The sequence below is a fragment of the Prunus dulcis genome, chromosome 5 (assembly GCF_902201215.1).
Source record: "Prunus dulcis chromosome 5, ALMONDv2, whole genome shotgun sequence".
Classification (NCBI taxonomy): Eukaryota; Viridiplantae; Streptophyta; class Magnoliopsida; order Rosales; family Rosaceae; genus Prunus; species Prunus dulcis.
The window spans coordinates 1480912-1543493 of NC_047654.1; the positions used below are offsets into that span (position 1 = coordinate 1480912).

At 37.4% G+C, this 62582-nt stretch overlaps 6 protein-coding genes and 1 long non-coding RNA gene across 13 annotated transcripts in view; 5 read left to right on the forward strand and 2 right to left on the reverse strand.

Annotated features, from left to right (window-relative positions):
• The window catches only part of LOC117627144 (tRNA-dihydrouridine(20) synthase [NAD(P)+]-like), a 6728-nt gene extending 5627 nt beyond the window's left edge, over positions 1-1101 (forward strand). For 2 of the 3 annotated variants that reach the window (XM_034359070.1, XM_034359071.1), the window contains exons 9-10: positions 1-126; positions 417-1101. The exon at positions 1-126 is cut by the window's left edge and continues 2 nt beyond it. In XM_034359070.1, coding sequence (XP_034214961.1) covers positions 1-126; positions 417-465 — 175 coding nt within the window. In that variant the 3' untranslated portion in view covers positions 466-1101. The remainder of the gene's footprint in view (positions 127-416) is intronic. The other variant, XR_004585733.1, reaches the window with a different exon arrangement.
• A 3033-nt stretch (positions 1102-4134) lies between these two features.
• Positions 4135-11188, forward strand: LOC117629254 (carbon catabolite repressor protein 4 homolog 4). Of its 5 annotated transcripts, none has more exons than XR_004586042.1 (11): positions 4135-4613; positions 4707-4807; positions 4931-4971; positions 5933-5982; positions 6759-6828; positions 6981-7102; positions 9230-9363; positions 9541-9688; positions 9826-9973; positions 10060-10178; positions 10652-10762. XR_004586042.1 is itself a non-coding variant. In XM_034361789.1 (10 exons), the coding sequence occupies exons 1-10, from the start codon at positions 4549-4551 to the stop codon at positions 10097-10099; spliced, it is 924 nt and encodes a 307-aa protein (XP_034217680.1). In that variant the 5' UTR covers positions 4135-4548; the 3' UTR covers positions 10100-10643. The 5 variants fall into 5 exon arrangements, 3 of the variants coding, with proteins under 3 accessions (XP_034217680.1, XP_034217679.1, XP_034217678.1); XR_004586043.1 differs by having other exon boundaries at positions 4136-4613; positions 10055-10178; XM_034361789.1 differs by lacking the exon at positions 10652-10762 and having other exon boundaries at positions 10055-10643.
• A 16115-nt stretch (positions 11189-27303) lies between these two features.
• LOC117628754 (anthranilate N-benzoyltransferase protein 1) lies at positions 27304-28727 on the forward strand. Its single transcript, XM_034361269.1, has one exon. The coding sequence runs from the start codon at positions 27351-27353 to the stop codon at positions 28725-28727; it is 1377 nt and encodes a 458-aa protein (XP_034217160.1). The 5' UTR covers positions 27304-27350.
• A 3174-nt stretch (positions 28728-31901) lies between these two features.
• LOC117628325 lies at positions 31902-34302 on the reverse strand. Its single transcript, XR_004585941.1, has 3 exons — positions 34039-34302; positions 33215-33278; positions 31902-32131 (listed from the first exon to the last, which is right to left on the reverse strand). It is a non-coding gene; the product is annotated as an uncharacterized LOC117628325 (long non-coding RNA).
• Positions 34303-40984: 6682 nt separating this feature from the next.
• On the forward strand, positions 40985-45426 carry LOC117628572 (protein NUCLEAR FUSION DEFECTIVE 4-like). The gene is made up of 3 exons (XM_034361059.1): positions 40985-41418; positions 43452-44398; positions 44597-45426. The coding sequence occupies exons 1-3, from the start codon at positions 41107-41109 to the stop codon at positions 45066-45068; spliced, it is 1731 nt and encodes a 576-aa protein (XP_034216950.1). The 5' UTR covers positions 40985-41106; the 3' UTR covers positions 45069-45426.
• A 3196-nt stretch (positions 45427-48622) lies between these two features.
• On the forward strand, positions 48623-50372 carry LOC117627961. The gene has a single exon (XM_034360284.1). It carries the CDS (start codon positions 48727-48729, stop codon positions 50257-50259), a length of 1533 nt encoding a protein of 510 aa, XP_034216175.1. The 5' UTR covers positions 48623-48726; the 3' UTR covers positions 50260-50372.
• Positions 50373-57185: 6813 nt separating this feature from the next.
• On the reverse strand, positions 57186-60403 carry LOC117628063 (probable serine/threonine-protein kinase PBL15). Its single transcript, XM_034360424.1, has 5 exons — positions 59828-60403; positions 58702-58837; positions 58490-58626; positions 58203-58326; positions 57186-57802 (listed from the first exon to the last, which is right to left on the reverse strand). The coding sequence occupies exons 1-5, from the start codon at positions 60338-60340 to the stop codon at positions 57357-57359; spliced, it is 1356 nt and encodes a 451-aa protein (XP_034216315.1). The 5' UTR covers positions 60341-60403; the 3' UTR covers positions 57186-57356.
• Positions 60404-62582: the final 2179 nt, after the last annotated feature.

Here is a 62582-nt window from a genome sequence, read left to right on the forward strand (position 1 = left end):
TATCTTATGGGATAATGATATTAAAAGCACAAAGCACACACTGAAGGAAATGATAATGCATCATTCTTCCCTTGAACTCCCAGAAGGAAAGGCTGTGACAAAATCAGATTCCTTGGTAGATTTAGCGTAAGTGTGGTTGAGATTGCTTATGCATTGACACTACCCATTATATAATTTCATCTCTGTTCACTGCTTGCATGATCCCTAACCCTGGACCTGGATCACTTTTTTCCGTGTAAATTCCCTAGGGTTTGTGATGATTGCTGAAACTAGAAATTCTATTGAGTATTTTTATGCTTTTTCAGTTCTGTATCACTATCAGCAATATAAACCCATGTGTTGTGTTAAGTTCTCTTGGAAAAAGTCTTTCTTTTAGTTAACTGATTGTACAATTTTCCCCTCTTTTTCATTCTCAGGCGGCTCTATGGAGAGGAGAAGAGTTATGATTTTTTTGTTAAAAACTGATTCTTTGTAAATGAAAAGTAGATATATATTGATCGTGGTCCTTGTAGGGCAGTGTTTGCCATCCATCTTCAGGACAACCAAGTGAGTTTTGCTTTTCAGTTATACGTTTCTATTCTGCTAACTAGACACCAAGAATATAGGGTATATTTACCACTGACCACTTCATTTTGTACCCCACTATGTTCTGTTTAAATCTGTTGCTTCATGCATGGTAGTTAAAAAAAGTAAGAAAATTGTTTATCAGAAGCTGGTGAAGGCTATAAAGTTCGATGTCCTGCTATCATTATTTCCTTGTCCACCTATTTGTATATTGAATGGATATTCTATTACCAAAATTCTGAGAACAATGTGTTGTGCAGATTATATTACCATTATTGGGGACAAGCTAATTTTAATTCGCTTGAGATTTGGTGGTCTTGGCTTGTAACAATGCAGATTTGGTGCTTTCTAAAGCACTATTTCTTCTTGAATTTATTTATCCCAATTGTAAAGTTTTCTCAAGTTCCCAAGAAATGGAGTTTGATAACAGTCTTGCAAACCCTACATTTATTTAAGGATTATTTACTGTAGTGGCCCCTGAAACTTCGGTTAAATCTCACTTTACCCCCGAAAGTTAAAGTGACCTACTTAACCCCATTGATTGTGATTTCGTGTTCTACTTTATCCCTTACCGTTATCTTCATGAATAACTGTATTAGTTTTGATGATGTGTCATGGGTATTTGTCTTTTTATAACAAGTGATGATGTGTCATGTGAATGGTCCACTTTTTATTTGATTTAAATTGAATTAAATATATAATAAAATAATGTAATTGTTATAAAACTAGAGGGAGAAAATGTAGAGAGAAGTAATATGCTAAAGATAAAGTTTCATCATGTTTATTCTTCTCTTAATCTTTGGTAGAGCCACCAATTTATAGGCTTACAAGATAGGAAATTGAATACCATCATTTACAATATACCTATAGGTTACAAGCACTAATTACAAATACTTAGTGCATAGGTTACATAAAATCCAAGGGTGGCATACTAAGAGGTATGGTGGTCATCCACCAACTCATGCATTTACAACACTCTCCCTTGGATGTCCACCTACAATGACATAGTCCCCTCCTTGGCCTAACCACGCTCATTTTCATCCACATTTAGTCATCGTTGTCGCCTTCCTCGACTTGACCGCGTCGAGCCACTTTTCTTCCACGTCAAGTCGCCGCCATCTTTGTTCCATGTCGAGTTGTTGTCGTCATTCCTCTTTTCGACTTTGGGGTGCTAGCCTTGTTGTTATCTCTCTAAGATCTTGGGTGTTGGTTTCATCTTTATCTTTCTCCTCGGTGCGTTGGCGTCTCTAGTGGTTTTAGCGGATCTTTTCCGGCTATTGTGTCGATAGTCTCCATATCAACAACGATCATGGTGCAAGCTGCTTCGTTGGGGTCAGCGATCACGGTGGAGATGGCTTTCCTCATGCCTTCTCCATCGTCTGATCTGCAATCTCAAGCCTTACCCTCAAGAGAAGAGGGCAGCTGTCCAGAGATTTGGTGTGGGTGGCTCTTCACCTAGGGTCTATAGCTTTGATCCTCTTTTTCAAGGTGTTGGGCCAGGTTTTTGGCAACTAGGGTTGTTGGGTACCATCCTTTTACCCATCTTTACAGGTTTGATTGGTTACTCTGCAATGGGAACTGCGAATCCAAGTGATGTTGGTGTCCTTCTTGACAAACCTATGGAGACGCCTTTCTTAATGTGTTATTAGAGCATTCGTGGGCTTGGCATTCAGCGGATACTCTTATGGCTAATCCCCGTGTTCGGTTAAGTGGCTAGGCCAGTTTTGTTATTGTTGCATGGTGTTTTTTTTTTCTCCCCCTTAACTGATCTTTGATTCTTCGCCTGTCTCAATGACTGTGTTTTTCATAGGAGATTTCTTTGTCAGTGTTGAGATGATACGGTGTGCTTGGGGGCTTTTTTTATTTATTTTCTTTCCATGCATGTTTGCGGTTAGTCTCTTCTTTGTGTTGCTCATTGCAGATTTCTCTTCTTTCATCACCAATTGCTATTGGATGTGGATGGAGATGGTGTGCTTTGTGGCTGTTTTCTTCCTCTTGGCATATTATGTTTTCTGTCGAATGTTCTCACTGTCTTGTGGCTGTGAAAAGGACTATGATTTCATAGTAGGACTTTTTTGACAGTTGGATTGTGTTGTAGTGTTCTCGTCGGAGGTCTTTGCATAGAAGGTCTATGTGTCAGTTTGCTAATTTATTTTATCTTGCTCTAGCATTGGTCCTGCGTGACTGTTTCAGACTCTCTTGTTAGTCTATGACATATGTGGTCCCTCCTGAAGGTTTTAACGAGGCCACTGTTTCGTGCCATTTTATATACGCTACTTTGATTCTATGAATGAATTCCATTTCTAAAAAAAAATGGTATTTGATTGTATTGAATTTGGGGAAAGTTTCATTTTCTCGTAATTGTCTTCAATTATGATTCAATTGCAAAGAAAATTTATCAACTCTTCTTCTAAAATATGATTTTTTTTTTTTCCACACAGCTTTTAGAATGCAATTTGGTTTGATTCCTTTGGGGCAATGTGTTTGATTTTAAGCATTTGTTCTACATTAATTTTTGTGGTTCACACAAGTGATATACATATATTTCAATTCTTCCCGATTCTAATATTTAGTTGCTGCAAATTTTAGTTCGTATTAAGAAACTTCCCTTTTATATAAAATATTTATCAAGTTGGAGTATGGATATTTGATAACTTCAATGAATGCATAAATTTATTTACTCTTTTTGTTATTTATTGATTATTAAAATTATCTTATTATCTTATTTTTTAAGAGCTCCCATATGAACTAACTTTCAATTAAATTTATTGAATTTGAAACATCATTATTAAATATTTTAAAATGTAATGATCAAAACTATAACCTATAGCGTCTTATTTCTACTTTTATAACATATAGTTGTTTATACATTATTACTATTTCTAGCTTACTTCTCCATTAGATTATCTTAATTTTGTAACAAACTTGCTCATTTGGTCACTAGGTTATCTTATTTCTTTTTATAAGTTATTAGATGTTTATAGATTATTTAAATTGTGGTTTGTGCAGTTTATATTGTTGGCCTTAATTCTATAACAATAGCCATTATCTTTACTAAATTTTTCTCATTTGTCCGCACTAACACTTGCCGTTTACCAAGTTTATAGCAACAGAGTCAACACCCCTTGATTTGATTATATTAAATCTCAAGTGTTTTGGCTTAATTCTCTTATACGTATTTAATAAATTGTCACAATTGTTTTTAATTTATTTTCAATTGATTCAATAAATTGAGCTTATACTTTTATCCATTAGATTAATAGAATGGTTGATGTATCTAAATTGTTGTTTGTTTTGTTCGCCTTTTTAACTTAATACTATCATAATAATTAACGCTTGCTATTTTTCAAATTTATGCCAACATAGTTAAAATCTCTGCAAAGAAGAAGAAAGAGTATTAGCCAGCTACACAACCCAAGACTGCTCATATTATGATGTTTTAATAGTTGCTTGATCTATTAAAATATGCACAATATTTTAACATAACAAGAAACATATAAAACATGTTGCTAGTTTATTTTTTGTAACTTAAACTTGCCAAACTGAGCATGATGGCACTGTTTAGATCTTAATAAAAACAGACCCAATATTTTAACATAACAAGCATCACATAGAACATCTTATTAATTTATTTTTTGTAACTCAAACTTGCTAAACTGAGCATAATGCCACTATTTAGATCTCAATGTACATATAAGCAGTGCTATATTCCCTATGTATTTTGACGACTTTATACACATTTCAAGCAATTTCAAAACCTACGATACCGCTTGGGCACCTTTGCTAGTGTTAACTAAAAACTGAAAACTGAAATGGAAGAGCCGGTCAAATTTCGAATGTTTCCTTTCCCATGTACTATTTTAATTTTAGTCCCAAGTCCCTCTTCCGCCCCCTCGCCGCTTGTACCATCTTTATTTTAGTCCCAATTCCCTCTTCCGCCTTATAACAAACACCTAGTCCGCACAATTCTCAACCTCCCTATCAATGCTAAGGGCTTTTCCTGTGGTTTCCCGCCTACCCATTCCCTCTCCCGCAAGTACTCAGACTACGTAATGCTCGTCAGAGACTCAGAGAACGATGGCTCAGTTTTAGCTTCTTCTTGTTTTCTCTTTCCATTTTTAGTAATTTGTAATTTTTCGCAGGAGTGTTTTGAGCAGAATGAGCTCAACAGCCCCATCACCAAAATTCCCAAAATTTGTTCCTGTGGAAGAGAGTACCATCCATTCGATAAGTAAACCTGATGGTATTTACTTATGCTCTTAATTTGTTTATATCTGATTATTTTTGGGTTTGTTTCTTTTGGCCATTGTGTTTTATGGTGCAAAAGAAATTCAATAAGCATGAATTCTATGATGTGATATTGCAGGTATCAGGTTTAGTCTTGTGTCGTATAACATTTTGGCTCAGGTATGGCTATGGCATTCACTCGTCTCACTTAATTTCCCATTTTGTGCCCAATTCATTTTGTTATTGTTTGTTCCTTTTGGTACTTGTCATATGAATTGGTATTCGACAATCCATTGTGTCACACAAAGAACTGGATAATGAGAATAATTATCGTTATTTAAATAAATGGAAGTTACGTATAACAAAACAACTGAATTCAGCTCTTCTTTTTAGTTTTGTATGCCGCCCTGTTCCTACTTGGTTTACCCTATAAACAAATAACATTTGCTTCACAGTACTAGAGAGGTAGGAAAACTGAAATTTTAAAATTTCTCGTTCTCAAGTCAGCTCTTTTTTTTTTATTTTTATTCTATAACTTTCTATGTTCTAATTTTATCAGTAATGGAATGAATGCGAACAAATGGTATTGATTGTATGCAATGTTGTGTGTGTATGGGACATAATTTATATTCTCTTTGTTGATGATTGGGGCAGAAGGCCCGAATGGAAAGAAAATATATAGCCGGAAAACTTAACTAACTTAACTAATTATGCTTCTGGATTCAGTAATCTCAAAATAATCTTCCACCAAGAACGGAGCATAGATAGGCGGGGCCCCAATAAACTCATAATAGCCCAAATTATCTTTACCGTGATATAAATTGTAGTGTTGGCTTTATTATGTATGTCATAGTGCGTTTGTTTGACAAACTTTGATGAATATGTTATGTTCTCATTATTCCTTGTCAAAATGATATGTTTATGTTTTATTGTAAATTTCATTTCATTTTCTCGTCCTCGGGTCTAGAATTCTCTTATCCTGTATTACGGCATAATTTGTTTTTGATGCGGAAACACCCTACAGATTCCATGTCAGGAATTTAAAACCCCTGTGAATGTTAACTGTCATATGTTGATTTCTGTTTTCATATTTTGATCACTTAAGTTTAACAATTTCTTTACTTATTTTTTGTATGTGTAGGTATATGTAAAGAGTTCCTTGTTTCCACACTCTCCATCCCCTTGTCTGAGGTAGAAATCATAACTTAAGTATTTTTTGAATAAGTTGCTCTATTGTTTTCTAAAATTGATATGAATACCTTTCATTATTAGTTATTGCATTCGCATGATATTATGATAATATTGGGTCATAGTGATACATAGCTCAAAATCTTTCCTACTAAGGAACTTAGACCATGTATAAGATAGATTTTGGGTATCGTTTTATGTATACAACAACTAGATGTATGTTTTTGCTTGCCCATATGGTATGTTTGTACGCTGCATATGCCTGCTACATGGTTTTTACATTTTTTTTACATTAATTAACTTCAGATTGCAATTATCTTTTGATGGCTTGGTAATATATGTGCCCATTTGGCGAAGTCCCGGGAATCTTTTTTGGAATTTTTTTCTTTCACACATATAGAAGTCTTTCACATGTAAGTGCATTTGATCCTTTTAAATAATGAGTTTGGTCTTATGATTGATCTTTTACTAGACAGACTACACAAGAAAATTAGATAGACCTTTTCTTTTCTTTTTTGAATAGGAAATGTAATAAATAATAAATAAAAAAAGAGTTGTGAGAAAGATAGACGAGATAGCCATCTAAGTGCAACCAATAAACTGCAAAATTACAAGAAAGTTAAATATTTGGCTAAGTTATGACATTCGTCACAATCTATTTGGTACAGCACTCGCTTGAAAGTATTTAAAGTTAATGTGTACTTCTTATCGTTCAGATTTTGTCTGGTTTACTATAATCTGAACTGGTAATGTTATGTTTGGAACTATGTTTGTTATAGGTGGAAAGCTCGCTCACAGGCAATTTTGAGTGTTCTCAAGAACCTTGGAGCTGACTTTCTCTGCCTGCAGGTTTGTTTTTCTTGCCTTTGCTATCTTATTTTAAGTTTTCTTTTTTAGACTGCGGAGTTAACATTCCTTCCTGATGGCTGCCTGTTTTGAGTTTAAATACTTGCTATCCCATATATAACCTGTTGTTTTGAACAATATAAAATTATTTCCAGGAAGTTGATGAGTACAACAGCTTTTACAAAGGAAACATGGAGAGCAATGGCTATTATAGTTCTTATATTCAGAGAAGTGGGCAAAAGCGTGATGGATGTGGAATTTTTTATAAGCACGACATGTATGTTTTAATTGATTCCTTTTTCCAGTCCAAAATGTATGAATCAAATATTTTTTAACTAGACATGCCATCAAGAAAAATAGGAAAATAAGAAAGAAGAAAAATAGGACAATTTGTTTGTAATCGGGGCTGGATAATAACAAGGCCTAGTCTTCAATTGCAGAGATGAATACTCAAGAAAGTAAAGTGGTTGATTTAGCCAATTCGTTGGGTAGTGGATTGGGGAGTTGGCGTTTGAAATACTTGGGGCTTCCACTTTAATCCATGGGTAGGTAGTTTTTGGGATCTGGTGGTGAAGAAAGTGGAAAAGAGATTGGAAGAAAGCATTTCTCTCAAGGGAGTTAGGATAACTTTGATTCATTCAGTTTTAGGCAGTTTGCTAACCTATAATCTCTCTATTTTTAAAATTCCAGCACAAGTTGCCAGTTGAATAGAGCAATTGATGAGGACCTTTTTGGGAAGGTTTTGATTAGGGGAAGAAGGATGACTTAGTTGGAGCTAGTGTTTCTGGTTAAAGAGAAGGGTGGTTTGGGAGTTGCCAATTTGGTAAAATAGAAATAAGGTGTTACTTGGTAAATGGTTAAGGAAATTTCTGTTGGATAGGGTTTTCATATGACATGCTGTCATTAGTAAGAGAATGGACAATTCTAATCTAATAGCAGCGCCAAAGAAGGAAGATGGAAAGTATTCCTTGTAGACTAGCACCGCTAAGAGGTTCATTTCACTGCCCTTTGAAAGACAGTTACCAAGGTTTAGACTCTTTTGTGTCTTGCTGCCATTTTGGGGTGGATAATGGAGGGTCAGATTTTGAGAAGAGAGTTGGGTTGTGGATACTCTGTCGATAACTTTTTGGCGTCTTTACAGATTGTCCATATACTGTAGTTTTGACATATCTAGAATGGTCAGTTCTTTGCTTCCTTTAAGTGGAGGTTTAGGCTTTAACGGAAACTTGAGTGGATCTGACATTGGGTAGGTCAATTCTTTTCTAATTTCATTGGAAACTGTTATTTTGCAGCCCTCTAGTCCAGATAGGAGGAGATGCATGTTGGATTCTTCGGGAGTTTTTCTTGTAAATGTTATTTCAAGGAGTTATTTGATAATCCATCTATTTTTTCGTTTCAACCCTATTCTATGATTTGGAAGGTTTAATTTAAGCGCCTCCTATGTGCCCTTGCTTGGATTAAAGGTCATGGTAGGGCGAACACTTATAACTGGATTCAATGATGAATGTTCGTCTTCTCCCCAATCATATCATGTGCAAAAGGAGGAGGGGAACTGTGGACGATTTATTTCTTATTGTCCCATTGCATTAGGGTTAAGATTGTTTGGGGAGGCTGCACTATGTTGGGTGATTCCAGCAGCTTCTCTTCTCTCTTTTCTGAAAGGCACACTGCTTTTGGGTGGAAAGAAGGCTAAGGTGGTATGAAATTGTGAGGTACTGGCTGTATTCTGGGTAGTGTGGTAGGAAAGGACTGAAAGGATTTTTAAGATTTTAAAGGGGAAGGGCATAGGTTGAATTTGATAAACTAGGTTTTGTACTTCATTTTGGGCTTCTGTTTCTTTGGAATCTTGGGAAATTCCATATTTGTTTGCCAATTTTGAAGACTGGAAAGATGTTTATCTAGATGTTATGGTTTTAATTGTACGTTAGCTTGATCACATTGTCTCTTTGTATTTAGTGGATACCTCATCCACGAAAATTTTAACTGTTCTGATTCTAAAAAACTTTTGTTTCATGTCAAAAAAAAAAGGTTTAATCCAAAAGAAAGGAGGCACTAAGCCTAGCAGGGAAGTAGTAGATTAAGAAATACAAGAGTTAGGTTAAGTGAAAAGAAATATTAGTGTTCTTAAAAAAAATTAAAGAAAAATTAGGCAAGTCATATTTATCCCCTATTGGGCTCACCTACAATGTCAATGTCATGGTCTCATGTAGTAGTCGATACTAATGCTCAATTATTTGAATGTCAAAACTTTTAACATTGTCTCTAGCAATGGGAGATAGATATTGTGACAAATTTACATTATTCCTCTCCATCTATTTTAAACTTCTCAGCATTGTGTTACGTATTCAAATTTGAATCTAAAACTATCTTAATTGTGCTTGTTTAAATGTTCTTCGTCCTTCAGGGCAGAGTTGCTGTTAGAGGAGAAAATAGAATACAACGATCTTGTAGACTCAATTCTAGATGGAAATGGACATGGTGATGATAAACCAAATAACAAAGAAGCTGTTGAAAACAAAGACGATGGACCCAAAATTGGTAACTTGTATTACTTATTCATTGTTTTTAAATTCGATCACTTTCCAGGTTCATGTGTTTCTTTGGGTGCTTTTAATCACAGCTTCCTTTTGTCCAGTTATGGATTTTTCCACAGTATTATTGATCATTGATGGCTACAATCTGGTTTCCGGTAAAGTTTCTTCACTCTGTCTTCAGGTTCAACATTACAAAGCGCCCTGGATCAGGGAGACCCTGATGATCCTCGTGTCAGACTGAAGCGTGATTGTGTTGGAATTATGGCAGTGTTCAAGCTTAAAAATCCTTCTAATCATGTTGTTATTGTGGCAAACACACACCTTTACTGGTAAAAGTGGTTTATTATTTTTTATTTGTTTCCTGCTATATTATGTGGTGTTGTGTTTATGCATCTTGGCCTATAAGCATGGATTTAATATTTTTTATTGGTTCAAATTGTAAAGGGTATTGATGTTTATGCTTCAGGGATCCAGACTGGGCTGACGTTAAGCTTGCACAAGCTAAATATCTTCTATCACGCTTAGCTCAATTTAAAACATTGGTATCCCAGAGATTTGACTGCAGTCCTTCATTAATTTTATCTGGTGACTTCAATTCAACTCCAGGGGATAAGGTTTGACCCTTAAACTTCTTTCAATTTACCCAGTTTCCTCTTCCTATTGCCTATGGCTTGGTTTTGTTTGAATTGGTTCAGTTCAGATCCTTCGGGTTTCAGTCATTTACCAGTGTGGGAACATAGGGGGATTGAGTAAATAGGACATGCGGGTGGAAATATCAGCACTCGTGAGTAACCATATTGGCATAGATTAATATGAGAGGTAAAAACTTGCCCGAAGTTTGGCTCAAATACTTTCTTCTTTTAGTTCGTCTAGTTGGTGGCAGCTTGTTGAAAGAGAAGTACCCCAGGGGATAAGGCTTATCACACACTTTCACTTCTTAGTTGACTTGGTTTCCTCTTTGCATTGCCTATTGCATGTGCTTTGTGTGAATAATTTCAGATTCTTTAGGTTTTATCCTTGGCCCCTTCAGGCAGGTGGTGATGCATGCCTGCATGGGGTACACATAAAAATAAAAAGATAAATTGATGCGAGTGTGAGTAAAGATAAAATAAGAATGTACAAATTGTTTGTGGAGATGTACTAGCTTATCTGTACAGAGCTCCTAAAAGTATACATGCAAAAGATTTGCAAGCTGATCTAAAGTTGCCGGCAAGTAGCTGGGTAGCTTAGAAAATATTTTACTTCAATGACCTCGAATACTTCCACTAGTTCTAACATTTTGAACATTCCAGGTTTACCAGTACCTTATTTCTGGCAACTCTTCATCTGCACCCTCGATAGATTCTGTAGATCTACCTATTCCCTTGTGCAGCGCATATGCTACTACACGTGGTGAACCACCATTTACAAATTACACTCCTGGTTTCACTGGTACACTTGATTATATATTCTTTTCCCCTTCTGACTGCATAAGACCAGTCAGTTTTCTTGAGCTTCCGGAACCAGGCTCGTCTGATCTTGATGGTGGATTACCAAACTTCAGTCACCCAAGCGATCACTTACCCATTGGTGTTGAATTTGAGATCTCCAGATAGGGAAAGAAACATTTGCTTCCTCAAGTTTTGTTTTATTTTTGCAAATTGACGCATAAGATTTTGTTTACAGTGCCGTATTGTTACCATTGGAAGAGGTGAGTTTAGAAGTAAGGTAAAAATTGGCTTACCTCTTGACAAAATTGTTGAAAAGTTGAGGCAATTTAAGGGGTAAACAAATTTTATTAAATAATTATTGTGGACAAATAAATAATAAAATAACTGATGTTTTTAATATTTCCCTCGAGTTAAACATTTTTTTAGGCAAATGTTTGAGTGAAAGCGTTATCAAAGTTATGAAATGATACATTTGCTTCAAATATTTTTCTGGTAGAAAACACCTTTATCGAATAAATCTTTTTTTCGTTTGGAAATGGTTACCGAATAAATATTGAATAGGACATGTAAGAAGTATTGTCCTTGTCTCTAAAGGTAAAGACTGACACTTCATATCAACACATTATCTATCACTTGTACACTCTGCCTAGTCAAAGTTATAAAGACCTATATAACTTGTAATTTTCATTGCCTTTAGCCTTTAATCATGGGTTTTTAAATTATCTTTTACTCTGATCTTGGATGTGAGGTAAATACTCTATTGGACTGGAGCTACAAATTCCTCACATTAGCAGCATAATTTTAGGTTAACTTCTCCAAATTGAGAAGAAGAAGAAAAGCCATTATAAACTCCCCACTTTTCCTAATTAAGAAAAAAGTACATATATAATACTGAGGAGTTTAATGGATATCAGATGTACAACATCATGAACATTATAACTCTCTTCACTAATTATTAATTACAGAATTAGTACGTAAAACTCCAGTAGATATAGAAAAGGGTAAAAAAAAACACACACACACACCATTTTTCCGTAGGTAGGTTCTCATCAATTTTTAGTTCTTCATGCATACAATAGATGCTCATGACTTCTTAATTAGCATCCAAGGAGGTGAAAGGAGTAACTGGGATTGACAAAATAAGGATCCACAAACATGACTTCATCATATCTCAGTGCCCTTTTACTATCATCACCATCAAATAATGCATCACAGCGAACTCGTTGTAAAATGCCCTTGCTTCCTTAAGATGTAGCTAAAACAAGATGTCAGGTACCGAAACCCTAACTGGAGGGCAGCTTCTGTGCCTCGAATCATCCCTTAAACTTGCTCTTTTTTCCCTTCACATATTCTTCATCACTTTCCAGCTTAACATGGTTCAAACTGTTATGCTGGTGACCGAAATATCGATGTTGCAGTGAATTGGGTGATGATTTATAATTCATCATGTGAACTTTCTGCAATGGTGCTTCTAGGGGTTGGACTAGGCATAAGAGTTGGGAGGCCAAGAGATAGGTAAAATTGATTAGTGGTATGAAGTGAATGTGAAGAATTGGACCACGATTTGCTGTCCTAATTGTTTATTCATTTTTATGAAACTACTCCACTAAGTTTGGTTGTGCCCAAGTCCTAAGTTTCATGTTGTGTTTATCACATGAAATCTGACTTAACATGATTCTTACCAGATGAAATATAACCCATTCCCAGCACCAGAGAAGAGGGAGAAAAAGAAAAAGACACAGACAAAATCAAGAACAGGATTGAGGATTGATTGATTAAGATCAAAAGCTCCTGCTTGGCGTGAGGTTGAGGAAAAGTGCCTTGGCATCCTTGCAAGCTCATCCTGTGCAACAAAACTGTGATAAACTATGAAAACCAAGAAGGAAAAAAAAGAAATCAAGTAACAAAAGATTATCTTCAGCCACGTAACCAAAGAACAAGAAGAAGAGAAAAAAAAAGAAGCGAAAAATGAAAGTCGAAATGAAAGAATCCCTCCACAGGTACCGCTTACCAGACGGATGAGATAGGTCATATGGTGATTTTCCTAATTGGCATGCACATTTGAAGGTGAGATTGTAAGTAAGCCACTAGTGTACAGTGCGATATTTTTCCGTGGAAACTTTTAGGATCATGTCAACTGTCCGACCACTCTTACAAAAAAGGAACTTTTGATATGTTTTTCCGTGAAGACTTTTAGGATCATGTCATCCGTCCGACCATTCTTACAAGAAAGGAACTTTTGAATTTATATTTCATCCCAATCGACCTGGATTCCACCTCAAATACAACATACAAGGAATCTCCCTTCCGACTGCCTCTTGTGGAACATATTGGATTCGTGGCATTTAAGTGAACATGCCTTGACAAGAGGCATGGTAATGCCTTTCAAGTCTCAACACATTTATTTATGGTGAGGAGCACTTAGACATACAATCACATCTTCTTTTGTAATGGAGCATATGCTATGATATATTGGAAGTGGGCTAGCAAGCAAGCAAAGGCCCCCAAAATTTATGGAACTATGCTTGACCAAATCATATTTGCCTACATTGGAAATACCTGTCGAAATGGGTAGGCTAGTTATGATGAGAACTTTTGACCCTCACACCAGCTAATGGGGAATACAAGCTATGGAATCTGGTACATTTTCTTACAATTAAATATGTCCTTGTGATGTACATCAGCTTCCAGCTAAGTTCCGTGCATTCTGAGACTTCTTTTATGATTGGCTATTTTACAACTATATCGCATTGTGGTGTTGATAAATCTTCTCTTCATAATCATGCTGCCTGCCAAACTTGAGTGCTCAAATGTGTTCTTTCACCTACTCATCATCATCACCAAACACAAACTATTGTTTTTTCTTCAGTAAATGTGATCGAATCTTTCTATTGAACCCTAAACCAAGGGCCATACAAAAAGTGCATTATATTATTACAGTAAATCCCAGAGTAGCGCCATGTCCATGTTGGACCAAATAACGGACTCTATAATTTATGGCAAAAAGTCACTTTTGGTTCTTATAGTTTGCTACTTCTATCACTTTGGTCCCTATCGATTCAATTTGGATGGGGTGTCTTGATAAATTTTGGGGGGAGAGAGAGAGAGGGAGGAAGGAAGTGGAGAGAAAGGGAGGGAGGCGGTGGTGTGATGCATTTTGGTGGTTAGTTGGAAGTCCGATGATGGAATCTTGGACCTTGACGATGCTCTAGGTTTGATGGACAAGGCTGTGGAGATTTTTTTTTAAATTTTTTTTTCCATCGTCATGGACAAGACGATGCTCTATGCGGTGGGAAAAAAAATTTCTTTCTAATTTTAAGATTTTACTTTTTTTTAAATATTTGTCTTTAATATTTATCTTTAAAATGAATTAATTTTTAATAATTTGTGAACCAAATTGCCCCTCTACAACTAACATGAGTTATAAAAAAATTTGACAGAAATTGAATATTATCCTTGAATTGCTTCAAATTGAAACCACAAAGACAAAATTGACCAAATTAAAACGACAAGGACCAAAGTGGTAAAAGTGGCAAACTATAGGGACCAAAAGTGACTTTTTGCCATAATTTATTCAAGTGGCATATACAAGAAAAAAAATAAAAATTCATGTGAATGCAGCCTTTAAAGCATTGTCGGTGTCCCTCAAATTAAGTTGATCAAGTGAGCACTTATGCCAAGTTGATGTTGGATAGATGGACGCAATATAACACGAAAAGAAAAACATGGGTAAACCGTACAATAAGTAAGTTGAAATCCGCAAAGGGCTTGTAACTGAAATGGTTAAAAGCATTTATCTATACATTTGAGGTCTTAAGTTTGGCTCCCTCTTTCTCAAATATCGTTTGACAAGATCCGACCTAAATTCCGCTTCAGAATCCGAGCCGGATTCTGTGCGTGTCCGACACCTGGCGGATGTCGGGCACAAATGACCTAATTGCCCTCCCCTACAAAGTACGATAAAATAACAAGGTTGACTCCTACCGAAAAATCAGCAGAGTCTCCCTTGTAAATTGGATCAATACCAAAACATTTACACCTGCCAAACAAGCATATATACACAACCAACTGCCAGCATACGTATATATACATTCCAACAGTTACATTCTAATTCTAGGGCAAATTATCAGAGCGACTACTAAGAATTTACAAAGGAGTCAATCCTTTTACAAAAGAAAAAGTCCTACATCAAAAGGAAAGCGCGGAAGGCAGAAAACGGCCCAATGGTGGATCTCTGTGCACGCCTACTGCCTGGGGGCGCAAAACATTAAAAAAGGTGAGTGGACCCAAAAACAAAGTTTAGAAAACTACAGATGAACATACTAACCCCACTGTAAAAACAGTTATACAAACTAAATTATTCTCTTTATTACTGAAATCAATGCACTCATATAATTATACATATATATGCCAATCATACTCATGGTTAACATTAATTCCTTAAAAGCATTGAAAAAAGTTTAAAACTACCACCTAGCTGTACCCCTTATTTTCTTCAATTCCTAATATCCGTCAATTCCTCGCATCACCATGGGTGATACGTACTCGCAGGTCTCAGTGACACAAGGTCAGTCTGAGTCGCAACTCGCAGGATTCTGGGGACCGTAATTAGCCTGATCCGCATTACTCGCTCCACACGAGTTTGAGTACCAAAGAACTCGTGGGGCAACTGTGAAGCATGCTGACTAAACCGAAGGCAACCAATAAAATCCGAAGGCAACATTTAATTTGAACGCAACTTATTTACCGAAGGCAACATTTGTATATCTGGGTACCTAAGGTGGTTTAGGAAAATATAAAGTTTCTGAAGAAAATCTATTGAATAACTGAATTTCTGTAAACTCTAAAATTCTGCTGCCATTTATCTGACAATATGATAATTCACTAGAATTTCTTTTCCTATATTCTTTAAAGGAGATTCCACTCGGCAGCATGCAAAACAAAATATTTAAAAGCATATAACAGCTTATAAAACAATAATTCTTGAATAAAACTTATTCAAGATCAAATACTGTAACTGAACTGCTTAAATTCATTTATAAAAACAAAGAGTCCACTCACAGATGGTCCGTGCTCGCTGGACCTCTTGAAGGTCTCTCCTGCAGGTCAACTGGTGTCCGGGTGCCTGATTCAATGACCATAATATTCTATTAATACAATACTCAATATAGTATTCATTTAAAAACCCTGACCACCAGCTCTAGAAGTATGTGTGTCAGATTAAAGTTGTTCCTATGCCCAAAAAAGCTTTCCTTCAACTTGGAATAGTTTAGCAGTATCTTGGGACTCAAAAAGCACTAAAGTCCCAAAAAGTCAACCCGGGACCCCGCGAGTCCACGACCTCAAAATTATGATCCGGAAGCCTCTAGAAGTTCCAATATACCTAGGACACATGTCCCGAGAGTTTGATCTCGATCGGACGGTCGAATTGATCACGATCGTACAATCGCATGATTTCTAAACCCTAGCCCTAGTGTTCGCGATTTCGGAGTATCCGAAACTCCGATTCACAATCCGTCGAATCCTAAACGATCCTGGAATGGTCTAAATTAACATATCTGAAAATGATTACGATTCAACTGCTCAACAGTATTGAACCTGGAAATCACACAATATGTAAAAATCCGTTCGAGGCTCAAACGGTATCCAAATTGAGATCCGCGAATTCCTACGCGCTCGTGACAACACGAGGAACATTCTAGGACTGAAAGTGAGCTCCAATAAATTGCCCACTCGCCGCCACACGCACTGGCAGAGCGTGGGTGGCTTGATAAATTTCTGGCGGTCGGAAAATTGCCAAACTGCTGGCCCAAACTCCTGTCCTAGGTAAAACACCCTATTTGGAACCACTTTTGTTCTTGGACTTACCCCAAAAACTGGCCAAAAGTGGCCGGAATTGCACCCTCATAACCGGCTGAAACCTAGATTGAAAATCGAACAATCTACGCTTGTAGTTTCTGAAATCCTACCCAACCAGCGGCTAGAGCATGAAAAATAGCTAATAAACCATACCTCACTCGTCCGATTTGGTGGCCGAATGGCGGAGATCGAAGGGTTGGAAGTTCTGTCAAAATCGGCGATTTCACAGCGGTTGGCGGTGAAAAATGGTCGGGGCTTGAAGACGGAACCGAGCTGGTCCTTTTAGCACCGACGGCAGGGGCAAGGGTGGTCGGTGGCTGAAGCTCTGGCGGTTTGAAGGTGACGGCTGGAGAAATTTCGAAGGGGAGGAGGGTTCTGCGGGACAAGAGAGAGAAAGGAGGGTTTGAAATCCTGATTTCCCAAATTACCATTTTGCCATTCTACGTATTTTGACCGTATTTTCTTTGTTAAAGCTCTGATTCGAGCCCACTTTGTGTCTACGAACTCGTTTCATCGTGCTCTACGCAACGGTGTGTGTGGAAGTGTCAAATTCCTTCTCGGCCAACAAGTCAACTTTTCTTTAATAAATTATTTCAAGGTCAAAATTGTCTTTTCCTCTTAATGAATTAATATTTAAATATTAATTTAGGTTTGGGTTATTACAGCGCTTCTATATAAACCGAAAATAAAAGAGAGTTGAGAGAAACCTCTAAAATCACTTAAAATACTTTGAAAGTTGAGAGAAACCTCTAAGGGCTTGGCTTGGACAGCCTTGGTAATAATAATCCCATGTTTGTTGCACATGGTTCAAATCTTAAATGAGATTATTAATACTGGGCCCCATCAAAAACACCTCCTTAGGTGTTCTTACGAAAGTCTGTGTGGAAAGGGGGGACAAATTGTCCTAAGCCCTTCGCTAGCGAGCAACGTCTCTTGCAGCATCGATGTGCCCTTTCCCTCAACCAACAACATCACCTACAACCAGCCACAACCAACAACCACCAAGAGCCGACATACCCACCTGCCACCACTACTTTCTCTCTCCTCCAACCACAACCCAGATTCACCATATCTGTCGTACTTGTTTATACAAATTTCTCCAGGGAGAATATTTGCGAATCATTATTCTCTCTCATACTCTCCCTTGCTAGATTCCATGTAAGATAAATGGTGGTCAACGGAGAACCACCATTGTGTTGGTGACCAATGGCCCTTCAATGCCTAAGTCAATAATATGGTATGAGAAGATGAAGATAATAAAGAAAGGATGAAGATATTTCTCTACTGTAGAGATATGTGGATTGGGAGCTGATAAGGTAAGAGAGGTGGCGACAGCCTAAGCTGGTCAGCCACGAGTATGAGAGCAGGGGATGATTTCGGCTAGAGAGAGAGAGTAATGTAGGGATTTTTCTGAGTTAGGAAGAGTTTAGAATTACCTTCTTTGTCTTCTCCTTCTATTTAAATACCCTTCCGTCTCTGTAACCTCTTCTTTTCCATTTAAGGAGGGAATAATTCTCTTTAAAGAGAATTATTCATTTCTTGAATAATTTGATTGAGGGAGTTTATGGAATTTATTCCCTCAACTTAAATAGGTAACTTCCTCATTAAATATATTATTAAACCTTATTTATTAGTTTAAATAATATATTTCTAGGGTTAGCTTTTTTTCCACATAGCACATTTTGATTGGACGTTGGATTTATTTGCTCCCACAAATGCCCCCTCCCCCCAGCTTCTGCATGTCACATATGGGGCATGTAGGAGATGTGAAATACTCGTGGGGCTTTCCAACTGCACTTGAGCTATTTTTGAAAGTTGGGCTCCTGTCTGGAGGAGGCTTTTGAGATTCCTTCTTTGAGTTGGGGCAAATCGAGGGATTAGGCGAGCATCTGTGCTATGTTGAGGTTGGTTTAGATCGGGTAGCTATTGAAATAGCCGACCGGTGCAATGTTTTGCTATAGTATGTCTTGAACTGTTGCTTTGCTTTACTCACATATCCAATAGTTTTATTATATGTGAATTCTTGTGACTAACTAACTTCTATCTTCTTTTTGCAGTTGACGAGACTAGTAAAAGATTTTATCTTGTGTCTGTCATGGCCTAAGTTCACCAAGCCATGAAAGCAGGAAGGTATTCTACCCCTAGCTAGAGATGTTGAAAGATGGAAACATCATGATCCTGGCTCGGATGATCAACTTGATGAAAGGGATGAGTCTTTAGCCGGCTTGTCTGGAAAAAGCAAGTATGTTCCTGAGGGAATGGGATACTTCATTCTACCCAATTAGTGATGAAAGGGTTGAGCCCTTTTATTTTTATTTTTATTTTTATTTTCCTTCTTTCTTAAGAGGAGTCTCCTGCTTAAGGTGAGTAGGATACAATAAAAAATATAGATGCAGCCAAGGAGCAGATAACCGATAAGGCTGGAATCGACGGGGATGCGGCTAAGGAGAGTCTTCTGCTTAAGGTGAACATGATACCCTCACGAACATAAATCCAACTGAGAAGCAGGTAGTCTATGTGGTTAAAGTCGATAGCATGTGGTTGAGGAGAATGTAGCTGACTAGCATAAAGGGGGAGTCTCTTGCTAAAGTCTCAAAGTAGATGAAGACTTTGTCTTCTTTGCAGCTTTATTCTTCTTTAAGCATTGGTCTCGGTTGACCACTATATATGTTCTTTTGAACTTGGGTATATCGGCCGCTTGTTAATATATTTGAACTTATAGATCTGTTGATAGTCTGTTCTTTGTTCAGTTTTTGGCTTCCTAACTGCCTGAGTGGTCTACCTGTGCGGCATGCTGACACTTGAATAGAAGGGTTGTGAGTTGTCGCTAAAGTGGATTTGTTGGCCGCTTGGGCAGGCAACTGTAGCCAAAGATGTATGTTGTCGCTTTGATGGACTTGTTGGCTGAAGGCAGCAATAACCGGAGCTGTGCATTATTGCTTTCGTGGACCTGTCGACAGCTTCGTTAGGCAGTAATAGCCAAAGCTGTGCGTTATTGCTTAGGTGGACCTGCTGGTCGCTTGGTTGAACAACTATAGCTGGAGCGTTGAGTTGCCTTTTAGGTGGACCTGTTGGTCGCTTGGTGGATAGAATAGTCAGAGCTGTATACTGTCACTTAGGTGGACTTGTTGGCCGCTTGGTTGGATAACTATAGCCAGAGCGTTGAGTTGTCTCTTATGTGGACCTATTGGCCGCTTTGTTGGACAACTTTAGCCGGAGCGTGAGTTGCCTCTTATGTGGACCTGTTGCCACTTGGTTGGATAACTATAGCCAAAGAGTAGAGTTGCCTCTTACATGAAACCTCTTGAATTCACCTTTTTTTCGATTTGCTGACTGCATGGCTGAGTTAACGAGTTAATCAGCCACCAAGTGAGTTACCATGTACTTGACCTTATGCATCTCCTAGGGCATGAATTTTTTACCCTCCTTACGGAAATGGTGTCATCTTCTATTGAGGGGGACAAATGTTCAAAGTTGGACTTCTCGAATTTGTCTTTTTGTGATTTGCTGACCACATGACCAACTTGAAGGATCAAGTGGCCATTGGTTTGAATTCTCTTGAGTAGGGTGTTCTCCTTTGCTGAGGAATGAATATTTCTCGAACATTTCCTTAAATGAAAAAATTTCTTCGAATCGAAATGGAGTGGACTTAGTCATCTGCTCGGGATGAAGCTGCTTTTGTTGTTGTAGTAGGACATCAATTGCTACTAATAAGCTGCAACTCATACAATTACATTTTCTCATCACTCTTCGAGCAAGTCAAGGTTAATCTTTATCTACTCGCACTTCTGATCAATGTTATCCATCTAATGAGTGATATGACGAGGAATGATTGTCTCAGTTCCGAAGGCTAAGGAAAATGGATTTTTCCTAGTTGATCTGCGATAAGCCCATAGTCCTCTAGGAAACTTGTCTACCCATTTTCCTTTGGCACCTTCCAATCTCTTTTTCAGGCAGGCGGTCACAAATTAGTTGGAGACTTGTGTTTGATTGTTGCCTTGTAGATATCTCGGAGTTGATAAATATTGCTTTATACCATACTTTGTGAAAAATCCAGTGATCTACTTTCTAATGAATTGTGATTCGTTGTCGATGACCAGGGACAATGGACAGCTAAAGCGACGATGATGTTCTTCCAGATGAATTGTTCCACATCAAAGTCTTTAGTAGAGGAAAGAGCTTCAACCTCTATCCATTAAGTTAAGTAGTCGGTGGCAACAATTATCATTTCCTTCTTGACAGATGTTGGTGGCATGGGACCCACTAAGTCAATGGCCCATTGCATGAATGGTCATGGGTTGTTTTGTGGGTGGTACACTTTTTCGAGTAGACCAGGAACTAGCTTATATCGTTGGCATTGATCACATCTTTTGACATACTCCGTGGAATCGTGGCTTATAGTAGGCTAGAAGTAGCCTATGCTTAGGGCTTTCTGTGCTAGTGACTTGCCCCTAGAGTGATTTCCACATTTGCCATCATGAATCTTGAAGAGCACCTTAAAAGTTTGAGGGTACTTTATGCATGTGAGATGAGGCCCATAATATGATTTACGAACAAGCTCGTTGTCCTGCACGTAGTATCTTACGGCGTTATGCTAGATATTTGTAGCCTCAGACTTCTCTTTTGGCAAATTTTCATTCACAAAGTAGTCAATGATAAGGTCTTGCCAGTTGGGATCCTCATTGATCTGTATCAAGTCTGTCTGCTCTACCTCTTCAATACTTGGCTGATCAAGGTGCTCGACCGGGATTGAGCTCCTGAATTGGGTGTGCAACGCTGTTCTTAGGCTTGTCAGCTGCATGACTGTTCTCTACCCAGGGAACTTGCTAGATAGTGAAGGTCGGAAATTCCTTCAAAAGTTCTTGAACCTTGCTGAGGTATTGGATCATTCTTGGGTGTTTTGCCGTGTACACCACTGAGGCTTGATTAGTGATGCGCTAGGACTCTACATAGATGGCTAGCCTTTTGATCGACAATTCTTTTGCTAAGCACAGATCAACAAGCAATTCCTAGTACTCTACTTCGTTGTTTGAAGTTGAGAAGCCAAGTATAATGGCTTACTCCAACATATTTCTACTTGAGGTGACTATGACGACGCCTACTCCAACTCCCATATGATTTGATTCTCTATCTACGCGCAACTACCACATGTCTTTGGGTTGGTCACATTTGGCGGATGATCTCTCTTTTGCTCTCGGACTTTTCTTGTTTCTGTTGACCAACTTCCCTTCTTCGCTAAGGATGAAGTGAATTCTGCAACAAAATATGCAAGCTTTTATAATAGTCTTCAGCCGGTAGAGGAGGTCTTCAGCCGCTAGGTAGATCAACAGGTCCTCGTCTAGCTTAGGCAGGGGAGGTGAAGTAAGGTATACCTTTAAGTCTTTAAAGGCTGCCTCGGACTATTCATCCCACTTCTTTCTTTGTCCTTCAAGTCTTGAAAGACTTTAAAGAATGACTTTCACTTGTCGATATATCTCCAAAGAAATCAGTTGAGAGTAGTTGCTCTACTCATGAGGCTTTGGATTTATTTTGTTGTGATAGGTGACTTCATGTTGAGAATAACCTTGGTTTGGTTAGGGTGGGCCTCGATGCCCATTTGAGTGACTAAGTACCCCAAGAATTTGCTAGATGAGACTCCAAATATACACATGGTTGGATTCAATTTCATTCGGTATTTTTGGAGCAGGCTAAAGGCTTTGACAAGGTTTTTGATCTGATCTGCTGGCTGAGGAGCTTTGACCAGCACATCATCGAAGTAAACTTCCATGGTTTTGCCGATCTGCTCATTGAAAATTTTATTCATGAGCCTTTGGTAGGTTGCCCAAGTGTTCTTCAGCCGAATGAGATGACCTTGTAGGAATATATACCTCTTTCGATTATGAAAACGGTCTTTGCTTTGTCTTCCTAGTGCATCATAATTTGATTGTAGTTGGAGTAGGCAACTATGAAGTTGAGCAACTGGTTTCTGGAAGTTGAATCTACGAGCTGATCAATCCTTGGCAATAGAAAGTTGTCTTTTGGGCATGCTTTATTGAGGTCCGTTTAGTCTACAAACTCTACATTTGCCTTGGTCCTTCTTTGCCACCAAAACAATGTTGGCCAACCATTATGAGTGGGAGACTTCTTCAATGAAGCCGGTAGCTAGGAGCTTGTTAATCTCAGCTTCGATGATTGCAATTCGCTCTGGAGCAAAATTGAGTCTATTTTGGGCTACTGGCTTGATGGCTGGCTTGACATATAACCGGTGGCAGATGATCTGCCAATTGATGCCAAGCATATCAGATGGTGACCATACGAATACATCATTGTTTTTCTGAGGAAGATGGTCAGCTCGACTTTTTCTTCATTGCTAAGGTGCGAGCCAATATGATTTTTTCTTTCTGGCTTGTAAGGATCAAGATCTATATGTTCGACGTCTTCTTCGAGCCTCCGTCCTTGTTCGGGAGAAGTTTCCGAGAGAACTCTTTCCTCTCAATCTTGGTTCTTTAATTGCTATTGAGGAGTGGTTATTTCTTTTCCCTTCTGGTCTGCTAAACTCACAGGAATGAACTCCACAATCTCCTCTGTCGATTTTTCCCCTTCCCGATCTACTCGACTTAAGGAATGAACTGGGCTTGTTTGCTTTCTTTCAGCTCTTAGGCTGAACATCTTTTTGCCATTACCTAATTGATGTTCATTTGCCCGACTTCGCTTCCCGAAATTAGCTAGCGTACCTTCTCATGTGTAGCAGATGTGATTGCATTGATCTTGCAAATCTATTATCTGCCCAAAATGCCATTGTAGAAGGACATTGCGAAGATGATCATAAAGGTTTTCAAGTTGATCAGCGGAGGAGAATAGACATCTAGATCTATTGTCCTCACGGTAATTGAAGTTGCACCATTAAAGTTGGTCAGTGACTTGGTAGACATGCTGATCTTGTTCTCCATGCCCATCTGTTGGACAACCAAAAGTTACAGTATCTTAGCAGCATTACCTTCGATTATGGCTTGTGCAACTTGGATGTTGATGACGAAGGCATCATTATGTGGCAGATCAAGCCTGAACAAGTCTTTTTTCTGGAAGCTGGTCATAAGATAGTCTTCTACCAGTCAAGCGCTGGTTAGTTATTGGGAGATTACAATAGCCTGCTTGATCTTCCTATTTTTCTCCTTACTGGTAATCCTAGACTCCTCGGAGTCAGCTAAGATAGTGTTGATTCTTATGACCTTTTGTGGAGGTTCCTTGGTAGCATTATGATCCTAGATTTGTTGAAAAGCTTTCTTATGAGCCCAAACGAGTGTGAACATTGGTCTGCAAGCGTAATCTCAAACGAACGCTTGTCATGCTCTGGTCACGATCCTTTGCAGATGTCTATGACTCGTCAGCTTGCTGATCTACATGTTACTGCCTTGCGGCTCGCCTATGGTTACTGCACGATCTTTATGGGACCTCTCGAATCGCTTGCATGTACCCTCGCCAGCCTTTCTTCCTCACCGACTGGTCTAAATTCACAGTCGTAGATCAAGTCAATCTTCCTGAGTAGCTGATCGACCTAGTTATTTTTGTCCTCGAACCTCTTAGAGAACTCGTCGACCTTGTTATTGAGATCTGCTTGGCTGCTCGGGTAGGCAAAAGAGAATTGTGTGGAGCCGAGTTGATGATGACCTAGGGTTTCTCCAGTGGCGCGAATAGATTCAACACTTAAAGGTTATGGCAGCAAAGGTGGATGTGGCGACACTTGCTCCAAAACTAGTCCAAGCAGGGCAGCGGTGGTGGCGATACCATGGGGACTTGGTGCCGCGAGAGAGTTCGTGGCCACCATCTTGCTCCTCGTAGTGACACTTTTCACCATGGTTGTTCGAATGCTTAAAATAGATTTGATAAATGGAAGGAAACAGATTTCCTTATTGAAATTTGTGAGCGCTTCACTTTGAGTATATTTCGAGGCTCTCAATGCAAATAATACTAAAAGAATAGAGATATTTCTGTACCAGTGAATATGTGGCTTGGGAACCAAGTAGGTAAGAGAGGTAGCGACAGCCTGAGCCGGTCAGCCGCTAGTATGAGAGCAGGGGAGGATTTTAGCTAGAGAGAGAGAGAGAGAGAGTAATTTTAGGGATTTTATCCTTCCATCTTTGTAACCTCTTCTTTTTCCATTTTTTTTTTAAGTACAAGCAATAGTCTAAATTACAGCGAAGGAGGATTTCTCATGCGCACACACACACAACTATGATGTCATGGGGGTTCGAACCTGAGACCTCTAGTCTGCAAGTCAAGGCCCTTTTCCACTAGGCTAGACCCCGTTGGCAAAAAAAAAAAAAATAAATAAAAATTGATTGAGGGAGCTCACTAGCAACTTCCCAGTGCTCTCAAAAGGCCTCGTGCTAGATGGATGCGGGTGTGCACAAATAACGCACATCACCCCCTCTCCGTTAGTTGATGTGGGATCTTATAATCCACCCCCTTAAGGGCCCGACGTCCTCGTCGGCACATTCGCACCACACGGCATAGTGGCTCTGATACCAAATTGTCACATCCCGGGATCGGCTCCGCCGTAGCACGATATTGTCCGCTTTGGGCCCCCTCTCTGCCCTCACAGTTTTGTTTCTAGGAGCTCACGAGCAACTTTCCAGTTGGTCACCCATCCTGAGATTGCTCTGGCTCCCAACTCGCCTAACTTCGGAGTTCCTACAACTCCGAAGCCAGTGAGCTCCCAAAAGGCCTCGTGCTAGATGGATGCGAGTGTGCACATATAAGGCACATCACCCCCTCTTCGTTGGTTGATGTGGGATCTTACAATCCACCCCCCCTTAAGTGCCCGACGTCCTCGTCGGTACACTCGCATCACACGGCAGAGTGGCTCTGATACCAAATTGTCACATCCCGGGATTGGATCCGCCGTAGCACGATATTGTCCGCTTTGGGCCCCCCTCTCTGCTCTCACGGTTTTGTTTCTGGAAGCTCACGAGCAACTTCCCAGTGGGTCACCCATCTTGGGATTGCTCTGGCCCCCAACTCGCTTAACTTCGGAGTTCCTACGACTCCGAAGCCAGTGAGCTTCCAAAAGGCCTCGTGCTAGATGGATGCGGGTGTGCACATATAATTCACATCACCCCCTCTCCGTTGGTTGATGTGGGATCTTACACTGCATCATTGTCCCAGTCTTCCCCGACCCTAGTAACATCGATGTGCCCCTCTCCCTCAACTTCTTTTCTATGCCCCTCTTTGGAAATCCAAAAAAAAAAAAAAAAAAAACATTTGTATAACAAAAAAGATCATAAATGATTTCAATTTTGGCTAAGAAAAGAACGAAACATGACTTTTTTGGGGTTTGGGGAAGGGATTTTTGAGATGATGATGTCGAATTTGAGGGTAGGAAAGGGTGGTGCCGACTTGGGTTCTTTGTTGGGCAGAGGAGGAGATGAATTTTATTTATTTTATAATCTTTTTGTTATTTTATAATTAATTTTTAATGTTATATATATATATATATATTAAAAAGTGTTTATTAATATTTTAATATATTTAAATTTAGTCCAAACCAATCATATACCAAACGCAAGATAATTGTTATCCAACTTAAGCCAAGCCAAGCCAATCCAAGACAATCCAAGACAATCTCTAAGTATAGTCCAGGCCAAGACAGTCTAGCGTAAAAAACGACCCCTAAGATTACTTGAAATACTCTTTTTTTATTTATTTATAATAAATAACACGAGGTGTCCTCACACCCAAAAGGTGGGATTAATCCTAACTCGGGATTCGACTTATTCCTAGCCACAAAGTGCTTCTAACGTAACAAAGTACTTTTTTTTTTTTTGGTTACATTGAGAGGAAAGAAATCCATTGAGTTTCGAACCTAAGTGTCAAGCAGGGGGGAAGAAAGAGGCCATCACTGTGGTACCTGCTCTCGACATAACAAAGTACTTTAAATACTTCAAAACGTAACATTATGAGCTCAAAACGAACGCTAAAACTCAAATTTTCAAAAACTCGATTTTGCCTCTTTTAAGCTTGTGCATGTCAGCTGCTTCATAAACTTAACCACAATCTATAATACATCATACGTACATTAACACCAACTCCAATAAATATATATATATATTTTCATTCTATTTCATATAAGTGATATTGAAATAAGGGGAAAATTGTTCCATGGAAATTCATTCAAGTGCGCGGAAGAAAGTTAATGAAAACAAAACAAGTCATATAATAATATACAATCCTGATCTCTTGGACCACAGGAATCCAAAAGATTGTGGTCACTCACTGTTGGATATTAATCCGATGGTTAAAAAAAGTTTCTTAAAAAGAATGCAAGAGTGAGTGAACCGTTGAATTTACATCCAACGGTGAGTGATCACAAATCTCTTGAACTCATGTAGTCCAAAAGATCAGGACTGTAATAATATATAGGGTGGGAAAATGGTAGATCTTTAGTTCAAATCTTTATCGTATGTAAAAAAGAAAAAGAAAACAGTAAACCTGTGTCAACTTCGGTTATTTTGTTATTTCTAAAATAATTATAGCCCGTGACGTATTATAGGTTATGTTGATGGATCTTTTGGTAGTATCCTAGCAACTTTGAGTCATGCTTGTCTCCATTACAAGCTATAAATATGCTGATGAGGAGGGATTTATTCATTGAAACATAGAGAGAGAGAGAGAGAGAGAGAGAGAGAGAGTTGTTTCAAAAGCAACCCAGCTAAAATATTTTGTAATGGGAGCAGAAGCTGATTTTGAGGTGAATTTCACCACAAAATTTATTGTCAAACCTACAAATCCAATGGTGGATCACCCTCATATACTGAGTCTCTCAAACCTTGACTTGCTCTCTGGCCGGTTTCCAGTCTCATACTTCTATTTCTATCCCAACAAACCACATGATCTTCATGCTGCCACCGACTTCTCCTCCATCATTGAGTCCCTCAATACCTCCCTTGCCAGTACTCTCAACTCTTACTACCCATTCGCTGGTCGAATCGTTCCAAACCAGCATACGAACGAGCCCGAAATCATGTGTGACAACTCCGGTGTCCTAGTTGTGGAAGCTCATGCCAACATTCCTTTGAAAAAACTAAATTTCTACGATCTTGATCAATCTCTTCAAAGCAATAAGCTGGCCTCCATCAGCCCCGACTTCCCTTTTCAAATTCAAGTCACGTTATATACATGTGGAGGCGTTTCAATTACGTTCACTTTTGACCATGCACTTGGGGATGCCACTAGCTTTGGTAACTTTCTTCTCTCATGGTCCGAAATAGCGCGAAAGAAGCCCGTTTCATGTGTGCCAGATCACCGGAGAAATCTGCACCTTCGTGCACGCTGCCCTCCTAGCTATCACTCTTCCTTGGACCAAAGTTTTGTCAAGTGCACCATGGAAGAGATCATGAATATCCCAACAGCCAAAACCTTGATTAAGCGCCTTTATTACATCGAAGATTCGAGCATTAAACATCTGCAGAGTCTTGCATCAAGAAATGGTAAGAAGAGAACAAAAATTGAGGCAGTCTCAGCTTATATATGGAAAACTATGGTCACGGCCATTGATACAAAATCCCATGGAATGTGCAAGATGGGTTGGTTAGTAGATGGACGGTCTAGGATGCATAAGAAAGAAAACCAGATAAATCCCATGTCAAATTACATTGGGAATGTTTTGTCTTTGGCTTTTGGAGAGGCAAGTGTGGGGGATTTGAAGCAAGGTTCAATATCAGATGTGGCTAGTATTGTTGGTGAGGCAATTTCGAAGGTAACAAATGAGGAACATTTTCTGGACTTGATTGACTGGATTGAGTGCCATAGGCCTGGGCTTATGCTGTCCAAAGTTGTGTTGGGACAAGGAGGACCGGCACTTGTTTTGTCATCGGGAAGAAAGTTTCCAGTTGCTGAGCTGGACTTTGGGTTTGGGAGCCCAGTGCTTGGGACTGTTTGTTCCACAATAGAAAGGATTGGAGTGGCTTACATGAACCAAAGGTCAAGTGCAAAGGGGGATGGCTCATGGACTGTATCTTCTATCTTATGGCCTGAATTAGCAGCTGCTTTGGAATCTGACTCCATTTTTCAGCCCATCACCACCACCCATCTTCAACTTTAGACTTTAGTTGTCAATTAATCCATATTTTGCTATGTGATTTTCTTACTATCTCATGAATATGTATGTAGGCGATTACATAAAACAAAATATAAAAGAGTATTGGTTGGCCTAATTATGCTACATGAGGTCTCAAATTTGGAATTTCTCTAAGATTTGATTTTCCTATTAATAACTTCATGATTTTTCTTCAGATTAAATCACTTTCTTTTCTTTTTCATGGTTTTCTAAAATTTTAGGACCTATTTTTCCATATGAAAAAGGGAGTTGATTTTCTCATTCCCCTTTTGTTCACTTACACGCCCTTTTATTTATTTATTTATTTATTCTTTCTCTTTCCTAATCTATTCTTACCCATCATTAATTTCTTTTTACTGTACTTTTATATTATTTCTTTTTCTTTATACCTAATTTTCCCACTTGCACTCCATTTTCAACAATGTTAATTATTTCTTAATCGATAAAAAAAATATATTGAAAATGGAGTGCAAGTAGGAAAATTAAATATTAAAAAAAATGTAAAAGTGAAGTAAAAAGAAATTAATGTAAGGTAAGGGTATAATGGAAAAGAGGAAGAATAAAATTGATTAAAAAATAAAAGGGAATGTGAGTGGACAAAAGGAGAGTGGGAAATCAGCACCCATAAGAAAAAGTATTAAATACATTTTTGGTCACTGGGTTTGACACAAAATTCAATTTAGTCATTGAGAAAAAAATTGAGAAATAGGCGGCTTTATCCCCATTTTTAATGTTTTATTCAACAATGCCCTCTTTTTGAAACTCATTCAAAAACACCCTCTATAAAAGCTCCTTATTGGTTCCGCATCACCTTTTTTTTTTTTTTTTTTTCACTTTTTTGTTGTGTGAAATTGGTCTATGCTCTCTCTGTCTCTCTAAATTTTGCTTTCTTCTTCTTCTTCTTCTCTGCTCTCTCTGAGATAAGACCCCAAATTGCTTTCTTCTTCACTTTTTCTTCTTTTCTCTGTTATGCTCTATCTGAGATGAAACCCCAGTTCTGCATCTCTTCTCTCCCACTAATTCCCAGCCCTAATTCCCAATTCTCCATGTTCTTCTTTACATGGGTCCAAAGACCCATTTTCCTCATCCACACCATTAGCCACCACAAGCACCAAACCCAATTTGTGATATTTGTTCTTGAAATGGTTGACATTGATCAACTTTAAGTTTTTGTTGGAAACCAGCAAAAAAATTCCAAGAAAGACATGGAAAAAAAAAAAAAAAAAAAAGATGATATGATGACCATAGAATAGCAATCCGGAGGCAATACAAGGACAATAAGAAGGCAATACAAAAACTCTATACTCCCAACTATATAATTTTATTTCCAAGACAAACTTAAGAAAAAAGGTGATACGACAGCAATATCATTGCAATAGGGATGCAATACGACAACAATACGAAAGCAATGCAAAAACTCCATACTCCCAACTATATAATAGATAGGCAATACAAAAGAAATACACCATCAATAAACAGGTAATAGACAATCAATAAAATCACAATAATCATGAAATAGACAAACCAAAAACATGCATCATGAAATCCTAACTCATCATGATCATATACTTATACAAGACAAGGTACACTCCCTTATATATATATATATATATATATATAATCAATTTTGTTATTTTTTGTTCTTTCTCTTTCCTAATCTATCCTTACCCTACATTAATTTTTTTTTCCTTTACTTTTATATTATTTCTTTTTCTTTATACTTAATTTTCCCACTTGCACTCCATTTTCAACAATGTTAATTATTTCTTAACCAATAAAAAAAAATTATTTAAAATGGATTGCACGAGTAGGAAAATCAAGTATAAAGAAAACGAAATAATATAAAATTGAAGTAAAAAGAAATTAATGCAAGATAAGGGTATAATAGAAAAGAGAAAGAACAAAATTGATTAAAAAAACAAAAGGGAATGTAAGTGGACAAAAAAGAAGTGGGAAAATCAGTACCCATAAAAAAATATCCAATTATGTACACCAAAACATCTTCCAATTTAATCATCACAACACCTCAATGTAGTGTACCAAAATAAGGGCAGACAACTAAAAAACTATAATGGATGATAAAAGTTCTATAAAACTTATGCATAACTAACTGAAATTGACTACACGATCTAACTTGTTAAAAGACCTAATTACAATGAATACAATGGAAAATGGGAAAATTGGAATCACGGTGACTAAAAATATTTTCGACCGTAACTATAGTGACCAAAATTTTTTTTAACCATACTTACACAACACTAAACAAAACTCCAAACCCGTAAGTTCATTGTGCAATGTACCAAGATAGGGTAGTCAACTATAAAGGACAACGAAAGTTCTATAAAGCTTATGCATAACTGACTGAATATTCTCCACCACGATCTGACCCTTTTGTTGTCCAGCCTCTGTATGCCTGCTAAAATATTCTCCACCACTATCTGATCTTACAACTTTAATGGTTTGGTCCAACTGATTTTTAACTTCTAATTTTCAACTTTGAAACAGTTTAAAACTTGTGATTTTTTAGAAATAAAGTACAAATATGAATATCTAGAAAAATCATCTATAAAGAGAATAAAATGGAAATTCCCACATATTGTCCTTGTTGGAAATGGACCACAAACATCTGTATGTGTTATCTCTAACAAGTTACTACTTCTAGTTGAGTTTATTTTCCTTGTGCTTGTGGTTTTGCCTTTAAAACAATCAATATAAGTTTCAAAATCACTGAAATCCAAATTTAGCAGATAGTCTAGAAGCTAAGCTTATAGATAGATATTATCCTTATGTTATTGGATTGTGTTTGTAAGTACTTTGGGCTCTTTGTGATCCATAAGCTATGTGTAAAAATAAGACTGCTCTAGCAGATAGTCTAGAAGCTAAGCTTTATAGATGTTATCCTTATGTTATTGGATTGTGTTTGTAAGTACTTTGGGCTCTTTACGATCCATAAGCTATGTGTAAAAATAAGACGGCTCTAGCAGATAGTGACAGGACCCGCCCCGGAATTCTCGAAAATCGGAGCGAATCCCGTCTAGTTACCGACATCTCCCCGATGCCGGGCCCACTTACTAAGAATCGAGACTTTCTACCAAAAATTTTGGCAGAGTCTCCCCTGTAAATTGAGCATTTCCCCAAAAATTCAACCTGCTCAAAAACACAGTTTAAAGTACTCAACCAGCAGCATGCTTTAAAGCAATTAAACAGTTTACAACAAAGGCCTCCGGCCTCAAAGATCAACCCTAGCAAGGGCGATAACAGAGCATATCTAAGGAGTTTAAATACAACAGAAACAAAGTTCAAGGAAAACAGGATGAAGAAATCCTACGATGGCTCAAGGCTCGTGAGCACACGATCCGGCCTAGCTGCGAAGCTCAGTCGACTACTGGCTGGGGGCGCAAAACAGAAAAATGTGAGTGGACAAAAATAAAGTTCAGTTCAGTGCAAACCAACATAATATAACCCCACTGTTTAATAAACCAAGCAAGAAAATCCGAATGCATCTCAAATCATCAAAATCAAATAAATATTTATATAGGTCAAAACCAAACCAAAGCCGGATGCCAAGTCCGAAATCCAAACAGAACACTAAACAAACCCACCAATTAAATATTATAAGTCCCAAACCAAACTCTCGAAAGCGTACCCATTGGCACGACCGGCAAGGAAGTATCCTTACCGAAAAAAATAAGAATAAATGAATAGTTATATACATATGTAAATTTATACATAATAAGAGATATATATACATATATAATAATAATATAAATATGACCAACACCTAGTTGTACCGGGGAAACAATCCAACCGGGGGATTGTTTGACTAGTCACCATGGCAGAGTCCCCATGAAGAGTCCTCAATTCACCATGTAACTAGGGAACGAGCCGTCCAACCGGGGGACTAACTCTCAGCCAGCACGTACAGTCGATACCCTCAAAACTTGTACGTCTGTGACCAGTCCTACACGCGCAGACTACCCAATCAAGGGTCTACAGCAACATCCCGTCAAGGATGCCCCGAGTATCTCAAGTATCCGTATCCAAGTTCCAAATCAGGGGAGGTACATAGGGTAGTGCTTATAGCACTCCAAACTGACATTCTATACTCAACACTTTCCAAAATCTCATCTCAACAACCCAAGTACCCCACACATAGCCAAACATATATATAAATTCTCAAAATCCATATACATACTCAAGATACTCAAATATGTCAAAACCCAAAATATATTTCTAAAGCCTCATAAAAATATCACTTTCAACAATTGAATAAATAATATATCCAAAATACCATTTAAAACATCATGCATAAAATTTCCCAAAATCCTTATAAAATATACTTTCAAAATCCAACTATGCTATATCAAATTCAATCCACGAATATAATATATTCAATAAATCATTAAAAACGTTAAGCATAAATCTTTCATCCATAAAACCATGCATAAGATTTGAAAACAAAGTCCACTCACAAGTAGTCCCACACTGCCTGACCCTGAGAGGGTCCCGCCTGCTGCGAATGCGTGGTCGGAGTACCTATTTCAGAATACAAATACGGGATTAATATAAAGGGTTTCGAACGAGAACTTGAATTAAAATCCTAATTTCCCGGGTTTCTAGAGAGTGCACGAGGAACGGAACAAACTGGAAGTTCCTAAGAGTTCCACAAGGTTTAAGACACAAGTCCCGTAAGTTTGGTCCAAAAAGGACGGTTAGATCGCTCACGATCGAACGGTTATCGAAAAATCTTCAAACTTTAAATTATTGAATCGGAACATCCGGGGCTCCGATTCATGATCCGTGAAATCCTACTCGTTCCTAGGAAAGTCTAGAGTAACATAAATTGGAATGGAGTCGATCCAACGGTCGGAACCTATCGAACCCGGATAACGCATACTATGCGAAAATCCGTTCGATAGTCAAACGATGTCCGAATTGAGATCCGTAAAATCCTACGCACTCGTGACAACCAGGAGATCGCATTGGGACAAAAATTCACGTTTGCTACAGTGCCCACGCGCCGCCACACGCGCTGGCAGCGCGTGGGTGTCCAAAGCGATAACCCTTCGCCGGAAAAACTCAACACCTCGGCTCAAGACTCCTACCCTAGGTACAACACCCTATTTGGAGTCACTTTTGTTCTTGGGCTTACCCCAAAAACTGACCGGAAGTGGCCGGAATCGGAGACCCAAAACCGGCCAAAACCTAAGTCGAAATTCAGTTAATCTACGCTCAAAATTAACGAAATCCTACCCAACCATCAGCTAGAGCATGGGAAATAGGTAGAAAACCATACCTTACTCGTCCAATTTGGTGGAGAAATGAGAGAGAACGAAGGGCCGAAAGTTTGACAAAAATCTGTCCAAACCGCTACCTTTCGTGGCTGATTCCGGCGTGCACGGCGGCGGATCGAGGCGGTGGTTGGGTGGAATGGAAAGTAGGGAGTGTGGTGGTTCCAACGGAACCGGTGCCGCCCCAAGTGGCGGCGTGTGGTGGCGGTGGTGGAGGCGTGAAGGTGGGGTCGTAGCAAGTCGAAACTGAAAAAAAAATGGGTCTGGTTTCGCAGGAGAGAGAGGGAGAGAGAGAAAAAGAGAAATCTGGTTTTTAAAAACAACTACTTCGAAATATTTACGGTTTTGCCATTGTCGATGTTTTGATCGTAACTTCTTCGTTACAACTCCGAATCGAGCCCACTACGTGTCTACGGACTCAACTCGATACGATCTACCCAAAAATACCAGCCACTGCCCCAGAATCTATCCGGGTAATAAAATGACCAAAATACCCCTACCCCAAGGGTAAATTCGAAAATTAACTTGAGAAATTTAATTTAGGAATTTAGTTTAGAGTCGGGGTGTTACAGATAGTCTAGAAGCTAAGCTTGTAGATATTATCCTTTTGTTATTGGATTGTGTTTGTAAGTACTTTGGGCTCAACGTGATCCATAAGCTATGTGTAAAAATAAGATGGCTCTAGCAGAGATAGTCTAGAAGCTCAGCTTATAGATCTTATCCTTTTATTATTGGATTGTGTTTGTAAGTACTTTGGGCTCTTTGTGATCCATAAGCTATGTGTAAAAATAAGACGGCTCTAGCAGATAGTCTAGAAGCTAAGCTTATAGATATTATCCTTTTGTTATTGGATTGTGTTTGTAAGTACTTTGGGGCTCTTCGTGATCCATAAGCTATGTGTAAAAATAAGATGGCTCTAGCAGAGATAGTCTAGAAGCTAAGCTTATAGATTTTATCCTTTTGTTATTGGATTGTGTTTGTAAGTACTTTGGGCTCTTTGTGATCCATAAGCTATGTGTAAAATAAGACGGTTCTAGCAGATAGTCTCGAAGCTAAGCTTATAGATGTTATCCTTATGTTATTGGATTGTATTTGTAAGTACTATGGGCTCTTTGTGATCCATAAGCTATGTGTAAAAATAAGACGGCTCTAGCAGATAGTCTAGAAGCTAAGCTTATAGATAGTATCCTTATATTATTGGATTGTGTTTGTAAGTACTTTGGGCTCTTTGTGATCCATAAGCTATGTTGAAAAATAAAACGGCTTTAGCAGATATTCTAGATGCTAAGCTTATAGGATAATATCCGTTTTCTCTTATTGAGTTATTTGTGTATGTTGGTCTATATGTATGATTAGGTGTGCTTTGATGTAATCAGTATGGAATATCAATGAAGCCTTCCTTGAATTGTTTGGCAGTAAATTGAACTTGTCATATATGCCCTCTTAATACGCACTATTTTGTACAAGTGGTACATACCACCGATTGTTATAATCTTAATATTTTATGGCATGTTTATTAATCCGTAATCAAATTCTGATTCCGGACTATTCATGTGTTTACTTCATATAAAGGAATGAAATATGCAAGTGGAGCCCACATAAAACTCTTGATTTTGAAGGAATGGGACTCTTGGGTGTGAGGTGGTATATTCTAATTCTTAGAGAATTAACCCATTAGAAATTCATATTTTTTATCCATTAAATCCTCACACAATTTTTAAATTTTCAAATTTGTCTGTCATTTGAACCCAACAAAAATTTACGTATAAAATAATTTATTGAGAACAAGCGCATTTTAGTAATCAAACCGGTTTCAATTCCGATTAAGGGGAATTTAATAAAAAATTTATACGGAGTCAATACCATTCCTACCTCGATTCTAGATAGTTTAGTAAATAGCTTCATTGGAAATTCAAATTATACTCATTCTCAATCAAACTCCTACTCAATTCAATTCCACCAAACCAATTACTAACTAGTAAAGATTTACACTAACTTTTTTTCCCCAATCATATATTTTGAAGAAGACAAAAATGTTGTGTCATCTTTGCCATTACTGCGTGCGCTGTGGGGCTTTGGCATATATATCATGCGTGGCTGAGCAGCCAGGTTAATTGTATAATTAAGTGACCCATGATCTTTGATGACGTGTCCATGTTTCCAATTTGCCGTGCCAAATTTAAGGTTGAACTCTAATGAAAAGCAATAAAACCAATCCCCCAAATCGAATGCATATTTCTGGGAAACTCCTGGCTAGTTGGTTCTAGCAACTTCCATTAATTATTGCAACATGGTCCAAGAATATATTTATTTTCTCAGCGCCGCCAGAACAATAGCCCATGCATCATCGTGGTCCACGTAATATTGCCTTGTCCGTATATACCCGAAAACATAAGACCTTGAAGAAATTCCAAGAACCATGCAAGAGTGGAAGTACGAATTTTTTAACGACATAATGAAACATTTATAAAAAAAAAACCAAATACATATTAAACACAACATAAAAACACGTCACAAATAAAAATATGTTCAACAACAGAATTTAAATTGTACCTATTGATGTTGTGCTCTACGATCCTTGAGAGAGGTGAAATATTTTGTTATTGCATATGAAAATGTAAAAAGTCAAAGTCGTGAATGTTTACGAAAGGATTATATCTCTAATTGAGCAAACAAATTAATATACGATTATTATAGACTATAAAATTGGGTGGGCAATGAATTACTAAGCCACCAAAATTTTTATGGGGTAAATCACATTAGAATACATATAGTCCATTTTTATTTTTTTTAAGAGATATTTAGTCATATACCCATTCTTAGCACTAAAACTATAAATAAACCATACACCATTTAATTTCTATACACAAATCCAAAAAAAAGCCAAAAAATGATAACTGTCCCTATTGAATTTAATTTTGATTATTGAATTACTTTGATACCCTATTGAGTGTTTTTGGCTTTTTTATGAGGTTTTGGGATTATGTTTGTTTTAAGAAATCAATGACAGTTTTGTAATTTAAAAGAAGTTAAAAGCCTTTTTGTTATGTTGTAAATGAGTTTTATGTGTGTTTCTAAAGTCCATTTCATATAGAATTTTTTTTTTTAAATTTAATAATTTGAACTCCTATATTAAATATAATAATAAATCTTCCTTTTTTTTAAGGCTACGAACTAGTTCCGCCCCTGAAGCAAGGAGAGATGTAACATCCAAATATATTGACAAAACTTGAATGCTTGGACCAATGACATGCATGTGCTTCCGAAGATTTTTATTTTTATTTTTTGTATTATTTATGTTTTGGCAGCTGATTTGGATTGGAGGTAATGAATGAGAACAAGTTTGTGGAATTGATTCTTCAATCTTGCTAATTAAGACAAATAATTCAGTAGCTGCCAACATGTCTCTCTTCGACAAAGCTTGGATTCTAAAGGTCACACATGATTAGGCTTCTTTTTTTTTTTTCTTTTTTTTTTAATCTTTTTTTTCCATCTTGTTTAAAACAAAAAAGGGTTAACATATGTTAATAAAAACTGGCCAGCTAGATTGATTTGTGACCATTCATAGAATTAGAGAGCATTCAATCTAAAATTAACTAGGGCATGAAAAAAGCTATAAGTTTTTTTCACTACTGAGTGTAGAGTCACTCGAGCAAAATAAGTGGATAACATGACTTTGATACGGACCGTTGCATAGCTAGATTTAGAACAATTCAACACAAAATTAGTTGAAAATACGAGACGAGAGACTCAAGTTCCATTTCTTGATGTAGAACAATACTCTCTCAACAGTAATAATATATTATGATTTGATATTATTAATATAAGTTTTGGACACAAGTTATAAATTTATGAAATGGGGAAATCTTCAAATATGATATGAAATTGAAAAGAAAACATTCGAAAGAAAGCATTCAGAAAATCCGAGATGTTGGTCCAAAAAGTCCTTGAACTATTTGGCAAGTGGTGATGAGGGTAGGATTGGTGGATGCTGTGTGAAGCAAATCCCTTTGAGTAGGAGGATAAGAAACCTTTGGTGAGATGTTTATAACCCTGCGTTTCCGACTTGAGTACAACAAGAAAGAAAGATAGATACATCTTATCGACATTCATTAGTACTGCGCCAAAAGAGGTAAAGAATTAAAAATCGATCGGAAATCATTTCTTGTGATTCTTATGGGACTTTGAATTTTTATTCTTATTTTTCTTGAGTTCTTGATAATAAAAGCATCTCTATCTTATATGACAAATGTCTAGAGGAGATGCCAAATTGAGGCCCACAAAACCTCCAAGCAAATGTTACTAATGAAGTGGATTTAACTCCCACCGTTTGAAAGATAGATGAAAAATATAGCCCTAAAAATAGTTTTATTTGGATTTCACGTAGCTATATCACCAAGATCTTTAAAATATCTTGAGCACCACCGTTGTAACCAACCATTTAATCTACCACAATTGTTTGAGATGAGAAGCCCAAGTTCCATTTCTATTGCCTATCTCACCAATTAACTGTTTGGCTTGGGCTAGGGGATCGTTATATCCACCAAAGGCAGTGAGTGTGAAGGATGTCACACGCTTCTAATAAAATAAAAGCGTGTTATTTTTCCACATACAGAGTTAAGAGTAAATCTGCACGTGTACATGCAGCTCTTGTACATATGTAATTATGTAATTATACTTAAATTATGTGTTTTTTCAGATTAATCATGTTCGAGATTGTGAATCCTTGGATTTATTGAAAGGTATTATTAGATCATGTTCCAATATTCCAGAAAGGCACAACCAAATACAACAGTGATGAGGAAATTAATTTGTTTCTTTCCCCTTCAAAAGAAATTTTTAGAAGTGCTCCTCAATGTGTCTTGAGTGTTTGCATGTGCATACGATTAGTTAACCTCGAGGGCAGGCTTAAGGGAGGTAATGACTACCTAAATCTCAATACGAAATTCCTAATGCATGCACATGCATATGGTCTCAAGTCCAATAGATCGTGACCTAATCTTGCTTCTTAGGTTGGAATAGGACCCACAGAATGGCCTCCAACCTTGCATTTGCTGCAGCTGATATAACTCCTTTGACTTTTTTGCCAAATAGAATTACATTCATTTTTTGAATTTTTTAATATAGATCTTTTATAAATAAATATAAAAAAATTTATCTAGTTATTCCTATTATGCCCTCGAAGTATAAATTATGTAGAAATTAATTATAATACAATAGTGATGATATTTTATTATAATATTATTTTAATATAGAGACATACATAGGTTAATAAATCCCATAACCATTGGACGTTTTTCTGTCTTGCTCTGTCTCCATTTTATTCTTTCTTGTTCTTCTTCCTTCTTCTTTGTTCTCCATCTTCATCTTTTCTTCATCTATTTTTTGCTATGTTAATATACATATTCTTCTTCTTCTTCTTTTTGATATATTATTTGCTATATTAATGTATCTATCTTCTTCTTCTAGGTACCTAGGTAGAGAATTGGTGCATTCCATATTGTACCTATTATATGGGTTAATTTAGCTTGTACTAATACTAACAGAACGTCGTCTTTGTTGGTTTTTTTTTTTTTTTTCATAAGAATAGGTATATCATATTTTCTTTTTTAATCAAATTATTTTTTGTATATGCTTATGGCATTTTGTAGGTACCTAAGTTTACCTATGTTTTTCTATTCTCCCGACTTGATGTATAGTAGGTGTTTTAGTTTATGCACATGAGTTTAGGTAACAATTTTATTTATTTTTTTTTTTTTGGTTCATCCTATGGTAGAGGCATATTATATACTCTTGTAGATATATTATTTTATGGTGTAGGTATGTTGTCCTATTGCCCATTGTATAGGTATATATGTGTTTTCCTTATGTACTTTTTTTTATAGGTAACATACAATTTTATTTGTCTATTTTTTGTATATGACTTATAGGTAGTCTCTTAAATTATGTTTCTAACTTAAAGGTAGTCTTCTAATTTATGTTCCTAACTTATAGGTAATACTATTTATCACTAAATTTTTTTCGTTGCTAATAATAACATTATTTACTTGTATGTTGAGGATATAATTTCATGTGGGTGCTTGTTTAATCGATTGGTATGATATGTGGGACTTTACTTTTCACTGATTAAATTGTATTTTATCCATATATTAGGTAAATATTATCAAGGAAAGAATTCAAATTTTAAATTCTGAAATTCAATTACAAGGAAATAATGCATTAAATTTAGATTTTCAATGTGTTTTCCTTAGTTACCCCAAAGGGTAAAATCAACACAACAAAAAAGTAATAAATATCAAAGGACCCTACATCTAAAACTCAAAACGCGTTATACTAAACCCAATGACAGCTAATAGTTTTGGACCCAAATCTAAGAAACCCTATTTAGTAATACTATATTTAAGGTTTATGACATACTAATTATGTTATCTAATCAAATAATAGTTATATGATAGATGAACTTAAAACCTCGAGTGCACAAGTCAATACTCTTAATCACTTCAATTACGTATTCTCATATTATATCTCGTAGTTTTATAAATGCTCGCCAAAAATAAGTCATAGATGAATACTGTTACGTGGCGGTTTCCACCAGACCAACGTAACGAGTCGACTAGCGATCCTCATCGAAGCCAAGTGGTCTCTCGCCCTTGGATGCTATATCACATTATCACGTGCCGCCAAGTTACCAGGAATGACAGCCTCATCGTCGTTAATAGAAAAATCACCCCCAAAAATCAAATATAGTAAAAATTCCCCCCAACAGATATTGAATCTGATCGTAACCAAAAAAAAACACAAAACATAACAAATGAGAGAGGAGCGAACGTCAGCATCATTATTACAAAAGCGACAATATTGCGTGGCCCCCAGCAAAGCGATATGCTGGGATCATCATTGGTTTATAAATGAGGCCACGTAGAGAGACCGAGAGACGCAAACCATTTAACAGCACAAACTGAACCAAGCAGCAGCGACCGTTGTGTTCTTGTTCGCGGCGAAACGTCCCCGTTTCCGCCGCAGCTGATCGTTTTAGGAGGCGGAGCCACCAGATTGTGAGAGCGATAATATTTATGATGGCGGGGCAGTCGAGAAAATGGATGATTTTGGTGGCGACAATTTGGATTCAGGCGTTTACAGGGACGAATTTCGATTTCTCGTCGTATTCTTCGTCGTTGAAATCTGTGCTGGGGATTTCTCAGGTGCAGCTGAATTATTTGGCGACGGCCTCTGATTTGGGGAAGGTGTTGGGATGGTCTTCTGGGCTGGCTTTGATGTATTTTCCTTTGTGGGTTGTGCTTTTCATTGCTGCCTTCATGGGCTTCGTTGGCTATGGCATTCAGTGGCTTGTCATTAGGCAAATCATTTCCTTGCCTTATTTCGTGGTAATTTTATTCATCTTCTCTCTCTCTCTCTCTCTCTCTCTCTCTCTCTCTCTCTCCCTCTAATTTCTACAACATTCTATGCCATTGCCATGCTGTTTATGTTGTTTGGTTAATTGGGATTTCATTACATTGTTTTTCTTCCTTTAATTCTTAATTCTGTTCTGGGTTTTCTGTGTTTGATGCAAATTCATACTATTTTCAATTTTTTTTTTCTAAAAAAATTGTTGCAAGTTTCATGTTGCTCTGTTTGTGGTTAGAGTTCAACGAACCCAAATCCCTGCTCTCCTCCAAAATAGAGATATTCTGTTATTTTTTCCTTAATTTTTTCTTCTTTTCAGAGTTAAAAGGAAAGGAAAAAAAGGGAAAAAAAACCGTGACCAAACCTTTTCTTTCTTTTTCTTTTTGGACAATTTATTTATTTATTCTATAGCTAGATTCTTTCAAATTTATTAATAGGAGAAACTGTTCCAGGAAAAGGCGTAGTCATCGTTGATAGATAGATCTCCATAATTCTGAGGGCGGGGCCCAATAGAGGACCATCTCACTAGTTATCAAGTGACTTTTTGGTAGCTTTCAGTATCAAGTGGACCCCAATTAACTCTTTCCAAAAAGGGCCTAATATTATGTGTTTTTGTACTTTTGGTTTGGAGGAACATTATTTTATATTAAAAATTATTTGGTGGCTTTTACATGATGAACAAAATTGGTTTTGTTTTATCTTTCCCCAAAATTTCAAATTGCGAATTTACCATGAAATTTTTTCCATGTGAAACCAAAAAAGAGTAGGTCGGAACTTGGAAGAAGCTTCCTTTAAAATATTTGTACAATAACACATTGAATCTGATGACCAGACTTGTTGGAACGGGCTTACCTGGTAACTTCTTAGACTTGTCAATATTTGCTTTTGTTTTCACTTTTCCTTACCTTTCTTTGCCTTATCTTTGCATTTGTCTTTCACTATTTTTGTTTTGTTTTTATATTTCAGTTGGAGTTAAGTTTACAAGCAGAAATTACGGGCACGCATGTCCAAATAGATCAAAATAAAATGGAATATAACAGTTTAAAGGCACTTCTAACTAGTTGGTTATTTCGTACCTAAGTTCAATTTCCCCTTGTTGATGAAAAAAAATTACACAATATACTTTACCTTTGTCATTTTTCATTCTCTTGAAGGAAAATAATATGTTGGACAACAAAATTTGAATTCAGTTGATTATATTAGAATTTCAACATCCATCCAAAAATGCCGTGACAATATATAGGTGAAGACGCCCAACATCTTTTAAGCTCTTAAACTAAACTTTTGTCGTTCGATGTGGATACTTTCAACAATCATTCAACTTGTGACTATGAATCATGGATATTTCCAAATATCTATTGGTTAGTATTAGTCGATCGTGTCGATCATATGTCTCCAGACACAGTGCGAATTATTTTTTGCTTAAGAAATTATTGATAAGACAATTCCAGCGTAAATTGTGTTTTTCTCCTATTTAGAGCAATTGATTGAGAGTTAGGATTCAAGGTCAAGAGCTGTTGAGCATGTAAACGTTTTTATCTTGGAATTTTTGGTTACAGACAAAAACAATAAGTAATTATTAAGTCCTAAAGTTTCCTGCTCCATGTTAAAATTCAGATCTTGGAATTTTTTTCGTTCGCAGTTGATTGATGATTCTTATTCTACTGATGACCTAGAATGTAATTATCTTTCATTGACATTGAATCTGTTTTAATGACATGATCTTGACATCTAAACCACACAATTATAATCAACAAACCTGTTTGGTGCTCCATCTCTATGACAACGAATCCTCATACCAAACTTTGAAACCTTGCATGTGAAAGATCCATAGCTTTACTGTTGATCAGTATCACATACTAATTTTACCTGCACATATCAATTGCATGAGATAGATGACTGGATTTCTTTTTTTGTATTTTCTTATGTTCTTTTCCCTTTTATTATAATTTTCTTTTTCATGGGTGTAGCTAACTTATCTTGTTTTTGTTTTGTATGTTTGAATTTCACGCAGATGTTTCTTCTGTGTTTGTTGGCTGGGTGTAGCATCTGTTGGTTCAACACTGTGTGTTTCGTTCTTTGCATTCGGAACTTCCCAGCCAATCAACCTTTAGCAATATCACTCACAGTAAGCTTCAATGGTGTAAGTGCAGCCTTGTACAACCTTGCTGCTGATGCAATCGATTCATCCTCTACTTCTATATTTCTCATATTGAATGCTGTTATCCCCCTTCTCACTTCTGTAGCCGCCTTCATCCCGATTCTCCGCCAACCCTCCCTGGACCCTCTTCCACCTGATGGAGTTCGCCGTGACTCCCTCATCTTTCTCCTTTTGAATATCTTGGCTGTTCTAACTGGAATTTACCTTCTTCTCTTTGGTTCAACCTCATATGATACAAAAACAGCTCGTCTCTTCTTAGGTGGAGCCATTTTCCTGCTCATTTTTCCTCTATTTATCCCTGGCATTGTCTACGCTCGTGACTGGTTTCATCGTGCTATTCATTCTAGCATCCGCATTGAAGGCTCGGGATTCGTTCTTGTTGATGTCGATGACCTCGAGCTTCATAAAGAGCTTCTTACGCGTGAGAACAGTCTTAATTATGGGAATGGATCGGTTGTTCAACCCGTGAACAATAATGATGGCCCTTCTACAACTTTGTCATTTAGACAGAAGAGTGGATATCAGAGCGCAGGGTGTTGTGGGGCAATTGTGGGTAAGGATCAGTTGGCAATGCTTGGGGAAGACCACACAGCACGAGCGCTTGTGCGAAGGTTGGATTTTTGGCTATACTACGTTGCATATTTTTGTGGGGGCACTATTGGTCTTGTGTACAGTAACAATATGGGGCAGATAGCTCAATCACTAGGACAGAGCTCCAATACTACAACACTTGTCACGCTTTATTCATCCTTCTCCTTCTTTGGCCGGCTGCTCTCAGCTGCACCGGACTACATACGTGCGTAAGTAATCCGAATACATACTTCTTTTACTTCACTTTTATTTAGACAAAATGAATTGATCACATGTGACAGTTGATGTGTAATTAATAGTTTGTTTGAAGAGACAATCCAAAGGGATATGTTCATTTCTACAAGCTTGTGTGATTTTTACATGTTGATCAACTAGGCTAACAAAATATTGTCACCAAAATTTTGCAGGAAGCTTTACTTTGCAAGGACAGGGTGGCTGGCTATTGCACTTTTGCCTACCCCAATTGCTTTCATGTTGCTTGCTTCCTCAGGCGGTAGCCTTGCTTTGCACACTGGCACTGCACTAATCGGATTGAGCTCCGGATTCATTTTCTCTGCCGCTGTTTCCATCACGTCAGAGTTGTTTGGGCCAAACAGCCTAGGCGTCAACCACAACATTGTCATTACAAACATACCAATCGGTTCACTCGTCTACGGGCTTCTTGCCGCAGTAGTTTATGATTCAAACGCGAGCTCTGGCCTAAGCATCTTAACTTTTAGTGATTCAGTAGTGTGCATGGGGAGGGACTGCTATTTCCTAACCTTTGTGTGGTGGGCATGCATTTCGGTTCTGGGGCTGGCTTCAAGTGTGCTTTTATTCTTAAGAACCAGACACGCCTATGACCATTTTGAACATAACCGGTCGACGCAACTCTACTAATAGAATTATTATCGCTTGCTGTTTGGAGGCAAAAGATAAAGCATTAATTAGGTTTTCTTCTCTAAATTTTGGAGGGAGAAAACAAATTGGGTTGTCAACAGAGAATCAATCAATGTGGCAGCTTGTGGTCCAGTTTTTATCCATGAAGGAATACTTTAACGATGTATTTCACATGTATGATTAACTAAGAGATAAATTAAATTAAAAAGTGACATCAATCTCAAACCCGCCATTACTAATCTCATAGTTTGCTTAAATGTACCTCATAGTGTTGCCATGTGGGCTAGTTTTTATCCTTCTCTGTATCTCTAGAAGCCGTTAAGTTTTCTTTTTAATAAAAAATCTTGGTTTTTGTCCATATGATATTCGTTAATTCATACATCATTAAACTGACGTCTGAGTGCTCTGCAACAATACATATAGGTTAACTTGATACATGGGACGAAGGGGCTAGTAGTGTAACAATTTTTAACTTCAAGGTTCTTTATAGAAATTCTAAATTATATGGACTAAACAATTACGTCCCCCAAAATATAGGGGTGGAAAGTCTAATTAACTCTACTAATTATAATGAAGAAGATGAGTTTATGGTAAAATTTAAAACAACCCAAAGTCATCCTCATTTGAGAAAAAAAGAAATTTAAAACACAACTACTTCATTTTAAAAGGACAAATAAAATAAAAATATATAAGAAATTAGCTTGTATATCCAAAAATTTAAAATATATGTAAAATCACAAAACTTAATAAAAATATATATGATATAACAATTATCATTTTTAAAACATATTAAAAATCACAAAACTTACATTTTTGTCCTTCAATCTTTCAAGTTGTTCCATTATATTCTACTAGGCCCTTGGCACATGTTTTTCTTTTTTCTTTTTTATATTATTTTCAGAATTAAGAAAAGACAATATGAGTAGTTATGTTCCATAAAAGTAGGACTTATATTCTATTATTTGAATGTTTCACCATTCTTTACCTTTTGCTATATATATATATATATATATATGATTAAAAAAACACACAAAATTCACTTTCTGGATGTGGTAGTTATCCTACTCTTCCACCCCCCACCACCCCTGTAACAACCCGGTCATAAATAAATTTTTAATTATTAATTTATTCATGTGAAAGACTATTTTGCCCCCGAAATATTTTATTAATATCAAAGTTGACTTTTTTACTGGAAAGGAATTTGGGAATTTCAATTATACCATTGTGTAGATCATGTCGAAATGAGTCCGTAGACATGTAGTGGGCCCGAATCCAAGTTGTATTGAGGGAGATATGATCAAAATACATTGAGGGTAAAATGGTAATTTTTCAGGTCAGATTTTAAAACCTCTCTCTCTCTCTCTTTCTCTCTCTCGGCTCCCTCTCTCTTCGATTCCATTGCCACCGACCACAGTAGCGCCCGGGATAGGTGTCCAACCCAGGCTTCACATCCTAGCCCTTCCCCATCATCAATAGCTGCTCCAGGTGCCGGAAAAACGAAGAAAACAGCCAGAACTTCATGAGTTTTCTCCGGCTCCGATCTCTCTCATCCGATTGCCATTTTTGGTGATCAAGGTATGGATTTTTATTTATTCTTCGTGCTCTAGCTGCCTGTTGGGTAGGATTTGATCAATTCCTAGCTCGATTTGGAACCCAAAGTTTGGCCGGATTTTGGGATTAAATTCCGGCCACTTCCGGCCATTTTTCGAGATATGTCCAAGAACAAAAGTGGCTCCAATTGATGTCCTGAACCTAGGAATCTTGGCCCTTGATTTTGAGATTTTCTGGCGAGTGGTATCGCTTTGGATACCTATGCTTTGGAACCCGAATTCATGTATGTTGACCTAGGTAATTTCAGGATTTTACAGGATTCGACAGATCGTAAAACATTTTGAGATGACGTCCTTCGCCTTCCAAAGTTCAAAAACTTGTCAACAATTTCTGATCTATCTCAATGGATGGTAACAACTTGAAGATCAACAACATATCCACTTGTTTATAGAGTGGTTGTGCTTGTGCTTACTCTTCATGTTTCTACTGCAATTGCAGAGTGATTATTTTCTGCTATGCATATAGTAAAAACTAGGATTCATAACAAGATGGAAAACGAATTTCTCACTGACTCTTTATTTATGTACATCGAAACGGAAATTGTAGAAAAGTTTAGTATTGACTCAATCATAGATGGTTTTCGAGATGTGAAATAACAACAAGTGTTATTTTGATACCTAATTGAATAAACAATTATTTTCTGCCTTTTATTTTTCCAAACATTGTTAAAGTTGAAATTTTGAAATTTTTTAATGTCTTGTTTGGTTTATATGTTGGCCACCCAACACATAAATTTCTGGCTCCGCCATTATATATACAAGTACAAGTTAACTTTCCTACAAGAAAAAATAATTAGCTAATTACAAGGAATTCTAACTAAGTAATTATTCTAATTAAATAACATGAATTACACCAAAACATCAGAGATCACGAAATTCCTGAATTATGGCTCACGCCAACAACAGTTGTCTTTTGACTTAGATCATATTGCATGTTGAGCTATTAAGAAATTCAACTTTTCTTTCAATAGGTAGAATCTCATAGGAAGATCATACAGCTGAAATCACTACCTCAAAAAGTGAGATTTATTTTTCTTTCAATCCCATCAAATATTTAGATTTATTTGTTTTTATAAGATTAGTAGGGAAATTATTCACGGTATACGTTTTATTTTATGATTATAATTGCGTATTTTTATTTTTATTTTTTATTTTACAGAAGAGTAGCAGTGAAATCATTCACTGTACGTATGACCTGAATGGAAAATCCAAAATATTTCTTCAAGTATAAGAAGCAGCATGTGATCATTATTTACAAACGGGTACTGACCTATCTATATCTAGGAATTGGCTGGATATACAAAGGAAAAGCAAAGGAAGTAACTGCTTCGTTGCAAAGCAAAATATTATATGGTTGACTAACATTAACAAAAGTGAAAGGAATTATGCAGGGGACTCAAAAAGTCCAATGTGCTTGGATTTAAATCAAATACGTGCCTCACAAATCACCCAAAAACCTGACTTAGACTTACAAATCACCCTAAGTCAAAATTCACGTGCAGATGCGTCTACTTAAAGTCTTCTAAGTCAAACGCAACCAAACCACAACACATGTGACAGGTCTTCTCTCTATGCCTAGGCCAATTTTATTTAGACCCCAAAACTTTATAATTATTAAACCCATCTCATTCTAATATTTTTTGCATTTGAAACTATCCTCGCTCACGTTTATCCCTTTATAAATCCGTCACAGTTCTTTATTAAGTAAATGTTTGTCTCTCTGTAAATCCGTCACTGTTCCTAGCTCATTATGTAACTCTCGTATAAAACAAGCTCCAATTTTCCTCACTGCCCCACGGAAATAGAATTTGTCTCGTTTTCATTATTGCGGGAGAATTTAATTTATAATTCAGTCAAACCCTTAAAAGAAGTCACAACAAAAATCATGCATATGGCACATGAATATTCTATTTTCTCAGAAAAGGGGCGTGAGAAACGCACTCAAAGAAATTCCAACCAGTCGACGCACTTGCTTCAGTGCGTGGGCACCTCCCCCACTTTCCCATACAGCAATACAAATTATAAAATTCAAAACACAGGAACCAAACATGGATCTACCAAAACCTAACACCACCCCCCAATTTTCTCCCTTTCCCCCACTCATTTCCCAACAAAATATGGCCTCTAACATTATCAAACCCAAGAAACCCATTTCCTCTTCCCAATCAAATCTTTGCACCACCCTCTTCTTCATCGTCCTCTTCACCATCCCTGCCCTTTTTCTCCTCCACACACCCACCACAACTCACTGCACCACTTTCTCCACCCTTCCCAGCCCTTGGTCTGGGGATCTTCGAACCGCGGAGTTCGCCTGGAACCGCCTCTCCTTCCCTCTGGACCGTCCTAGACCGGTCTCCCTCAAGATCGCCGTGTTCTCGAGGAAATGGCCTATCGGCACGGTCCCCGGAGGCATGGAACGCCATGCTCACACTTTACACACAGCCCTCTCTCTCCTCGGCCACCAAGTCCACGTGTTCACCTCCCCAGTCCTCCCCCAAGAGCTCAAACTCGAGACTCAACAAGGAAGCACTAGCTCATCATCCCCACACATCCATTTCCACGAGGGCGAGCCCGGGCGCTGGCGTTACAACAAAGCATGGGAGCAGTTTTTGGAAGAAAACCAGCGTGAAGAATTCGACGTGGTTCACTCCGAAAGCGTGGCGCTTCCTCATTGGCTGGCCCGGAACCTACCAAACCTGGCAGTGTCATGGCATGGGATTGCTCTAGAGAGCCTGCACTCAGGCATATTCCAAGACTTGACACGTAAGCCTACCGAGCCTATGTCCCCGGATTTCAACAGAAGCATTCAAGGGGTTGTGCCAAAGGTGTTGAATGAGATAAGGTTCTTCCATAACTATGCCCATCATGTTGCTATTAGTGATAGCTGTGGGGAGATGCTAAGGGATGTGTACCAAATACCAAATAAAAGAGTCCATGTGATTGTTAATGGTGTCAATGAAGCTGACTTTAGCGAAGATCATAAACTTGGCCAAAAGTTTAGGTCGTTGATCGGCATATCGAAAAATGCGAGTTTGGTGTTCGGAGTGGCTGGTAGATTGGTGAAGGACAAAGGCCATCCTATACTTTATGAAGCATTCTCCAAGCTCATCGAAAAGTACCCGAATGTGTATTTGGTCGTGGCCGGTTCGGGGCCATGGGAGCAAAGGTATAAGGATTTGGGGCCTCAAGTTCTAGTTCTTGGGTCTATGAGTCCATCTAAGTTACATGCGTTTTACAACGGCATCGATATTTTTGTGAATCCGACCCTGCGACCGCAGGGTCTCGATCTGACTCTCATGGAGGCGATGATGAGCGGGAAGCCGGTTATGGCGTCAAGGTTTCCAAGCATCAAAGGTACGATTGTTGTGGATAATGAGTTTGGCTTTATGTTTTCGCCAAACGTAGAGTCGTTGTTGGAGGCTTTGGAATTGGGTGTGAAGGAAGGGTCAAAGAGGGCTGCCCAAAGAGGAAAGGCATGCCGAGAATATGCAAATTCCATGTTTACTGCAAGAAAGATGGCATTAGCATACGAGAGGTTATTTCTTTGTATAAAAAATGAAACATTTTGTACCTACCCTTAATTAATTAGGCTACAGATATATTCTTTTTACTTATAATTTCTTCCAATTTTTCATAGGAAACTTGTATTAATTTTACATCATCAGATGATACTGCTATTTGATTCGCTTGGTAATCCTTTTTTAAAAAATTACAAAATTATTACATAATACTAGAATACAATCATGTGAAATTATTATATGATACTGGAATACGGCTTATCTCAAATTATTAAAAGGTGTGTTGGTTGTCTTTGGCTTTGTTGCTTTCTTCTGGTTGGCTTTAATATGAATGCTTTCCTTTGTGCTATTTGAGCGTGGGTTGAACAGTTTTGGTCCCTGGCCTTCATGTGCGTCGGTTTTTAACGTTTTGTTTTTCTTCAAAATAAAATGATATATCTATATAGAATGAATTAATAATTAATTAGCATGCCTACTAATTATATTCCTCTTATATATCATATATCATAAAATAATAATAATAATAATAATTGGTATTTTCCCATTGTTGTAACATGTGGGTTCTTCAAAGCATCTTTTCTAGCATATACATTTGTCGTAAGTTCTGTTTAGATGAATACTGATAATTTTTTGTCCGGACTCTCCAATGATAGAGGCGGAGTACATTTGCCTCTTGACCTGTTTTCTCCTGGCTTTTTCATGCTTTGTTGAATCAGCCAGGCACCTTGTCCATTCAAACTACCTGCTAAGCACTCCAGGAGCTACTTCTAAAGCTGATGTGAGAAAAGCTAAGAGAGCAGTTGAAAGGGGAAGGGAATTTTGGTCACTGTTGAAGGAAAATGTGATCCTCCTAACATAATTTTCCCACTACTAATTAAATAATGGGGTTTTATTATTTTAGGTTCGACCCATTCGAGACGCAGTGTCTCTTAATTGCAATCCCTTGCTTCAAGGGAACACTATTTGATTCCATCATAAAGAAAAAGAACGTGTATGTTTGGTCTTGCGACTGTTCCCAAGTCCAACCACAAGGTGCCTACGTATCCCATGTGGGAATCAAGCCACTCGTAATTCAAAGAATTTCAATGAATAAATGACTCATTGTAAAAGGGGGAATTTGAATGAATTTGATTGAAAAGAATGTTTGAGTGAATTTAGCTTAATAAATCAGGGATTCGATTTTTGATGTGTATTTGGGGTGAATTTGGCTAAGAATAAACCAATGATTCAAATTTGGTTGTTGTTGCGTCTATTAGCATGCTAGACTACCTACGTACCCTTGATGTGATCAAACCAACGTAGTTTGGAATTGATTTGTGTGGAGATAGATATTTGATTTGTGGGAATTTGGTTGATATAACCAGTTATTTAAATTTGGTTGCGGTTGCGTTTATTGGGATGCTAAACTGCCTATGTACCCTTGATGGGATCAAACCGGCGTAGTTCGAAAGTTTGGAATTAATGGGTAAGTGTGGCCCAATACTTTAGAATTTGTGTCTTTGAGACAATTTGAAGATTTTCATAGGTAGATGACCCATGAGAAAAATTGAAAATTAATGGGTAAGTGTGGCCCACTAATGGAGAATTTGTGTTTGAGAAATTTGAATTTAATTTCATTGAAATTTGCATGGGTAGATGACCCGTGAGAAAAATTGAAAATTAATGGGTGAGTGTAGCCCACTAATTGAGAATTCGCGTTTGAGAGATTTGAACTTAATCTCATTGAAATTTGCATGGGTAGATGACCCATGGGAAAGATTGGAAATTAATGGGCAAGTATAGCCCACTAATTGGGAATTTGTATTTGAGAGATTTGAATTTAATCTCATTGAAATTTGCATGGATAGATGACCATGGGAAAAATTAGATGGTTTTGCACCATTTTTCTTATTGTCAATGTCCAAGAAAAATAATGAGCAATTTTGATTAACTCACTAATTTTCTAAAATTGACATTTGAACTTGGAAAAGTGTTTTGACGAATTTGGTTAGGATAAACCAATGATTCAAATTGGGTTGCGATTGCGTCAAGTGGGATGTTAGACTGCCTACGTACCCTTGATGGGATCAAACCGACATAGTTCCAAAAATTGAATTGAATTTGCATTGTTTTGTACCACTTGGGCTTCAATTTAATGATTTGGAAATTAATGGGCATTTTGAAATTCAAGCCCATTAATCCATAATTTACGAACTTGAGATTTCGCACCAATTGTTTGCCAACTGAATTTTATAATAGGTAAGTCCATTGGACTTAACACTTGCAATAAATGAGCCCATTGTGTTTGAGGCCATTAAGTCTTTGAATATCGGCTTGAGACTCTCATGTTGAGAGAGAGATGCACAGCAGCCTTTAACTGGTCCCAATTAATTTTGAATTGGAGTATTGTCTTCATGGTAGAAATCTGCTTGCTAAGCCAACTTGAGAGTTGTGGCTTTGTTGGTCTCATATTTAACTGACATCTTGCAACTTGGTGACAAAAACAAGTATACGTTTACCGCAAACATGTGTCCCATAATTTGATTAGGACACCCAAGCAAATTGCTTGAAACAACTGCTTTCACTTTGCTGGATTGGAACTCCCAAAGTATTAAAGAAACTAACTCGTCCAAATAGGATTAGAGAAATCATGCTTCTTAATACTTTTGCAGATGGCATTGGAAGGCAGCCACTATATTTCTTTGTCATGTGCTGCATCACAAGGAAAGACACAATCTTTCCAATTAATTAGAAGTTTGACGTGGTGACCACTTACCTTTTTTTATTTATTGCTCTTTTCTTTTTCTTTTTTCATGCTTTTATGGAGTTTATGGAGATGACCTCCCTTTTGCTGACTTGCTGGCAGCAAGTGTTTCATGTTGAAGGCAATTCAATTGCCGTGGGGTTTTGTATGGTGTACCCAATGATGGAGGTTTGCTCGGGGGAACATAGAGATTCGCTCGGCAGAGCATTATTGACTTGCGGATTTTATACCCAAGCATGGATTGCCATCCATTTGTTTGATTGCGGGTTGCCACCAATGATGGATTGATGATCCATATAATTTGGTTTGTGGGTATCATACCCAAGTTAAAAGACTTCCAGAGAGGAACTTTGTTGACGATGCAAAAAAAAAATAAAGGTGTTGAACTGAAGTGGCTCACCTTCTTGAATTGAAACTGCCAGTTTCATTGATTTGGAGCATTTGGTTTGCTCTGTTTCATAAGCTTTTTCTTTTTTCACAGCCTCACGGCTGCCTTCCCCCTTTGCTTTTGACTTCATGGTGGGTTCTTCCCCACATCATGGGCTATTCTTCTCTCCCCGCGCCCAACACCCCCCCACAACTCTCTTGAGAGTTTTTATTGGTTGGTTTTTAAAACTCCTTTAGGATATTTTCACGTGGGATCAACCCACCTTTGAATTGTTTTATCCCTTGACTTTGAAACTTGCAAAAGCCTATTGGATAATTGGCTTTACTTTTTTTTTTTTTTTTTCCTTCTGAAACACTTATCATCTATATTAGACAAGGCTTGCTGGACGTGGGCTTAGACAAACACAATCTAATTTTTTTTGTGAATATACTTTGCTCTTAATTTTCTGCTATGGTTTTTTGGACCTGTGCCCATGTTTGTTTCGTCTGTCACAACGGTTGTGATGTTATCTTGCCACGACTTCAAGAGGTCAGATAATAATCAAAAGTGGCCTGCCTCAGTTGTGGCTGTAAATGAAAGTGCATTATTAATTTCTTGAGCCTCAAGTTTGTAGAATTGGATCAAATTTCATTGATCATAAATGCATTAAACATAGCATTTGTTTGCTTTTCTTTTTGGGTTTAATCTCAAGGTTACATGAAGTCCTGGAATTGAAAAACTTGAGGTAAAATTTCAATTTAGAAACCAAAATATTGACCATAGACTGGAAAAAATGAAGTTAATCTTCTAATTTCTAGCCTTTGAAACTCTATTACATTCGTTTTTTGATTCAAATTACCTTTCTCTAGGCTACCAACTCATTAATAATTAGACAGTAGTTTCTATAGGAAAACAGACTCAAGAAGGAAGAAGGAAGAAGGAAGATGAGAGATAGAAGTATAGAGCAATTGAACTGACCAAGATGATTTTGGTCTCTGTATTACAGCCGTATATATCATGTACAGGAGGTAGACTTTCTCAAGTCTATTTACAGAAAATAAGCAATACAAGGTAAGTAGCATCAATCTTATATATGTCAGAATAAACTACAAATCCATCTTTAGCATATATTGCTGATCTTGTGATATCGAGTCTGTCAATACAGATATGGGGGGATCGACTGATTTCATGCTGGCTGTGGTGGTATTCTCCTTAGTTTCAACTGTTTCTGTATGCTGATGAATGTTCACAGCCACCTCTGTGATTCTCTGACCAACCTCTTTAACCAGCTGCCTTCCCGGAAGCTGGTGGTCATGAAAAGGTCTGGTGTTTGTGTCCATGTAATGGAGGAATATGACCAAAACCAAGGAGGACGCAAACATTGGTATTGGACCAAAAAACCACAGAAGCAGAGTTAGAGCAAAATAGAGTGCTCTAAGCCCAAGTGACCAGAAATCACCTCCTCTTATAACTGCCAGCTCCACGTACGAAACCGGAATATTACTGTCTGGTGTGCTTATCAGATAGTTTGCATGAACAAAGTGCCTTGCTGATTGAACAAAGAATCCAAAGGCTAGAAGAAGACAAGTTAAGAGGCTTATGTACTTGATGGTAAGGATTGAGGGGTTGACGTTGCCGTAGATTAATTCGCTCGTAAAGACTTCATGGCTGGAACTACTTCCAAGCCAAGTTCCAATGAGAGAACTGAGACTTAAGGAGACGGAACACAAAAAAGTTACTGCTGATATGTTGGATGAAATCACACTGAGGACTGTGCCAGTATCTCTTTTATTATCCTGCATAATTCTTTCAACCCAAGCTCTTTTGTCATTGTTCTCAAAGCCAATGACTGTGGTGTGAGGGAGATGAAGATATCTGTAGAGAAGGATGATGTGGTAGAGAAACATGATCAGCAACCCACTTGGGACCAACACCAAATCAAGGTCCTCCTTTCCAAAAGCCATAACTTTCCTTGCTGGTTTGCTAACTGATAAAAGAATGAAGATGGGAGATCTAATTTGTTACTGGATTTTTACGGTTAGGTGAAATTCCAACTGTTAGTTCACAGATTGTAGACAACTGGTACTATCCAATCAATATAATATTTCAATTTGGAGTCGTTTTTGGTTATTTATAGCAAACTAAAACCTAGAAGTACTAGGATAAAAATTCCTTGCTAAAATAGGAAACTTCAAACTAGAAATATGGAAATCTGGAAAAGTAGAAATCCTACTGGTAATTGGAAAACTAGAGAATCTAGGAAACAAACAAATACTCAAGGCTAACGAACGAATGGTTTGTCATGTAAAGAGTTATGAGTAAATGGACGGAGTTCCAAAAAACTGAGAATTGTATCTTGTATTCCTTATCAGAATAATGCCGACCAATTTAAGGTTTTCAATTGTAGAGATAGACTGGATAATATGCCTTTCAAGTATTGGCATTTGGCAAATACATCAAATTTCAGTTTGGAACCCATGAGGACGGTAGTTTCAGCTTCCTCCAAGCCAGGTTGAGCAGAGCTAAGCTGTTTCTGAAGTTTCCATGCCGCCTTCAATTCAGAGCTCCGGCTCACTTGAATGTCTTATTCCTTTGCCCTGATTCTTTTCAATTTCACCTGAAGCTTCAAGATTTGAAGTTCCATATCAGACAAGAGACCCCTTGGAATGCCTGAAATTTGGTTGTGGACTCCATGGACGACCCCTTGGACCGCTGCAGAGCGACCCCTTATGTGCACACCAGGTGCTCGATGAAAGTCCCAGCTTGTCTCTGAGTCTGTGATGGCTCTGTTCCACGAAGCAGAGACTGAACGCACCAGAGCTTGGTAGGGGTAGGGGAGGGGAGGTAATGAAGGCAGAACTCGGCAATGTCGTCTGGTAACCCAGGAATTAACGGCTCAGATTTGTTCCTGCTTCCTTGGTCAGAACATTGATCATAAACTGGGTTTGATACCAATGAAGATGATGATCTCACAGCCGCCATTGATGGAAATCAAACACAAACACAGACAAGCTGCGAATTTCTAATCTAGAAGTATAATAAAACTACCCCGATGAAGAAATTGTCATAAAAATTGAATTTCTTGGAGAATTTACGGAGCTAAGAGGGAGTAGCTAAGGTGTTCGACACTTGGACTAGCTGATGATCTTTTATTGTAGCATATTCTATACGACTATTTACAGTGATAAAAAGATATCAAGTAGATCAAATTAAGAAGTATGATGATGAAGCAAAGATTCACTTCGCGGAGAAAGGTGGGAAGAATGATTGGGTCGTCAAAGGTCTTGAAATGGATGATCAATTGTTTAATTTGGTCTTAAAATTTGGATTTGTTTAAGGCATTTGGGTGATTGGGTAGTGCTTGTTTCTTTTTTTTGTGTTTGTATGCATCTACAAACCGGAAAGTAAGGGAAAGAGTGACGGCACAAAACTTAATACGCTTCCAATTTTTTCAAACAAACCGCGTCGTTTTGTTGAGGCATGCTGCTTCTTTTTTTTTTCTTTTTTTTAAATTTATTTATTTATGAACACATGCATGCTGAATGCTTTAGAAAAACAAAACAGCAGCAGCTCTTGAAAAAATAGATAAGAACAAGGACATGGGGGCCTAAAGCGAAAAATATCGTGCTACGGCAGAACCGATCTGAAATGTGACAGTGCTGGTAGGGGTTGGCTAAGGAATGTTTTCTACGCAAGAGGGTGTGTGGGGTTAGCTTGGGTGAGCTAGGGGTACTACTATAGGCTAAAAAAATAAAGACACCTGGGCTGTCTGTGAATGAGTCCGTCCCTAATCGAACTTAAAACCTCCAGTGCAAAATACTGTTAACCACTTCATGAGTTACGAACCCTATGCTCTTGAGCTCTTTTTTAAGTACATGGTTGACATTTCAAAACCTCCGTAAGGATACAATGATCCTAATCCCATTTATGTTTTTACATTGGCACCTTGACATGCCTCGGATTTCAAATGCATCTTTTCAACTTACAATTTTGGCACACTTTCCATATTACACTTGACATATATAGATTTCATTCGAGATATCTTCAAGATTATTTCTGATTTGCAGCTGCAGCTGGAGAAGATTTCCTGATACTCTCAACTTTACCATCATTTTTAGCTTTAGCAAAAACCCCATTTCTACTAGATTTTTGTGATGCCGGCCAATGCCCACAAGTGACAGCCATGTCCTTTAAAAACTGCAAGCTTTCAAGAGTTTCGATAATGGCTGGCATTCTAGGCCTGTCCTTGGGGCTCAAACTTATGCATTGTAATGCCAGATGGGCAATCTCCTTTGCTCCCTTAACAGAATATTGGCCGGAAAGCCTTGGATCCATAACATAGCGTAACCTCCGCGTGCTAGACAGGTATGGTTTTGCCCAATCAATCAGATTTTGCTCACTCTTTGGTCTCGATTTGTCCACTGCTCTTCTTCCTGTTAGCAATTCAAGTAGCACTACCCCAAAGCTGTAAATATCACATTTTGTTGTCAATTGCCCTGAAACAATGTCATTCAAATGTAAATGCATTAGATTTAACCATCATTTTTTGTTTCTGTAAATCATCAAATTTTTTTACTTGAAGGGAAATACTTAATAGCCCAACTTTTTTTTTTCTTCTCAAAATCTATTATGTTGCACTTGATATAAACACATACAATTGAAAAATGAACCATGTATATTGTGGAAACCGAGTTTTAACATACTCTGTCAGCAGTTGATCGTGAGCATTACCACCATGTTAATTGTCGTTGTATTAGTGTGATTACTCTATCGGTTATATCAATGTCAAAACTTAAACTGATCCAAAGACAATTAACATGGTGGTAGTGAACAAAAATGTTGTCAAAGAAAAGGTTGTTAGTTTGCGGCGTTGTCTTTGACTTAAATGCTAGCTACCTGTTGAGACGTATTCAGGAGCAGCATATCCATAGGTACCCATTACTCTTGTTGTGACATGCGTTTCTGATCCTTCAGGTCCCATCTTTGCAAGTCCAAAATCCGACAGTTTTGCTGTGAAATCCTACCAACGCAGATTGACGGGGGCATGTAATTATAGTTAAATTTCTGGAAATGCAAAGTAGGATAGATTGAAAGGGAAGGAGCTATATATATATATATGTAATAGAGAGAGAGAGAGAGAGAGAGAGAGAGAGAGAGAGAGAGAGAGAGAGAGAGAGAGATACGGAATCTAGCAAGACATTTGAAGTTTTTAAATCCCGATATATGACAGGTTTCTCAGCCCCATGCAAGAAGGCAAGGCCTTTGGCTGCTCCTATTGCAATCTTTAGTCTTGTAGACCATGGCAATGATATTGAAAGCCCTGCACTCATATTAGATAATTAGAAGCATGCAGCTACCGAAAAAAGCAAAAAATTGCTCTATCTAATCTACGCACTTTTGAATAAGTGATTCTCTAAGCTGCCTCTGGGCATGAACTCATAAACAAGAAGCCTTTCCTCGTCCTCGCAACAGTAGCCAATTAATTTCACCAAGTGGGGGTGCCTCAGCTGTCCCAGAAATATCACCTCTGCCTGCAAGAAGCAAGCAATTATGAATAAATTGGTCAATCTTCCAACATTCTTGTGCGTGTTTTGCTTTTAGATGGGTTATAAAAAAAAAATTTGCAATATTTCCGAAACTGGAGTGTACAGAAATTGTCAAATTGACCGGTCACTTTGCGCAATGGTGTCAAAAAAACCAACCCAACTTAACTTTGAAAACTTCTTTTTGAGTTTTTGGCAAATGTCACTGGACACGAGCTAGGGGATGAAATAGCAAATACTAATACAACAAAAATATAACTAGGCAAACGTTAGATATTAGAGTAAAATATTTCTAAGCTCATATTAATGTTTAACTTGATTTAGCAAATGTGAGTTTGTTCAGTTGGTTAGAGAAGTGACCTTCCCTTTAGGTTGTTAGATGCTAAAGACAGATAGGAAGGAAGAATTTTCCTTCCGCTCATGCTCTTTTCGAGAGAGAAGTGACATTCCCTTTAGATTGTTAGATGCTAGAGACAGGAAGAAAGAAAAAACTTTCCTTCTGTTCATGCTCTTTTCGAGAGAGCTTTCACTTACTATAAGAGCAAGGATCCCCTTGCACCCAAGTTTGAGTTTTCCTCTCTATAATTTAAATTAAGTCAGAAGAATTAGACTATCGTTTCTATAAAAAATTAAAAATATTAAAACTTAATTTAGAGGGGCCATTGGTGTAGTTGAGGAGAGAGGTCAAAAAGATGAGGAGAGAGTCAAAGCCATTCCTCCCTGACTTAAGAGTGTCTCCACCGCATACTAGCACGTGTTTGGTTGTTGTTTTTTTTTTTTTTTTTATAATAGGTCGAAAGTTAGTAAAATCAAAATATAATCTAATTACAAAAGTTCGTCCAAACTCATTTTTATAATAATAGTAACAATAATAATAATAATCCCATTATTTAGTATTTAATTAGAAACTAGTTAGCATCGAAAATAAACCCGTCATGACAGAAAATAATAAGATTAAAATTTTAAAAAAATCCTTACAAGCCATTCGCGGTGTCCTTGCAGGCCTTCAATGTCCAGGAGCTTAACAGCAACAGCCTGAGCCTTCAAACCCTGCCTCAAATTCTCATCAACGTAGCCCTTATGCACAGTTCCAAACCCGCCTTCTCCAAGCAAAAAATTCACCGAAAAATTCTGAGTCACACGACGCAGCTCACTCAGTTGAAAATCGTACAAGTCAGACCCGAAAGATTGCGCAAGATCGTCGTTGATGCGCAACGACGAAGAACGGCTGAGATCGGAGAAAGACAACCTTCGAAAAGACGGTAACTGAGCGACTTCCTTGGAAAAATCTGACCTAGATGGCCTGCACCTGCTGAAGTTGCCAAAGATGGTTTGATCTTCAGCTGAACAGCAGTTTGCTGTGAAGGGTCTCCAAGGCTTTGAGTGCTGCTGCCTCATTATTGGAGGAGAGAGATGAATTAGGGAAAGAGGGGTTGGAGAATTGGGTAGTGGGTTGGCATTGGATACAAGAATTAATACCCGAACAAACATGGTTTCTTATTTTAAAAGCTAAAGAGAGAAAGAAGGAGGCAGTCTTTCTTCAACTGCTCTAACCACTCTACTAAATGGCGTATGTATATTTCGTATGCAATATAAATCTGCTTCTTTAACGTTATCTTTGGTTGTCATTTTGTCTTCAACGTAGTGTCTTCATGCGAAACGTGAGAAGATATTCCTGTACTGAAGTAAATCTTTTTTTAACTTTATAGAAAAGTAAATGTTAAATATATATGTTTCATATTTACATGCTACATGACCACATATTTTATGTAAGACATGTTTACCCGTTTTTAGTCTAATAATAGTTCTTTTTTCAATGTTAAAAGAAGAGTTACTAAATTCTAATCACTCATCTCGATTGATAAAATAAAAATATAAACTCGTCACTCACACTCAAATAGTTTCATATTCGCTTTATCTTGTATTCCATTTAAATCTCCGAATATAATTTGTGCATTAGAAAAAGGGAATTATTTAATTAAAATACATAGTGGTGAGTGATGTATATAGGATAAGAGAGTCGTCCATCTTCCTACTCCATTAAACAACCGTAAACGTAAGCCTATTGTCAATAGCAGTTAATTAGAGATTATATATATAGTTATATGTGAACTCGAACAAGTCCAACGGCCCTGCGCCTTTTCCACCTGAAAATACAAAAACCAAGCTGAGCTAGGTTGTGCATTTGATTATGAGAAATATATAATGAAGACAAGGCTGCTGATTCTTTCTTTTTATTTTTCAGGTCAGCCTTGCAAGCGTATCCTCTTCTTCTTCTTCTTTTTCTTTTTTTCTTTGTTTATGTTTTCTGTCTTTATTGTATTGTACTTGTTTCCTCTACGCACGCATTTACCTAATGATGACTAACTTGAGCTTATCCAATGAAATGTATGGCCTCCCAAGTTTTGTTAACACTATTGGTGATCCAACGTATATCTTTTCGTTTTGCACAAACTTCCGCTGCATCAAATAACCCATTTTATACCAAGTTGATATCCCACCCTTCAACACCTTTACTCCACTACTTGTGCTTCTCTCCCACAACAATTTCAAATTATATAGATTGTTAGAATTGAACACTCATCATCAATGGGATCTAGCCCAATGAAAAAGAGCCTTAACTTGCAGATTAGTGGTCTCAGCTATCCAAATTCATGTCACACTAAGAGCACTTCCACCCATTTGTCATGGTAAAGGGCAAGGGCAAGGCAAAGGCTGTTACTATTCTAAAAGCTTGTGATGTTTCCACCTATTGCCATGGCAACTTAAGGGCAACCACTATTCACATGAGATATGAGGAGAGAAATTTATATAGAGTTTTGGTGTGGGAAGTGAAGAATATGACTAAATATTTATTTTAAAAAAATTCTAAAATTTTTAGTATTTTTTTAGATTTTTTTTATAAAAAAATTTCTTTGCTGATGTCAGCAACCCAGGCAACAGCCCAGGCTTGTGGTGCCCACCAATTGCCCTGAAACACTTTTTGGGCCTAGGCCCCCCTTGCCTGGGCAACGGAATTGCTCTAATATTGTCAACCCTATGGTTCATAAAATGTCAATTCTAATATTATAATAGTTGAATTAGCTTCATGTGGCAGTGTGATTTTCACATCCAAAAACTTTCATACTTAGTATTCTTAAGAAGTTAACTAGATCAAAACAAATGCATTTCAAAGTCTTTTTCCTTATCTTGAAGATATATGTTTTATTTGCAAGAACAATTGAAAATCGTAAGAATTTGGAATCTACTATACACAAAAAATCAATAAAATAAAGAGATATAATTTTATACTAAAAGCTAATTTGGTATTACTGTGCTGTGAAAATCGTTTCATTGGTAATAAGCATTGATCAACGACATCAGCGGCCATGATGATCATGGAGTGGTTGTATAGTTATGGTAAGTTTGTGTTTTTCCCTACCTAAAATCTCATTGTAATGGAATTTTGGGAACAATACCTATTTAGTTAGGTAAAATTTAAAATTCAAATATTTTCCATTCTATATTAAATTTTTTTTTTGAAATCTTTCTTATTGAAAGGGGCTTACTAAAAAATTTCTTATTGATTATACCTAAGGAATCTCATTTATTAATTTGACAAAATAATTTCCTTGTTGATTATACTACATAAGGAATCACTTTTATTAATTTAACGAAATTTACAAACTAAACCACAAACCAAATCAAACCACACATGCATCAAGAAGATATCCCAAATAATTTGAAATTTAAT

What these genes read in the sequence shown, in the direction of transcription:
- LOC117629254 (XM_034361787.1), top strand. Translation starts at nt 4,549, where the DNA reads ATGCTAAGGGCTTTTCCTGTGGTTTCCCGCCTACCCATTCCCTCTCCC. An exon ending in CTGACTTTCTCTGCCTGCAG is followed by an intron (nt 6,829 to 6,980) that starts GTTTGTTTTTCT and finishes AATTATTTCCAG; the next exon opens with GAAGTTGATGAGTACAACAG. An exon ending in AGACGATGGACCCAAAATTG is followed by an intron (nt 9,364 to 9,540) that starts GTAACTTGTATT and finishes CTCTGTCTTCAG; the next exon opens with GTTCAACATTACAAAGCGCC.
- LOC117628754 (XM_034361269.1), top strand. Translation starts at nt 27,351, where the DNA reads ATGGGAGCAGAAGCTGATTTTGAGGTGAATTTCACCACAAAATTTATT.
- LOC117628572 (XM_034361059.1), top strand. Translation starts at nt 41,107, where the DNA reads ATGATGGCGGGGCAGTCGAGAAAATGGATGATTTTGGTGGCGACAATT. An exon ending in TTTCCTTGCCTTATTTCGTG is followed by an intron (nt 41,419 to 43,451) that starts GTAATTTTATTC and finishes AATTTCACGCAG; the next exon opens with ATGTTTCTTCTGTGTTTGTT. An exon ending in GCACCGGACTACATACGTGC is followed by an intron (nt 44,399 to 44,596) that starts GTAAGTAATCCG and finishes AAAATTTTGCAG; the next exon opens with GAAGCTTTACTTTGCAAGGA.
- LOC117627961 (XM_034360284.1), top strand. Translation starts at nt 48,727, where the DNA reads ATGGATCTACCAAAACCTAACACCACCCCCCAATTTTCTCCCTTTCCC.
- LOC117628063 (XM_034360424.1), bottom strand. Translation starts at nt 60,340, where the DNA reads ATGTTTGTTCGGGTATTAATTCTTGTATCCAATGCCAACCCACTACCC. An exon ending in AGAGAATCACTTATTCAAAA is followed by an intron (nt 58,627 to 58,701) that starts GTGCGTAGATTA and finishes ATATGAGTGCAG; the next exon opens with GGCTTTCAATATCATTGCCA. An exon ending in CAAATGTCTTGCTAGATTCC is followed by an intron (nt 58,327 to 58,489) that starts GTATCTCTCTCT and finishes CTGCGTTGGTAG; the next exon opens with GATTTCACAGCAAAACTGTC.